Source organism: Myxine glutinosa, unplaced genomic scaffold, assembly GCF_964187855.1.
Source record: "Myxine glutinosa unplaced genomic scaffold, kmMyxGlut1.1 SCAFFOLD_2465, whole genome shotgun sequence".
Classification (NCBI taxonomy): domain Eukaryota; kingdom Metazoa; phylum Chordata; class Myxini; order Myxiniformes; family Myxinidae; genus Myxine; species Myxine glutinosa.
This window is the reverse complement of record NW_027618559.1, coordinates 2,501-68,921: the sequence shown is the minus strand read 5'-3', so window position 1 is coordinate 68,921 and position 66,421 is coordinate 2,501. Positions and strand designations below refer to the sequence as shown.

The 66,421-nt window shown below is 47.1% G+C and overlaps 1 protein-coding gene across 2 annotated transcripts; it reads left to right on the top strand.

The window, feature by feature from the left end:
* The first annotated feature begins 10,866 nt into the window (after positions 1 to 10,866).
* On the top strand, positions 10,867 to 64,495 carry FAR1 (fatty acyl-CoA reductase 1). 2 transcript variants are annotated; one of them, XM_078769420.1, is made up of 7 exons: positions 10,867 to 11,209; positions 41,386 to 41,561; positions 45,401 to 45,580; positions 47,349 to 47,526; positions 56,944 to 56,988; positions 59,978 to 60,096; positions 64,264 to 64,493. In XM_078769420.1, the coding sequence occupies exons 1-7, from the start codon at positions 10,997 to 10,999 to the stop codon at positions 64,364 to 64,366; spliced, it is 1,014 nt and encodes a 337-aa protein (XP_078625546.1). In that variant the 5' UTR covers positions 10,867 to 10,996; the 3' UTR covers positions 64,367 to 64,493. The 2 variants fall into 2 exon arrangements, with proteins under 2 accessions (XP_078625546.1, XP_078625545.1); XM_078769419.1 differs by having other exon boundaries at positions 10,873 to 11,209; positions 59,978 to 60,105; positions 64,264 to 64,495.
* The last annotated feature ends 1,926 nt before the right edge of the window (positions 64,496 to 66,421 follow it).

The window sequence follows — 66,421 nt, the reverse complement described above, 5'->3', positions numbered from 1 at the left end:
ACTGTGATTCCAGCCCGGTGGGGAAAACTGTGATTCCAGCCCGGTGGGGAAAACTGTGATTCCAGCCCGGTGGGGAAAACTGTGATTCCAGCCCGGTGGGGAAAACTGTGATTCCAGCCCGGTGGGGAAAACTGTGATTCCAGCCCGGTGGGGAAAACTGTGATTCCAGCCCGGTGGGAAAACTGTGATTCCAGCCCGGTGGGGAAAACTGTGATTCCAGCCCGGTGGGGGAAAACTGTGATTCCAGCCCGGTGGGGAAAACTGTGATTCCAGCCCGGTGGGGAAAACTGTGATTCCAGCCCGGTGGGGAAAACTGTGATTCCAGCCCGGTGGGGAAAACTGTGATTCCAGCCCGGTGGGGAAAACTGTGATTCCAGCCCGGTGGGGAAAACTGTGATTCCAGCCCGGTGGGGAAAACTGTGATTCCAGCCCGGTGGGGAAAACTGTGATTCCAGCCCGGTGGGGAAAACTGTGATTCCAGCCCGGTGGGGAAAACTGTGATTCCAGCCCGGTGGGGAAAACTGTGATTCCAGCCCGGTGGGGAAAACTGTGATTCCAGCCCGGTGGGGAAAACTGTGATTCCAGCCCGGTGGGGAAAACTGTGATTCCAGCCCGGTGGGGAAAACTGTGATTCCAGCCCGGTGGGGAAAACTGTGATTCCAGCCCGGTGGGGAAAACTGTGATTCCAGCCCGGTGGGGAAAACTGTGATTCCACCCCGGTGGGGAAAACTGTGATTCCAGCCCGGTGGGGAAAACTGTGATTCCAGCCCGGTGGGGAAAACTGTGATTCCAGCCCTGGTGGGGAAAACTGTGATTCCAGCCCGGTGGGGAAAACTGTGATTCCAGCCCGGTGGGGAAAACTGTGATTCCAGCCCGGTGGGGAAAACTGTGATTCCAGCCCGGTGGGGAAAACTGTGATTCCAGCCCGGTGGGGAAAACTGTGATTCCAGCCCGGTGGGGAAAACTGTGATTCCAGCCCGGTGGGGAAAACTGTGATTCCAGCCCGGTGGGGAAAACTGTGATTCCAGCCCGGTGGGGAAAACTGTGATTCCAGCCCGGTGGGGAAAACTGTGATTCCAGCCGGTGGGGAAAACTGTGATTCCAGCCCGGTGGGGAAAACTGTGATTCCAGCCCGGTGGGGAAAACTGTGATTCCAGCCCGGTGGGGAAAACTGTGATTCCAGCCCGGTGGGGAAAACTGTGATTCCAGCCCGGTGGGGAAAACTGTGATTCCAGCCCGGTGGGGAAAACTGTGATTCCAGCCCGGTGGGGAAAACTGTGATTCCAGCCCGGTGGGGAAAACTGTGATTCCAGCCCGGTGGGGAAAACTGTGATTCCAGCCCGGTGGGGAAAACTGTGATTCCAGCCCGGTGGGGAAAACTGTGATTCCAGCCCGGTGGGGAAAACTGTGATTCCAGCCCGGTGGGGAAAACTGTGATTCCAGCCCGGTGGGGAAAACTGTGATTCCAGCCCGGTGGGGAAAACTGCGATTCCAGCCCGGTGGGGAAAACTGCGATTCCAGCCCGGTGGGGAAAACTGCGATTCCAGCCCGGTGGGGAAAACTGTGATTCCAGCCCGGTGGGGAAAACTGTGATTCCAGCCCGGTGGGGAAAACTGTGATTCCAGCCCCGTGGGGAAAACTGTGATTCCAGCCCGGTGGGGAAAACTGTGATTCCAGCCCGGTGGGGAAAACTGTGATTCCAGCCCGGTGGGGAAAACTGTGATTCCAACCCGGTGGGGAAAACTGTGATTCCAGCCCGGTGGGGAAAACTGTGATTCCAGCCCCGTGGGGAAAACTGTGATTCCAGCCCCGTGGGGAAAACTGTGATTCCAGCTCGGTGGGGAAAACTGTGATTCCAGCCCGGTGGGGAAAACTGTGATTCCAGCCCGGTGGGGAAAACTGTGATTCCAGCCCGGTGGGGAAAACTGTGATTCCAGCCCCGTGGGGAAAACTGTGATTCCAGCCCGGTGGGGAAAACTGTGATTCCAGCCCGGTGGGGAAAACTGTGATTCCAGCCCGGTGGGGAAAACTGTGATTCCAGCCCGGTGGGGAAAACTGTGATTCCAGCCCGGTGGGGAAAACTGTGATTCCAGCCCGGTGGGGAAAACTGTGATTCCAGCCCGGTGGGGAAAACTGTGATTCCAGCCCGGTGGGGAAAACTGTGATTCCAGCCCGGTGGGGAAAACTGTGATTCCAGCCCGGTGGGGAAAACTGTGATTACAGCCCCGTGGGGAAAACTGTGTTTCCAGCACGGTGGGGAAAACTGAGATTCCAGCCCGGTGGGGAAAACTGAGATTCCAGCCCGGTGGGGAAAACTGTGATTCCAGCCCGGTGGGGAAAACTGTGATTCCAGCCCGGTGGGGAAAACTGTGATTCCAGCCCGGTGGGGAAAACTGTGATTCCAGCCCGGTGGGGAAAACTGCGATTCCAGCCCGGTGGGGAAAACTGCGATTCCAGCCCGGTGGGGAAAACTGCGATTCCAGCCCGGTGGGGAAAACTGCGATTCCAGCCCGGTGGGGAAAACTGCGATTCCAGCCCGGTGGGGAAAACTGCGATTCCAGCCCGGTGGGGAAAACTGCGATTCCAGCCCCGTGGGGAAAACTGTGATTCCAGCCCGGTGGGGAAAACTGTGATTCCAGCCCGGTGGGGAAAACTGTGATTCCAGCCCGGTGGGGAAAACTGTGATTCCAACCCGGTGGGGAAAACTGTGATTCCAGCCCGGTGGGGAAAACTGTGATTCCAGCCCGGTGGGGAAAACTGTGATTCCAGCCCGGTGGGGAAAACTGTGATTACAGCCCCGTGGGGAAAACTGTGTTTCCAGCACGGTGGGGAAAACTGAGATTCCAGCCCGGTGGGGAAAACTGAGATTCCAGCCCGGTGGGGAAAACTGTGATTCCAGCCCGGTGGGGAAAACTGTGATTCCAGCCCGGTGGGGAAAACTGTGATTCCAGCCCGGTGGGGAAAACTGCGATTCCAGCCCGGTGGGGAAAACTGCGATTCCAGCCCGGTGGGGAAAACTGCGATTCCAGCCCGGTGGGGAAAACTGCGATTCCAGCCCGGTGGGGAAAACTGCGATTCCAGCCCGGTGGGGAAAACTGCGATTCCAGCCCGGTGGGGAAAACTGCGATTCCAGCCCGGTGGGGAAAACTGCGATTCCAGCCCCGTGGGGAAAACTGTGATTCCAGCCCGGTGGGGAAAACTGTGATTCCAGCCCGGTGGGGAAAACTGTGATTCCAGCCCGGTGGGGAAAACTGTGATTCCAACCCGGTGGGGAAAACTGTGATTCCAGCCCGGTGGGGAAAACTGTGATTCCAGCCCCGTGGGGAAAACTGTGATTCCAGCCCCGTGGGGAAAACTGTGATTCCAGCTCGGTGGGGAAAACTGTGATTCCAGCCCGGTGGGGAAAACTGTGATTCCAGCCCGGTGGGGGAAAACTGTGATTCCAGCCCGGTGGGAAAACTGTGATTCCAGCCCCGTGGGGAAAACTGTGATTCCAGCCCGGTGGGGAAAACTGTGATTCCAGCCCGGTGGGGAAAACTGTGATTCCAGCCCGGTGGGGAAAACTGTGATTCCAGCCCGGTGGGGAAAACTGTGATTCCAGCCCGGTGGGGAAAACTGTGATTCCAGCCCGGTGGGGAAAACTGTGATTCCAGCCCGGTGGGGAAAACTGTGATTACAGCCCCGTGGGGAAAACTGTGTTTCCAGCCCGGTGGGGAAAACTGAGATTCCAGCCCGGTGGGGAAAACTGTGATTCCAGCCCGGTGGGGAAAACTGTGATTCCAACCCGGTGGGGAAAACTGTGATTCCAGCCCGGTGGGGAAAACTGTGATTCCAGCCCGGTGGGGAAAACTGTGATTCCAGCCCGGTGGGGAAAACTGTGATTCCAGCCCGGTGGGGAAAACTGTGATTCCAGCCCGGTGGGGAAAACTGTGATTCCAGCCCGGTGGGGAAAACTGTGATTCCAGCCCGGTGGGGAAAACTGTGATTCCAGCCCCGGTGGGGAAAACTGTGATTCCAGCCCGGTGGGGAAAACTGTGATTCCAGCCCGGTGGGGAAAACTGTGATTCCAGCCCGGTGGGGAAAACTGTGATTCCAGCCCGGAGGGGAAAACTGTGATTCCAGCCCGGTGGGGAAAACTGTGATTCCAGCCCGGTGGGGAAAACTGTGATTCCAGCCCGGTGGGGAAAACTGTGATTCCACCCCGGTGGGGAAAACTGTGATTCCACCCCGGTGGGGAAAACTGTGATTCCAGCCTGGTGGGGAAAACTGTGATTCCAGCCCGGTGGGGAAAACTGTGATTCCAGCCCGGTGGGGAAAACTGTGATTCCAGCCCGGTGGGGAAAACTGTGATTCCAGCCCGGTGGGGAAAACTGTGATTCCAGCCCGGTGGGGAAAACTGTGATTCCAGCCCGGTGGGGAAAACTGTGATTCCAGCCCGGTGGGGAAAACTGTGATTCCAGCCCGGTGGGGAAAACTGTGATTCCAGCCCGGTGGGGAAAACTGTGATTCCAGCCCGGTGGGGAAAACTGTGATTCCAGCCCGGTGGGGAAAACTGTGATTCCAGCCCGGTGGGGAAAACTGTGATTCCAGCCCGGTGGGGAAAACTGTGATTCCAGCCCGGTGGGGAAAACTGTGATTCCAGCCCGGTGGGGAAAACTGTGATTCCAGCCCGGTGGGGAAAACTGTGATTCCAGCCCGGTGGGGAAAACTGTGATTCCAGCCCGGTGGGGAAAACTGTGATTCCAGCCCGGTGGGGAAAACTGTGATTCCAGCCCGGTGGGGAAAACTGTGATTCCAGCCTGGTGGGGAAAACTGTGATTCCAGCCCGGTGGGGAAAACTGTGATTCCAGCCCGGTGGGGAAAACTGTGATTCCAGCCCGGTGGGGAAAACTGTGATTCCAGCCCGGTGGGGAAAACTGCGATTCCAGCCCGGTGGGGAAAACTGCGATTCCAGCCCGGTGGGGAAAACTGTGATTCCAGCCCGGTGGGGAAAACTGTGATTCCAGCCCGGTGGGGAAAACTGTGATTCCAGCCCCGTGGGGAAAACTGTGATTCCAGCCCGGTGGGGAAAACTGTGATTCCAGCCCGGTGGGGAAAACTGTGATTCCAGCCCGGTGGGAAAACTGTGATTCCAGCCCGGTGGGGAAAACTGTGATTCCAACCCGGTGGGGAAAACTGTGATTCCAGCCCGGTGGGGAAAACTGTGATTCCAGCCCCGTGGGGAAAACTGTGATTCCAGCCCCGTGGGGAAAACTGTGATTCCAGCTCGGTGGGGAAAACTGTGATTCCAGCCCGGTGGGGAAAACTGTGATTCCAGCCCGGTGGGGAAAACTGTGATTCCAGCCCGGTGGGGAAAACTGTGATTCCAGCCCCGTGGGGAAAACTGTGATTCCAGCCCGGTGGGGAAAACTGTGATTCCAGCCCGGTGGGGAAAACTGTGATTCCAGCCCGGTGGGGAAAACTGTGATTCCAGCCCGGTGGGGAAAACTGTGATTCCAGCCCGGTGGGGAAAACTGTGATTCCAGCCCGGTGGGGAAAACTGTGATTCCAGCCCGGTGGGGAAAACTGTGATTCCAGCCGCGTGGGGAAAACTGTGATTCCAGCCCGGTGGGGAAAACTGTGATTCCAGCCCGGTGGGGAAAACTGTGATTCCAGCCCGGTGGGGAAAACTGTGATTCCAGCCCGGTGGGGAAAACTGTGATTCCAGCCCGGTGGGGAAAACTGTGATTCCAGCCCGGTGGGGAAAACTGTGATTCCAGCCCGGTGGGGAAAACTGTGATTCCAGCCCGGTGGGGAAAACTGTGATTCCAGCCCGGTGGGGAAAACTGTGATTCCAGCCCGGTGGGGAAAACTGTGATTCCAGCCCGGTGGGGAAAACTGTGATTCCAGCCCGGTGGGGAAAACTGTGATTCCAGCCCGGTGGGGAAAACTGTGATTCCAGCCCGGTGGGGAAAACTGTGATTCCAGCCCGGTGGGGAAAACTGTGATCCAGCCCGGTGGGGAAAACTGTGATTCCAGCCCGGTGGGGAAAACTGTGATTCCAGCCCGGTGGGGAAAACTGTGATTCCAGCCCGGTGGGGAAAACTGTGATTCCAGCCCGGTGGGGAAAACTGTGATTCCAGCCCGGTGGGGAAAACTGCGATTCCAGCCCGGTGGGGAAAACTGCGATTCCAGCCCGGTGGGGAAAACTGCGATTCCAGCCCGGTGGGGAAAACTGCGATTCCAGCCCGGTGGGGAAAACTGCGATTCCAGCCCCGTGGGGAAAACTGCGATTCCAGCCCCGGTGGGGAAAACTGTGATTCCAGCCCGGTGGGAAAACTGTGATTCCAGCCCGGTGGGGAAAACTGTGATTCCAGCCCGGTGGGGAAAACTGTGATTCCAACCCGGTGGGGAAAACTGTGATTCCAGCCCGGTGGGGAAAACTGTGATTCCAGCCCCGTGGGGAAAACTGTGATTCCAGCCCCGTGGGGAAAACTGTGATTCCAGCCCGGTGGGGAAAACTGTGATTCCAGCCCGGTGGGGAAAACTGTGATTCCAGCCCGTGGGGAAAACTGTGATTCCAGCCCGATGGGGAAAACTGTGATTCCAGCCCGGTGGGGAAAACTGTGATTCCAGCCCCGTGGGGAAAACTGTGATTCCAGCCCGGTGGGGAAAACTGTGATTCCAGCCCGGTGGGGAAAACTGTGATTCCAGCCCGGTGGGAAACTGTGATCAGCCGTGGGAAAACTGTGATTCCAGCCCGGTGGGGAAAACTGTGATTCCAGCCCGGTGGGGAAAACTGTGATTCCAGCCCGGTGGGGAAAACTGTGATTACAGCCCCGTGGGGAAAACTGTGTTTCCAGCCCGGTGGGGAAAACTGAGATTCCAGCCCGGTGGGGAAAACTGAGATTCCAGCCCGGTGGGGAAAACTGAGATTCCAGCCCGGTGGGGAAAACTGTGATTCCAGCTCGGTGGGGGAAAGTGAGTTCCAGCTCGGTGGGGGAAAGTGTGATTCCAGCCCGGTGGGGAAAAGTGAGATTCCAGCTCGGTGGGGGAAAGTGAGATTCCAGCTCGGTGGGGGAAAGTGAGATTCCAGCTCGGTGGGGGAAAGTGAGATTCCAGCTCGGTGGGGAAAACTGTGATTACAGCCCCGTGGGGAAAACTGTGTTTCCAGCCCGGTGGGGAAAACTGAGATTCCAGCCCGGTGGGGAAAACTGTGATTCCAGCCCGGTGGGGAAAACTGTGATTCCAGCCCGGTGGGGAAAACTGTGATTCCAGCCCGGTGGGGAAAACTGTGATTACAGCCCCGTGGGGAAAACTGAGATTCCAGCCCGGTGGGGAAAACTGAGATTCCAGCCCGGTGGGGAAAACTGAGATTCCAGCCCGGTGGGGAAAACTGTGATTCCAGCCCGGTGGGGAAAACTGTGATTACAGCCCCGTGGGGAAAACTGTGTTTCCAGCCCGGTGGGGAAAACTGAGATTCCAGCCCGGTGGGGAAAACTGTGTTTCCAGCCCGGTGGGGAAAACTGAGATTCCAGCCCGGTGGGGAAAACTGTGATTCCAGCTCGGTGGGGGAAAGTGAGTTCCAGCTCGGTGGGGGAAAGTGTGATTCCAGCCCGGTGGGGAAAAGTGAGATTCCAGCTCGGTGGGGGAAAGTGAGATTCCAGCTCGGTGGGGGAAAGTGAGATTCCAGCTCGGTGGGGGAAAGTGAGATTCCAGCTCGGTGCGGAAAGCAGTGATTCCAGCTCGGTGGGGAAAGTAGCGATTCCAGCTCGGTGGGGGAAGCTGTACTGTATTCCATTGAGTTATGCACAATGACTCTGTAGGCTGTGATTCCTTCTGGTTCTTTAAGTTGGTCTTGCAAATCTGCATTCAATATGTCATCATCCAAATCTTAACCCTCTACTTTCCTTCGTGCTTATCGTAATCCTTATTTTCATCCTGGTCATAATGTCTGTCTTTGTCTGTAAGATTGGGAATCTACAATATAATCTGTCTGTAGAGAATGGCAGCTCATGACCGTTAACTCTTCCTTGTATGTACCCCGCCGTGCTTCCTGCTGCCCCCATCTATCCCAACCCTGTTGCTCCCCTGCAGCGATTTCAACCGTGACCATGCAAGCCGGCTGAATGTCATCTCTGCACCAACTAGCCATGGCATTGCAGAAAGACATGTTCTATATGCCCAAGCAGAATCTCGTCTTGAGTCCACATCAGCAAAGAGTGACACAGCTGCTGTTTGCCTTTCAGTGGGATTGAGTACTGTACAACAGGATGCAAAAAGGAATAGAGGGTTTTTCAGAGCATCAGAGAGGTCGTTTATTTAGATGAGGAACAAAACTCAGCATCAGCAAACCTGGCAATCGGAGCAGGGGCCCAGCGTTAAATCTTTGGGATTTACAGCTCCTGACGATTGCTAGCAGAGGACCAGCATGTCCAGAATTTAACGATCACGACGGAATCCAAAGTGATTGCGTGAATGGCATCAAGCGAAATCGGTTGTAACAAACATAGGAAAGTTTAAGCGACTCGGCCTCTTCCTCATAATTCATCATGGTAAAAGGTCCTTTATGACCTTTTGTAAGTACCACATGATAACAGAGTCGAACAATTGGACTTCAGGTTCTGTGTGCTAACTGGGATTTATGGCCTTGCACTGTGTAATACTGTAATGTATATTGAACATTGTAGCATAAATGAGGAATATGAAACTAAAACGGCAAGCATTACCAAATGAAGTGCACTTGGATTACAAAAAAAAAATGGCCACAAAGTCGAGGCTCCTGGAAGAGCTGAACAGGGAACACAACAGAAAAGAACAGAACACAGTGGAAAGCTGGGAAACACACGAACAACAGAACCTGGAGAAAGAGATGGATGGAGAGATGGAGATGAAGGGGAGAGGGAGGAGATGAAGGGGAGAGGGAGGAGATGAAGGGGAGAGGGAGGAGATGAAGGGGAGATGGAGGAGATGAAGGGGAGAGGGAGGAGATGAAGGGGAGATGAAGGGGGAGATGGAGGAGATGAAGGGGAGATGGAGGAGATGAAGGGGAGATGGAGGAGATGGAGGAGATGAAGGGGAGATGGAGGAGATGAAGGGGAGATGGAGGAGATGGAGGGGAGATGGAGGATATGGAGGAGATGGAGGGGATGAAGGGGATGAAGGGGATGAAGGGGAGATGGAGGAGATGAAGGGGAGATGGAGGAGATGAAGGGGAGATGGAGGAGATGGAGGGGAGATGAAGGGGAGATGGAGGAGATGAAGGGGAGATGGAGGAGATGAAGGGGAGATGGAGGAGATGAAGGGGAGATGGAGGAGATGGAGGAGATGGAGGAGATGGAGGAGATGAAGGGGAGATGAAGGGGAGATGAAGGGGAGATGGAGGAGATGGAGGGGAGATGGAGGGGAGATGGAGGGGATGAAGGGGAGATGGAGGAGATGAAGGGGAGATGGAGGAGATGGAGGGGAGATGGAGGAGATGGAGGGGATGAAGGGGATGAAGGAGAGATGGAGGAGATGAAGGGGAGATGGAGGAGATGAAGGGGAGATGGAGGAGATGAAGGGGAGATGGAGGAGATGGAGGAGATGAAGGGGAGATGGAGGAGATGAAGGGGAGATGGAGGAGATGAAGGGGAGATGGAGGAGATGAAGGGGAGATGGAGGAGATGAAGGGGAGATGGAGGAGATGGAGGAGATGGAGGAGATGGAGGGGATGAAGGGGAGATGAAGGGGAGATGAAGGGGAGATGGAGGAGATGGAGGGGAGATGGAGGGGAGATGGAGGGGATGAAGGGGAGATGGAGGAGATGAAGGGGAGATGGAGGGGAGATGGAGGAGATGGAGGGGATGAAGGGGATGAAGGAGAGATGGAGGAGATGAAGGGGAGATGGAGGAGATGAAGGGGAGATGGAGGAGATGAAGGGGAGATGAAGGGGAGATGGAGGAGATGGAGGGGATGAAGGGCAGATGGAGGAGATGAAGGGGAGATGGAGGGGAGATGAAGGGGAGATGAAGGGGAGATGAAGGGGAGATGAAGGAGATGAAGGGGAGATGGAGGAGATGAAGGGGAGATGGAGGAGATGAAGGGGAGATGGAGGAGATGAAGGGGAGATGGAGGAGATGAAGGGGAGATGGAGGAGATGAAGGGGAGATGGAGGAGATGAAGGGGAGATGGAGGAGATGAAGGGGAGATGGAAGAGATGGAGGAGAGATGAAGGAGGACACAGTGGCTGAACAAGCTCAAACATAGCAAGAAGGGGGTTTAAATAAAAGGAAGGGGGGTATTGAGGATGGAACAAAAAATGGAAAGGGGGGAGAGAACATAATAATCTGGGAAGGGTTAATGAGGGTAGAAATGATCGAGGGTATGGATGTGGGATGATCTGAGGGGGAGGTTCACATCCATCTTGAAGCTTTGTGGGGAATAATTAGAATGAATAGATTGAGGAAGTTGGGTCTGCAGGTGAGAGAAAAGAAGAACAAATGATTTGAGGTGAGCAGCAAGCTCGTAATTTGCGAGTTTCACCAAAAGTACGTTACTGGCAGACTGTATGCATCCTGGAGAAACTTGGCAGAGAAGGTGGAAGGGGGAGTAGAGGAGGCCAGAGCAGGGAAAGGGCAGACGATGCAAGGCCAGAAAGGGAGGAGAAGATAGACAGACCACATACTTGCCTGTGGTGCACGAATAACTGAGCCAGAGATTTGGCTTCATTGTGAGAGATTGAAATGATTTTGATGTCCTTGGTCTCTATAAGATGCGGCATAATTTTTTTTTTTACTTTGTGTTTGCATTCGTCCACACCTGCCTTCCTCAACATAGTCTGCATACTTTGCCTTTTTCCCACGCTTAAGAAATTTGTTGAATTTTTTTTTTATCTTCAATTTCTGTTTCAGATTGCAGCTGAAAAACAGCAAGAAGATAAATTTGAGGGGGAGAGAGAGAGAGAGAGAGTGGAAGGTCAAGAGTGAATCCATCTGCAGCAAAAACGGCCTTCCAGCCACCTCCTGAGTTCCTGAACATGCCTGGGTCCCAAAGCTCGGGCGTTCCGTCTGTCATGGAATTTTATGCTGGCAAGCAGGTGCTCCTTACTGGTGGAACAGGATTCTTGGGAAAGGTACTGCTGGAAAAACTGTTGAGGTCTTGCCCCGATGTCAAAACCGTGTACCTCCTGGTGCGCTCCAAGGCTGGACAAATGCCACTTGAACGTGTCCAAGACATGACCAGGTGCAAGGTGAGCTTGTGGATACCACGCCATGGGTATCATTTTGCTCTGAGACGTTTGCTGTGTGCTGGCAAATATGATTTCTATGAATACATTTGGTGGTGATAAATAAATAAGCACTGATTGGTTCCTAAATTATTGTATTTCAAAAGAATCTCTCGTAATGCACCAAAATTGGGCCTGTTTTACCGTTTCGATTAGCGTATTCTCTTTTGCTGGGACGTATTGATTTTGTGTTCTCATTTTATCTCCATCTTGCCAAACCTTTGCAATAATGGTGGATTTTGCCAGCAGTCTCTTGCTTGCTGCTTGGGTTAACCTAGCACTGTCACATCCAATATCCATTATTTGTGGATGTTCTTGTTTGTTGTGCCAGATTGTTTCCCTGCTTCTTTTGAACACCTTTGCTCTAACTTGGACAATATTACATCACGAGTGGGGTCACCCGTGGGAATCCCACGGGCATGGACGTCTTCATTTAGATGTTGCACATTCAGTTTTACAAACTGGGTACTGCCAATTTATCAGACATTAATAAATAAATAAATTATCTTTAATTTAATTAATATTAAATAATTAATTATTTAATTAATTTATCATAATTAATTTATCATTAATAAATAATGTAATCGACACAATGTATTTACTTCTGATAACATGTGAATGCATGTGTGTGCACATGGGAAATACAGTTTGAAATGTGTCATTATGTCATGTAAAACGTGACTTCAAGCACTCAAATTTCCCCCCCCCCCCTCCCCATCCCTCCCACATCACACCCACTGCACCGGGGAGTGGATCACCCACAGGGGAGTGGGTCACACACACACACATGGGTGAGTGGGTCACACACACACTGGGGGGGGGGGGGAGCGGGTCTTGGTCACACGCACACACGTGGGGGTGGGTCACACATACACATGGGGGAGTGGGTCACACACACACACACACACACACACACACACACACACACACACACACACACACACACACACACACACACACACACACACACATTAACACACACTAACATTCACACCTGTAGGTACAAAACGCATTTTCTTTGGGCGGTGTATAATTGCTCCGAACGAAACAGGCATTACCTCGTTTCCTTTGCTTGAGTTGTTCGAAAGGTAATTCATGATAGTGTAGCAGCATAGCAAACCTGTTGTGCATTTTGTGATACAAGCACCAAATTTGGCACAAATGTACATTAATATGTTGCGAACATTTTCAGATATTGGGCCACTTGAAATTCCGTAATTTTTTTTTTCAAATTTTTTCAAATTTCGTAATTTCAAATTTTTCAGGTGACACCGTCACAATTTCGGTCTTCGAGGCCGGCCGATATAGTGGGGCGGCTTAGCCCAAATATTCAAAAGAATTGTGCATTTTGTGATACAAGCACCAAATTTGGCACAAATGTACATTAATATGTTGCGAACATTGTGTGGTCAGCAATGAAGACGAGAGTCTGAATTACATGTATGCAAAAGACCTTGTGAACCAGTGAAGCAAATACACGGGTAAGCATGAATTAAATCTAGGGCATGATATAATTTCCATGATGTTTACCTCTACACTCAATGGTGGAAGGAGGTAATGTTTTGATCCCAGCTTGTCTGTATGTCTGTTTGTCTGTTAGTCCACAAAATTCCAGACAAAGCTTGTAGTAGTTGTAGTGGTAGTGGTGATAACAGAAATTGTTATATAGAACTGAACTTATATTATTATTATATGCAGAAAATAACTTCATTTCTATATGCCCTGCAGTGGACAGGTTAATTGGTTTATGCACTGAAGGGGTCACCCTGGTGTGCACTGCTGTGTTCTGCCTCACTGAGTTGTTCAGGTATGATGTACTCAGCACAAGCTTCCGGTCGGCCCGGAGGTGGGGGTGCGGGGCCTGTCACGGAACGTCAAAACAAACGGCCTGCCGGGGCCGCCCAAAAGTCGGGCGTGAGGGGCGCGTCCACTAATGGAACGCCTCTCGCTTCCCAGATCGAGGGCCACGTGGTCAGGAGAACCTCGTCCCTTCCGGTCACACTTTGCCTATCGGCCGGCCTCGAAGACCGAAATTGTGACGGTGTCACCCGAAAAATTTGAAATTACGAAATTTGAAAAAATTTGAAAAAAAAAATTACGGAATTTCAAGTGGCCCAATATCTGAAAATGTTTGCAACATATTAATGTACATTTGTGCCAAATTTGGTGCTTGTATCACAAAATGCACAATTCCTTTGAATATTTGGGCTAAGCCGCCCCACTATGATGGAAGACGTGTTAATTGAGTCTTAAAATGCACATCCGATCATACAGAGGCCGATCGTAGGCCTATAGAGCCCATGACTTTTTCATTTTTAAACTTGAATGTATCGATAACTTTTCGCTTTACAAAGTAAAAATAGATTAAATCCAAACGTTATTAATAAATATTGTATTCCATAGTTGGTTTATATTATTATGTACATTTTTGAAGTACTGTATTGTTTAATTCCATGGTTGGAAAAGAGTTGACTCTCTTAAAACAAACTCTGTATATACATCCCAGGGATATGGAAAAATATAATTAGACTTCGGTTCGATCCCGAACTTCAGTATTCAGGCGCTGTATTTTTACTAAGTAATAATATAAATAACGAAGTCCTGGGAACGTTCTCTCCTCTCCTTCCCCTCTCTCCTTCCCCTCTCTCCTTCCCCTCTCTCCTTCCCCTCTCTCCTTCCCCTCAGTCATTCTCCTCAGTCATTCTCCTCTGTCATTCTCCTCTGTCATTCTCCTCTGTCATTCTCCTCTGTCATTCTCCTCTGTCATTCTCCTCTGTCATTCTCCTCTGTCATTCTCCTCTGTCATTCTCCTCTGTCATTCTCCTCTGTCATTCTCCTCTGTCATTCTCCTCTGTCATTCTCCTCTGTCATTCTCCTCTGTCATTCTCCTCTTTGTCATTCTCCTCTTTGTCATTCTCCTCTTTGTCATTCTCCTCTTTGTCATTCTCCTTTGTCATTCTCCTCTTTGTCATTCTCCTCTTTGTCATTCTCCTCTTTGTCATTCCCCTCTCTCATTCCTCTCGCCCACATAACAGTCGACACATTCAAAATGGCTGTTGGAATACATGTTGCCGATTTTCTCAACTTTAGCTGAAACTGAGACTTGAACCATCCCCGCGACTGTGATGGTGAATAGTCGGAGATAAAGCCGTGAGGGAGACTCAATGAATGGCCTTTATGTTACAGGCCTTTGAAAATGCATTTTGTTCTACTAGGGCGTGCCCGTACGTGGGTGCAAAAAAACATGCGTGCAAACAACAACAACAAAAAAAAACTTTGAAACCACGTGGCAGTAACGACCACAGAACCCCCCCCTCTATTTACATGAAATGGTTTGGTCCATTCGCAAAGCCAAAGCGAACGGCTTGCGAGTACGGTAGAACCCCCCCTCTATTTACATGAAATGGTTTGGTCCATTCGCAAAGCCAAAGCGAACGGCGAACGGCTAAATCGCCATAGCTCGGTAACTACTTCTCCGATTAATTTCAAACCTTGAAAAGGCACATCCTCGGGTCCCCAGCAATATACCTGGCAAGTTTCAAGTATATCGGACCGGTAGTTGTCGAGAAACAGCGGTCACAGACAAACACACACACACACACACACACACACACACACACACACAGACACACAGAGATTACTGGAATTATAGATAGAAAATAAACGGTAACTTTCATCGAATTTTATTCCCGTTTTTTTTCAACCGAGTCTAAACCCATGTTAGCGACTGAAAAATGAAATGAGATATCGAATTAGAGTTTAAATAAAACTGAGAGAGAGCAAGACACCGCTGGCCTAACAAAAGAGGCCTCAAAGCTATGCGAGTAAACAAAATGGTGGGTATTTGTTTTTGAAGCCCCTCTCAGACCGGGTGTAGCCATACCCCTGGACAGACAGAATCGCCTTCGGAGAATATATATTGTTATGAATTTTGGCGTAGGGCAGGGGTGGGGAACCTTTTTCCTGTCGAGGGCCATTTCGATTTTTAGAACATCCTTCGAGGGCCATGCTAAATTATTGAATACATATATCGGACTCACCTAATGCGATGGCTGGAACTGTTTCTCTTTGGCGAGGCGTTTGGTGTCAGGTGGTAGTGATGATGATGCTACTCGCAGCTGGTTTTGCAGGTTTGGGTCAGTCAGTCTTGAGCGAAACCGAGTCTTTGCAAGAGTCAGTTTTGAAAAGAACTGCTCATAGCTGTAGGTCGTCCCAAACAGTGATGCAAACTTCAGTGCATGTCTCCTCAGAATGGGAAAATCCTCAGCACGTACATACAGTTTGTAGAACTCGAGCAAAGGGAGGACAAATCTCACACTCTTACTATGTCTCTCCGAAAAGATCGACTGGACAACCCTCCCATCTACTTTCTCAACAATCCTCTCCAAGAAGTTCTGTCGCTCAAGCTTTTGGGTCTCACTATCTGCCATGATCTTTCTTGGGAAAACCACATTTCCAAGCTGGCCTCCAAAGCCAGTCGCCGACTGGGCATCCTCCGTCGTGCGAAGTCCTTCCTCGGCACACCTGAGCTCCTCACCACATACAAGGCTTTCATCCGCAGCTCAATGGAATACTGTTCTCCCCTATGGGCCGGTGCTCCTGCCTCACACCTAGCTCGGCTTCACGCTGTTGAAACCAAAGCTTTCAGAATTATTGGAATCTCCCGCGATGAAGCTATCTCTGAGGGCCTTTCACTCACTCACCGCAGGCAGGTAGGTGGTCTTTCTGTCTTCTTCCGACTCCTCTCCGGCCTTGCACCCCAAGCTCTCTCTGTGCTCTGTCCCCCAAATATTCCTACAGGTCGCACAAGATCTGCCAGCAACCCTCTGATGGTTAAACTGCCGAAATCTCGGCTGTCTGCTCACCTTCACTCTTTCATTCCTCTTTTCCCCCGCCTCTGGAACAAACTCCCTCACTCCCTTCAATCCCACTCCTCCCTCCAGGTCTTTAAAACAGCTGTTCACCACCATCTCTTATCTTCCCCCATCCAAAACCTTGATCTTTTCTAACCCCGCTAATTCACCCCAGATCCACCTTGTTTGAAATTCCAACTTCTTTCCTGGAAGTCCTGGCAGTGTCCATATGTTTTATACCTCTCGCACCCCCCTTCCCATGCCCCCCCTTCCCATGCCCCCCCCCCCCAAAGCCCTTTCCCTCTCACAGATCTCTCGATGTCTCCATGTCTCTCGGTCCCTGCACTCAAATGTTGTGTTTGTGTCCTTTCCCCTCTCTCCCCATCTTGTCTACTGCTCCCGATGTTATATGTTTTATGTGTCGGTTTGTCTTTCTGTGTGATTAATGTTCGCTCTTTCACGAGCCTCGATCTTGTATAGAAAAAATTTTATTTATTTATTTATTTATAGATAGATGAATTGCCTCGCGGGCCTAATCAAACGGTCTCGCGGGCCGTATACGGCCCGGAGGCCGGAGGTTCCCCACCCCAGGCATAGGGTGATGTATAGATCAGGTAGATCTGTGTAGGTATCATGCTCCGACTGTCGTGAAGAAGAAGAACCATCTCGATGTACATAAGCAGGGACCTGTTTAGCCCGGATGTCGGATTAAGTTTACAGTGCATTCAGAAAGTATTCAGACCCCTTCACTTTTTCACATTTTGTTATTTTGCAGCCTTATGCTGAAATCTTTTAAATTCATTTTTTCCCTCATCAATCTACACTCAATACCCCATAATGACAAAGAGAAAACAGGATTTTAGAAAGTTTTGCAAATTTATTAAAAAGAAAAAACTGGAATATCACATTTACATAAGTATTCAGACCTTTTGCAATGACACTTGAAATTTAGCTCAGGTGCCTCCCATTTCTCTTGATCATCTTTGAGATGTTTCTACACCTTGATTGGAGTCCACCTGTGGTAAATTCAATTGATTGGACATGATTTGGAAAGGTACACACCTGTCTATATAAGGTCTCACAGCTGACAATGCATATCAGAGCAAAAAGCAAGCCATGAGGTCGAAGGAACTGCCTGCATAGCTCAGAGACAGGATTGTGTCGAGGCACAGATCTGGGGAAGCCTGCAAAAAAATCTCTGCTGCATTGAAGGTTCCCAAGAGCACAGTGGCCTCCATAATTCTTAAATGGAAGAAGTTTGGAACAACCAGGGCTCTTCCTAGAGCTGGCCGCCCGGCCAAACTGAGCAATCGGGGGAGAAGGGCCTTGGTAAGAGAGGTGACCAAGAACCCGATGGTCACTCTGGCTGAGCTCCAGAGATCTTGTGTGGAGATGGGAGAAACTTCCAGAAGGACAACCATCACTGCAACACTCCACCGATCTGGGCTTTATGGCAGAGTGGCCAGGCAGAAGCCTCTTCTCAGTGAAAGACACATGAAAGCCCGCCTGGAGTTTTAGTCAGGTTCACTATGTCAATAAATTATATTTCGTTCAAAATCATGGTAGATTAGCAAACCTATACATTTTTGGAAAGGTTATAGCATAAGGAAACTAAAAATCAATGTTTACATTTGGAGAGATACCTGTATGGCGGCCATTTTGAATTTTCAAAATGGCCACTGTAAAATACATATTTTGTTCTATTTCTGCCTCTAATTACCCTAAAAACTTTAAAAATATATACTAAACCTATATTTTCAGGGACAAGGAATCCAATGAAAGTATCAAATTAGTGCTATGGGGAATGGTAAGACACGAATCGAAGGTTTTGAATTGCAAAATACTGTCTTTATAGTCGCGATAAGTTGCATAATCAAATACATGTTATCATTTTGTACAGGCAGTTAATAACATCAAAATGTGTCACAATAATTCATATTGTAGCGGTTCCCGCTGGATGTACACAATCGCCTTGCACCGGCCAGGACGCGGCCAGGGCGCAATCGCCATGCCGGGCTCGTCCGGACGGGACCAGACGCGCCTCTCCCGGGCATGCCCGGACTCGCTGTTCCCGGGCACGCCCGAACCTCCCGGGCACGCCCGGTCTCGTCTTTCCCGGGCATGCCCGCTCTCGCCTTTCCAGGGCTCGCCCAGAGTGCCCGGGCATGCCCAGCCTCGACTTGCCAGGCCGCATCCAGGACGCCCGGGCATGTCCAGACTCGCCTTTCCAGGGCTCGCCCAGAGCGTCCGGGCATGCCCGCTCTCGCCTTTCCAGGGCTCGCCCAGAGCGCCCGGGCACGCCCAGCCTCGACTTGCCAGGCCGTGTCCAGGACGCCCGGGCATGTCCAGACTCGCCTTTCCAGGACTCGCCTTTGACACCCGGGCATGCCCGGTCTCGCTTTTCCCGGGCAAACGCTCCGGCATAAATGTGTATATATATCGCTGCCCGATAAACGGGCTTTTCAGAGTACCCGAGTGTGATACATGCAATAAAGCAACTCGGATGAATTTCCGTCTTTGGTCGCGTCAAATCCTTTCGACTCGCGTTGGAGCACAGCTCCTTCATTGGTGACCTACCGACATGGACACGGCAGTGACTCTTAAACTGCCTACCTTCTGGGAGGCTCACGCGGCTGTTTGGTTCGCCCAGGCGGACTCCCAGTTCGCCCTGCGAGGCATCACCGTGGACGACACCCGCTTCCACCATGTCGTGGCAGCGCTCGGTTCCGCCACCGCGGCCCGCGCCCTGAGCCTCCACGAGCACCCGCCGGCTGCTGACAAGTATGACGCGCTGAAGACGCTCCTCCTCGACACTTTCGCCCTCTCACCGGCGGCACGCGCACGGCGCCTGCTCGACCTGCCCGAGCTCGGCGACACGCGCCCGTCCGAGCGCATGGACTATATGCTCTCGTTGCTCGGTGAGCACTCTCCGGATTTTCTGTTCCGCGAGCTATTCCTTCGCCAGCTGCCTCACCCGGTACGCCTCGCCCTGGCTGGCACGTCGATCACAAATCCCCGCACCCTCGCCAGGGAAGCCGACAAGATCTCCTCGGTGGGCCAGCACATCGGAGCGGCTACCTGGAGCCCGCTGCCGTCCGAGGCGATGCCCGAGCGCCCTGCGCGGTTGGAGGCCGAACTGCCGGTGCGACTGGCGTCCGCCTCGCCGCGCCGACCGTTTCCGACACGACGGCCGGGGCCTCCACCTGACCAGGCGTGGTGTTATTACCATGCCAGGTTCGGACACAAGGCTCGGACATGCCGACCCCCGTGCACTTTTGGCAAGTCGGGAAACGGCCGGGCCGGCGTTCATTCCCAGCCATGAGCGCCGGCCATTCGGGCAACTTGCTTTTTATTGGGGACAAAGCGTCCGGGCGGCGTTTCCTTTGTGACACCGGCGCCCAACTGAGCATCATACCCGCCTCCGAGCAGGACAGGCGGAACGCCGTTTGCGGCCCCTCTTTGGTCGTTGCTAATGGCTCGGCCATACGCACTTTCGGCCCGCGCGACGTCACCCTCTGCTTCGGCAGCCAGCGCTTACAGTGGACCTTTGTGACCGCCAGCGTCCCCATGGCTTTGCTGGGCGCCGATTTCCTCTGCGCGCACGGGCTGCTGGTCGACGTCAAACGACGTCGCCTTGTCAACGCCGAGACCTTCAGCTCCCTGGCGTGTACGATGAGCAGCTCCGCGCCGACCGAACTGGCATGCGCCCTCCCGACGGCGAACGAGTTCGCTCGCCTGCTCGCGGAATTCCCGGCCCTCACGCGGCCGACGTTTTCGGCCGGCGCAGTGCGGCATGGGATCGAGCACCACATACCCACTACGGGCCCGCCGGTCTATGCCAGGGCCCCGCCGCCTCGACCCGGCCAAGCTCGCCGTGGCAAAGACCGAGTTCGACGCGTTGGAGCGTCTCGGCATCGTGCGGTGCTCCGATAGCGCGTGGGCCTCACCACTGCACATCGTGCCAAAGCCGGGGGGCGGATGGCGCCCGTGTGGCGACTACCGCCGCCTCAACGACGCTACCACCCCCGACAGGTACCCGATCCCGCACATCCAGGACTTTTCCGCCCGTTTGGCGGGACGGGTCATATTTTCAAAAATTGACCTGATACGGGGATACCACCAGGTACCTGTCCGGGCGGCCGACGTCCCGAAGACGGCCGTCATCACGCCGTTCGGCCTGTTCGAATTTTTGAGGATGCCGTTTGGCCTCAAGTACGCGGCCTAGGCGTTCCAACGCTTGATGGATGGCGTGCTGCGCGACCTGCCCTTTCTTTTCGTCTATCTGGACGACATCCTCGTCGCCAGCTCGTCCCACGCCGAGCACCTCCTCCACCTCCAAACACTGTTCGGTCGCCTCAGCGAGCACGGCTTAATTGTCAACCCGGCCAAATGCCACTTCGGCACGACGACCGTTGACTTTTTGGGCCACCGCATCACCAAGACCGGGGCCGTGCCGCTGCCGACCAAGGTCGAGGCCATCACCACGTTCCCGCATCCCCGCTCCATCAAGGCCCTACAAGAGTTCCTCGGCATGGTGAATTTTTATCACCGATTCGTGCCCCGCGCTGCTCAGCTGATGCGGCCCCTTTACGAGGCCCTCCGGGGCAAGCCGGCCAAGCATGACATCATTTGGTCCGCGGCCATGGACGCGGCCTTCGCGAGCGCAAAGCGGGCCCTCGCCGACGCAACGCTGCTGGCTCACCCGGTGCTCAACGCGCCCATCGCCCTCACTACGGACGCCTCCAACTATGTGGTGGGCGCCGTCCATGAACAATGGGTGGACGGGGTTTGGCAGCCACTCGCTTTTTTGAGCCGGCAACTCCGGCCGAACGAGTTGAAATACAGCACGTTCGACCGCGAGCTGCTCGGTCTATTCCTGGCCGTTCGCCATTTCTGACACCTCCTGGAGGGCCGCCCGTTCACGGCTTTTGTCGACCACAAGCCGTTGGTCTACGCAATGGCCAAAGTCACGGAGCCGTGGTCGGCCCGCCAGCAGCGCCACCTCTCCGCCGTGTCGGAATTCACCACGGACATCCGGCACGTCGCTGGCAAAGACAACGCCGTGGCCGACTGTCTTTCTCGGGCCAGCGCGAACGCGGTCCACCTCGGCGTGGACTTCGCGCTCATGGCGGCCGACCAGACCACCGACACCTCGGTGCAGGCCCTCCGGGCGGCGGACACGGGCCTCCTCCTGGCCGACATCCCCTTCGCGGACACTGTCCTGCTCTGCGACGTCTCCCAGGGCCAGTCTCGCCCCATCGTGCCCGTTACCTGGCAGCGCCGCATCTTCGCCTCCATCCACGGCCTTTCTCACCCGGGCCGGAAAGCTTCTCAGAAGCTGGTGTCGGCACGTTTCGTCTGGCACGGCCTTCGACGGGACGTCCGCGACTGGGCCAACGCCTGCACGGCCTGCCAGCGGGCCAAGGTCCACCGCCACACCCAGGCCCCGCTGGCACCTTTCACCGTGCCTGAACGGCGTTTCGACCACATCCACGTGGACCTGGTGGGTCCCCTGCCCCCATCGCGGGGGTTCACCCACCTGCTCACCATGGTGGACAGGACCACCAGGTGGCCGGAGGCTGTGCCCCTCACCTCCACCACCACCGCCGACGTGGCACAGGTGTTCATTGCCACCTGGGTCGCGCGCTTCGGCGCACCGGCGGACATCTCGTCCGACCGCGGCCCACAGTTCACGTCCGAACTTTGGGGCACGGTCGCCTGCTCGTTGGGGGTCACGCTGCACCGCACCACGGCCTACCACCCCCAAGCCAACGGGTTGTGCGAGCGGTTTCACCGCTCCATGAAGGCCGCACTCATGGCCGGCCTTCAGGACGACGGTTGGGCCGACCGGCTGCCGTGGGTCCTTTTGGGCCTCCGCACGGCCCCCAAGGAGGACCTCCGGGCGTCCGCCGCCGAGCTCGTCTACGGCCAGCCGCTCCGCGTCCCGGGCGAGTTAGTGCCCGACGCTACCAGTCCCTGGTCCGCCGCACACCAGCGCTCGGACCTCCAGGAGGCCGCCCGACGATTTGCCCCCGTGCCAACGTCCCGCCACGGTGGCCCCCAGTCCTACGTCCCCCCGGCGCTTCGCACAGCGGAGTACGTCTTTGTGCGTCATGACGCACACCGGGGGCCACTCCGGCCGCCGTACGACGGGCCCTTCCGGGTCCTGTGACGGGGCGACAAGTCATTCGTCGTCGACTTCGGTGGCCGGTCGGACCGGATTTCTGTGGACCGCCTCAAACCCGTGGACGTCGACCGACCACCACGGTTGGCCCTTCCTCCGTGGCGAGGCCGCCCCCCGTCCACAGTTCCCCCCGCTCGACCACCCACCACCACATCGGACCCCCCCCCCCCCCCACGACCCTCCAGGGGTCGCTTCGGCCGGGTCATCCGGACCCCCCTTAAATTGACCCTGCCGGTGCAGGTCGATTCTGGAGGGGCGTGTGTAGCGGTTTACCGCTGGATGTACACAATCGCCTTGCACCGGCCAGGACGCGGCCAGGGCGCAATCGCCATGCCGGGCTCGTCCGGACGGGCCCAGACGCGCCTCTCCCGGGCATGCCCGGACTCGCTGTTCCCGGGCACGCCCGGTCTCGTCTTTCCCGGGCATGCCCGCTCTCACCTTTCCAGGGCTCGCCCAGAGCGCCCGGGCACGCCCAGCCTCGACTTGCCAGGCCGCGTCCAGGACGCCCGGGCATGTCCAGACTCGCCTTTCCAGGTCTCGCCCAGAGCGTCCGGGCATGCCCGCTCTCGCCTTTCCAGGGCTCGCCCAGAGCGCCCGGGCACGCCCAGCCTCGACTTGCCAGGCCGCGTCCAGGACGCCCGGACATGTCCAGACTCGCCTTTCCAGGGCTCGCCCAGAGCGTCCGGGCATGCCCGCTCTCGCCTTTCCAGGGCTCGCCCAGAGCGCCCGGGCACGCCCAGCCTCGACTTGCCACGCCGCGTCCAGGACGCCCGGGCATGTCCAGACTCGCCTTTCCAGGACTCGCCTTTGACACCCGGGCATGCCCGGTCTCGCTTTTCCCGGGCAAACGCTCTGACATAAATGTGTATATATATCGCTGCCCGATAAACGGGCTTTGCAGAGTACCCGAGTGTGATACATGCAATAAAGCAACTCGGATGAATTTCCGTCTTTGGTCGCGTCAAATCCTTTCGACTCGCGTTGGAGCACAGCTCCTTCAATATCACCAAACATACACAGGCAGTCAGCAAAATCATATATACACATGCAGTCAGTATAACTTCACATCTACACAGGCAGTCAATGACAAAATATACACAGGCAGTCAATGGCATCAAACATACACGATTACAGAATATGCCATTTAGAGTTCGTCATCACTGTCCTGTGTGTCGTATCCGACAATATAGTCCGCATCGTTTTCACAGTCCGTTCCACACAAGCAAAGGTCGGTCAATTGATTGGCAAATCGAATTGGTCGAATGGTCGATCGAATCGAATTCGATGAATCGAATCGAATCGATTCGATCGAATTGGTCGAATGGTCGAATGGTCGATCGAAGCGATTGGTCGAATGGTCGAATTGGTCGAATGGAATTGGTCAATTGGTCGAGTCGAATTGGTCGGAATTGGCAAATGTAAACATTGATTTTCAGATTTTCCATGTAATAACGTTTCCAAAAATGTATAGGTTTGCTAATCTACCATGATTTTGAACGAAAAAACATAGTGAACCTGACTACAGTATTTGCAAAAAAGCACCTAAAGAACTCTGACTGAGAAACAAGATTCTGTGGTCTGATGAAACCAAGATTGAACTGTTTGGCTTCCGTCTGGTCTAGAAACATCTCAAAGATGATCAAGAAAAATGGGAAGCACCTGAGCTAAATTTCAAGTGTCAGAGCAAAGGGTATGAATACTTATGTCAATGTGATATTTCAGTTTTTTCTTTTTAATAAATTTTCAAAACTTTCTAAAATCCTGTTTTCTCTTTGTCATTATGGGGTATTGAGTGTAGATTGATGAGGGAAAAAATGATTTTAAACGATTTCAGCATAAGGCTGCAACATAACAAAATGTGAAAAAAGTGAAGGGGTCTGAATACTTTCTGAATGCACTGTATATTCGTCCCCGTCACATGGGGGCGGGGCTTGTTAACTAGATTATGGCATAAGGGTAAATTATCCCTTGTAAGTCTTACCCTATGTGATCTATCCTTTGGCTCTTTTGGCACTGCACCATAAACACTAGTGTGGAAGGCCCATTAACTACAACATAAATAATAATAAAACCCAACCGGAAGCCAGGCATTAAGCACCAAGGCTAACAATCCAGCCTGGCAGGCACACATTGCTCAAGCAGGTAATAGACACGCCCAGAGGGGCAGCGATTGGACGAGACGCCACCAATAGGAAGACACGAGGCAGGACAAAGGCCGTTGATTGGCAGAGTAGGGAAGGACTCATGATTGGTCAAGCCAGGGGCAAGGACCTCGGACCTGGCCACTGATTGGTGGAAGGAAGGCCGAGGGGGAAGCAGAGTGCCGATTGGCCACCGACCGATGGCATGAGGAGAGCGCGAAGCGCTCGGCCAATGGTGAGGGACTGACGCCAGAAGAACATTCTCGAGGTCGAGAGGCGACGGACTGATTTGAAGGGAGGATCGATGACGTCAGACGACGGGCGGTAAAATAACTCGCTGGCCAACATTTTCTCTCTTCTCTTCCTCATGCGACACTCTTCCCTCCTCCTCTTGCTACCTCCTGACGCTGTCCTCTGCCCTCGGCTCGTGTCCCTCGTTCCGGACCTTGCGAGAAATGATACCAGGACAGTGGGCTCCAGGCAGAGATTCGAGACACCACCGGGAGACGTGCCGAGTTTTGCAGACGGAGAGCGGCAGTTTTGCCAGGCAGAAACGACGCGTGGACGAGCGCTGCTTGCCGCTGGAGCGTGACGAGGCCAGGGTGGGCGAGACGCCGGTGAGGCCTAGCGGCGCGTGGATCCAAGTGGACTGCGGCCTTCTCCCCATGCGGGAATGGGGGGGGGGGGGGGGGGGACTGGACAATTTGGGACAAGGTTCAAGCCGCTCGCAGCTAAGTGCACGATAATCCGACACCATTATTTTCATTCCTTTTATTATCCCTTCGTCCGTGTGTAAGTCTGGTGTGTGTGATCCCAAATTGGATTTTAGTTTCATCGTCGCGTTTCTCTTGTCCCGGCATTCCGTTAAAATAAATCTTTTCATTATTTTCCCCTGTACATTTTATTTTTACATCGGTTTTCGCTTCAGTTAATTTCCACAGGTTTGAAGGCTGCCCTCAGGATCCATGAGGTAAGTGAGTTTCAGCATCCTCACCCTCCTCCTCCTCCTTACCCCCCCCCCCCCCACCCCTCACCCCGCGTACATGAACTCTGCCATATTTGAACTGAACGCCTTCGGAGTTAAAGCTTGCTCTGATAATCTGTTTCCTGGTAAAGATTTTAATCGCCAGGAACACGACAATATATATAGATATCTTGCAATTGTTATTTTGGCCTTCATTTTATTTTGCGATATTTATTTATTTACTTATTTATTTTGCCTGTTAAATTGCCTTCTTTTATTCACTATCTTTTAAGATAGAGAAAAAAGCTTTTTACCAACAGTAATGCCTCGCTTAAAGCTGTCCCAAATAATGCTGATTTGTTATAGAGCTCTATGTCCTGGAGAAAATGTTTACTCAAAAAAAAAAATAAAAAAAAAATAGAAAGATTTAAAAAAAGAAGAAAAAAAAAGATGAAAATCCATTACATATAGCGCTCGCCAGTAAATGCATCCGCCACCATTGTTTATACTACGTACACGCTCTGAGCCAATCAGCACTGTTTATTCCGCCTTCATTTTTCAGCAGGATGAGCCTCCTCCCACCGCTGCAACACAGGGACAGAGTGGGAGCGACGGCAATTATTCTTTTTATTGATGTTTATACATATTTTATGTTTTTGTTAATACTTACTGATGTTGTAATAATAAGAAATTATTATTTTTATTTATAAAATAATGTTTACCATCTGTATTATTATTATTATTATTATTATTATTATTAGCGATATAACTGATACCCAAAAATAAGCACTCGTAACCACTCGTGCACAAGAAATAACGCTGTCTGGAATGCATCTCCATATACCTTGTAAACAATCAGAAAATGACCTCGTCTAGCACATTTTGCTTTGGATTAGCGCTCTCATTTCCAGGAAAGCATCCTGAACGCTAAGCGAGGTATTACTGTATATTGCTTCATGTCTTTTGAAAATGTTTTTGCACAGAAATTGTTACCTTGCCACCAAAGGTGGATGGATGTTATGTTTTCACCACTGTCTGTCTGTCTGTCTGTCTGTCTTTGTCTGTCTGTGAGCAGGATATCTCAAAAAGTTGTCGACGGTTTCAGATAATACTTGGACAGGTTGGGTGTGTGATAAGGAAGAATTGATTCGATTTTGGTGAAGATCCGGACCTGAATTGGGATACAGGAATTTTTTTATTTTCTTAATGTGATTCTTCACATTGAGAGATGAGGCCAAAAAAACAATATATAGCACGAGATTTCAAAAAGTTGTGGATGTGACAAAACTAGGTGGATGAGTTGGTTCGGTGACAAGAACAAGCCAATTAGATTTTTGTTCAGATCCAGCGAGTGCCATTCTAGTTTTTTTTTCTTTCTTTTTTCAATTTTCTGTTCTACAGTAGTAGTTAGAGTTTTTGTGAGACGGATTTTAAAATTTTATAATTGTGGCTGAAGCTGTAACCTTTCGTGGAGAGATCGATGATATTTGAATGAAAACCTCTGTTCATGGACCAAATAGAATTTGTTTAGTGATGCATATCTGTGTGAGTAGTAGTGGTGGGGAGAGAGACACAGACAGAGAGACACAGACAGACAGAGAGACACAGACAGACAGAGAGACACAGACAGACAGAGAAACACAGACAGACAGAGAAACACAGACAGACAGAGAAACACAGACAGACAGAGAAACACAGACAGACAGAGAAACACAGACAGACAGAGAAACACAGACAGACAGAGAAACACAGACAGACAGAGAAACACAGACAGACAGAGAAACACAGACAGACAGAGAAACACAGACAGACAGAGAAACACAGACAGACAGAGAAACACAGACAGACAGAGAAACACAGACAGACAGAGAAACACAGACAGACAGAGAAACACAGACAGACAGAGAAACACAGACAGACAGAGAAACACAGACAGACAGAGAAACACAGACAGACAGAGAAACACAGACAGACAGAGAAACACAGACAGACAGAGAAACACAGACAGACAGAGAAACACAGACAGACAGAGAAACACAGACAGACAGAGAAACACAGACAGACAGAGAAACACAGACAGACAGAGAAACACAGACAGACAGAGAAACACAGACAGACAGAGAAACACAGACAGACAGAGAAACACAGACAGACAGAGAAACACAGACAGACAGAGAAACACAGACAGACAGAGAAACACAGACAGACAGAGAAACACAGACAGACAGAGAAACACAGACAGACAGAGAAACACAGACAGACAGAGAAACACAGACAGACAGAGAAACACAGACAGACAGAGAAACACAGACAGACAGAGAAACACAGACAGACAGAGAAACACAGACAGACAGAGAAACACAGACAGACAGAGAAACACAGACAGACAGAGAAACACAGACAGACAGAGAAACACAGACAGACAGAGAAACACAGACAGACAGAGAAACACAGACAGACAGAGAAACACAGACAGACAGAGAAACACAGACAGACAGAGAAACACAGACAGACAGAGAAACACAGACAGACAGAGAAACACAGACAGACAGAGAAACACAGACAGACAGAGAAACACAGACAGACAGAGAAACACAGACAGACAGAGAAACACAGACAGACAGAGAAACACAGACAGACAGAGAAACACAGACAGACAGAGAAACACAGACAGACAGAGAAACACAGACAGACAGAGAAACACAGACAGACAGAGAAACACAGACAGACAGAGAAACACAGACAGACAGAGAGACACAGACAGACAGAGAGACACAGACAGACAGAGAGACACAGACAGACAGAGAGACACAGACAGACAGAGAGACACAGACAGACAGAGAGACACAGACAGACAGAGAGACACAGACAGACAGAGAGACACAGACAGACAGAGAGACACAGACAGACAGAGAGACACAGACAGACAGAGAGACACAGACAGACAGAGAGACACAGACAGACAGAGAGACACAGACAGACAGAGAGACACAGACAGACAGAGAGACACAGACAGACAGAGAGACACAGACAGACAGAGAGACACAGACAGACAGAGAGACACAGACAGACAGAGAGACACAGACAGACAGAGAGACACAGACAGACAGAGAGACACAGACAGACAGAGAGACACAGACAGACAGAGAGACACAGACAGACAGAGAGACACAGACAGACAGAGAGACACAGACAGACAGAGAGACACAGACAGACAGAGAGACACAGACAGACAGAGAGACACAGACAGACAGAGAGACACAGACAGACAGAGAGACACAGACAGACAGAGAGACACAGACAGACAGAGAGACACAGACAGACAGAGAGACACAGACAGACAGAGAGACACAGACAGACAGAGAGACACAGACAGACAGAGAGACACAGACAGACAGAGAGACACAGACAGACAGAGAGACACAGACAGACAGAGAGACACAGACAGACAGAGAGACACAGACAGACAGAGAGACACAGACAGACAGAGAGACACAGACAGACAGAGAGACACAGACAGACAGAGAGACACAGACAGACAGAGAGACACAGACAGACAGAGAGACACAGACAGACAGAGAGACACAGACAGACAGAGAGACACAGACAGACAGAGAGACACAGACAGACAGAGAGACACAGACAGACAGAGAGACACAGACAGACAGAGAGACACAGACAGACAGAGAGACACAGACAGACAGAGAGAGACACAGACAGAGAGAGACACAGACAGACAGAGAGAGACACAGACAGACAGAGAAACACAGACAGACAGAGAAACACAGACAGACAGAGAGAGACACAGACAGACAGAGAGAGACACAGACAGACAGAGAGAGACACAGACAGACAGAGAGAGACACAGACAGACAGAGAGAGACACAGACAGACAGAGAGAGACACAGACAGACAGAGAGAGACACAGACAGACAGAGAGAGACACAGACAGACAGAGAGAGACACAGACAGACAGAGAGAGACACAGACAGACAGAGAGAGACACAGACAGACAGAGAGAGACACAGACAGACAGAGAGAGACACAGACAGACAGAGAGAGACACAGACAGACAGAGAGAGACACAGACAGACAGAGAGAGACACAGACAGACAGAGAGAGACACAGACAGACAGAGAGAGACACAGACAGACAGAGAGAGACACAGACAGACAGAGAGAGACACAGACAGACAGAGAGAGACACAGACAGACAGAGAGAGACACAGACAGACAGAGAGAGACACAGACAGACAGAGAGACACAGACAGACAGACAGAGAGACACAGACAGACAGAGAGACACAGACAGACAGAGAGACACAGACAGACAGAGAAACACAGACAGACAGAGAAACACAGACAGACAGAGAAACACAGACAGACAGAGAAACACAGACAGACAGAGAAACACAGACAGACAGAGAAACACAGACAGACAGAGAAACACAGACAGACAGAGAAACACAGACAGACAGAGAAACACAGACAGACAGAGAAACACAGACAGACAGAGAAACACAGACAGACAGAGAAACACAGACAGACAGAGAAACACAGACAGACAGAGAAACACAGACAGACAGAGAAACACAGACAGACAGAGAAACACAGACAGACAGAGAAACACAGACAGACAGAGAAACACAGACAGACAGACAGAAAGATAGGATTGTGGGTATCGACATGGACAGTGGTGGTGGCAGCATTGGTAGGGTCAGAGTAGAGGAGTTGGCTGAGGGTTTCGAGGGAAGAGTGGATACGTGTATATGCATTTATGGCAACATGGTTTGTATTTTGGAATACCTAAGTCTGCAACGTGGTCACTTACACGTCATGGCTGCAGTAAAACCTAGGGTATTGAATGCAGTCAATGCAGCTATTCTCCATTTCTGTGATTAATTGTTTTAAATGGGCTGGTGCACTCTCCTGCATGGGGGAAAGTGGAGAGAGCATGATTGGAGAAGTGGAAGAGATCGTAGGAGGGAGATATGGAATTGAATCATCAGCACAGGATTCTCCATTTATTTTGTATTTTCCAATAATTTAGTGATCAGAAACGGCACACTACCATCATTTATCCGATCAGCAGAAGTTGGCTGAAAGGGGAGGGAAGCACACGTGGTCCACTTTCTTCGAACTTGAAACAGGAAGTCCAAAACTTTCCTCAAGCAGTTTAAAAGAATGCTTTCTTCCTCCTTTTGCTAAACAATATGGTGTTTTCGGGCTGGCAGTACCGTCGAGATTAGAGGTACGCACACTCACCTCCAAGCTGTCTAGCCTGGGTTTGAATCCCGACCCAGCTAACAGCCATCATCCTGGTGTTTCACAGGCATGGTGATTCATCAATGTGTGTTCCGTCCTTCGGATGGACCTTAAACTAGGCGTCCCATCTGCCACAATTGATTGGTGGATGTTAAAGATCTTGTGGTGTCCTTCGCGAAGGGTAGGCGAGCTTTCGCCGGCACCATGAACAAATTCAAAAATTCCTGTCCTAAATACTCCTGTGAAGGCAATGGCAAACCACCCGGTATAATCTTGGCAGCACTGCCACTCTGAAACGGAGCATGTAAATTGTAAAGTCATATTTTTTATTATTTTTTATATTTTATTTTTTATATTGTTTGCAGTTGTTTGAGGTTCTTTATTGCACTTTTATTTGTTATTGGAAGCTCTTGTTGTGAGCTAGAAATGTTAGTTGACCTATGCTGTAATTTGAGTTCAGATATTTAGATTTGCTGATTTTATCTTATTTTATCAATTGTACATGATTTGGTTTGACTTATTGTCCTTTGTGTCACTTGTAAGTAGTCTTTATTGGCTTTGTGAAATGTTTGTGGATTATTTGTATATTAGTGGGGGGGCCAATGTTTTCCCGTTGAATTCAAATGTTAATTTGTGGACACTGGTTGGGTTGTCTTTAGGGATGATAGAAGTTGTAGAAAAAATATGTCTCCATTTTTTTCAAGTTCTTTATAGCGGCCATTTTGGATTATCAAAATGGCGTTTGTTGAAAACCGAAATTGTCATTATCTTGGCTTCTAAATGACCTAGAGTGTTAATTTTGGTGTCCAAATGTACATATTTGCGGATACTTAATCCAATAAACACACATTTATACACCTACATATGATCAAAAGGGTTCTTATGGCAGCCATCTTGGATTTTCACGCACTTATGCCAACACATATATATATATTTTTTTCCATCATTTTCACTTCTAAATCACATAAAGGCTGGACTTTAGTGTTCAAATGTACACTTATAATGTCTTTGTGCAATATTTTTAGTTGGCAGTGTTCATTGTTACATTGAAGGATCTCCATCCTCCTCATCATCAGTGTTATCGATTCCCATGGGGCGCTCCTGACCCGTGTTACCACACACCTCTTCATCTGCCCCACACATACACATCTCAGAACAGTTGAGATGCTGAGACCTGCATGAGCAGTGAGACATGCATTGGGTCTTCTTGCAGTTACATTTGATTAGATGTGTGATGGCAGCTGGGGCTGGAGGGTCCTTGGTTGTGATGGGCACCAGCTGATCTCCTTCTGCTCTCCATCCATGTTCTGTTGGTTGTGGAAGCTGGGGGTCCGGTACATCAGCCTGATGCCACACCATGGCCTGGAAATGTGCACGAGCAATGGCTTCATGTAAAGCTCCCCGTGTTGGTGGCAGCTTCTGTGCCTCTAGCTGTTTCTTGGTAAACAGTCTCCACCTCAGCTTGCCCACATCCACAACTGTAGTACGAGGCTCATACAGCTGGCATACAAATGCCTCAATGTCACTTTCTGTGTCAGCTCTCAGCTCCTCAGAGGCCCCAAGGTCATGAAACGCAGATACCACCTCAACAGAGCACCTATTGAGGGCTTGCCAACATGTGAGCTTTCCCTTGCCGGCAAACCGACCAGTCTGGTCTGCTCCCGTGAATGCATGGAATCCTGGTAGGGCTGCAGCCTTCCTGACACCAAGTTCATGTACTATTGGTTCCAGTGAGATTTGCCTCTTCTTGTTCCCCACACCCGTGATGAAGTATGTGTCTTTGCATAGTTCATGGTACCGGTGGAGTGCTAGGATGAATACATCAGTATCAGGTGACTGAATGTACAGCTGTGTTGCACCTCTTCGGACGGCATCTAGACTGTGAAGAAAGATCCTCGTATCAGCCTCCTCCTGGGAGCTACGGAGATGCTGTACATCCATGCAGTTGGAGAAGACATCCTGCCTTGAAGTGACGATGAAGACCTTGGTAGTCCCCTCAAAGTGACACAGAGCTTTCTTTGCCAGATAGACAGTTAGCTCATCTTTGGTGTTGGTGTGCGACAGGAACTGTTTTGCTGTCAGTTTCCCAATCGGGGTGCTGTCTTGAACGTGGTAAGCAGTGGGCGGCTTGCCACCTTGGCGCCTCTCCCGTGTGGCCTCTTTCAGTGATTTTGGCAGATCATATCGGTCAAACACGAGGTGGACTTCATCATACCCGTTGGTCTTGCAGTCCAGTGTTGCATTGAAATGGCCAGCCCACTGGGCACATGTTTTGACCCATTGTGGCTTACCCATTGCTTGCACTAATGCCATGCCGTCTATGACAGTCACCTTCTTGGGAGGGGGTGGAGTATGTTCAGGATTGTCGTCGTCTGGCTGCTGACCAGTGCCAGTTGACTTCTTGGGTAGATCTTCTAGGATGCCCATGAGCTTGCTTTTGTCTGTGCATGGTAGTAGTGTCCCAGCCATTGCAAAGAGGGTTCGTGGAAGCGCGGTGAATTCATATTGACCTATGGCATCCTTCAAGTTGATCTCTGGTCGTGAGCGGGCCACGATCAGCATGCGCGCAAACAGTGACCTGTCGTCTTTCAGCTCTACAACCTTGTCTGCCAGTTTGTGCTTCACAGCTTTCCTGGCACTCTTCCACATCTTCAGTTTGACCTTTCCCATTCTGGCCCAAAGGTTGATTTCATTTGTGTTGATGCGCTCTGCAACAAACGTGTTATACGCTTTCTGACCAATCTCATCTTGGTTGCAGACATCCTTCTGTACTTCAGCTGGCATCACCACCTTGGTGATGATAGTCGTCAGGTCTTCACCCTCATGCGTCATGGGATTCATGGACTCTCTGATCACATTCTTCAGTCGACGAATGTTGTCTTCCTGCCGAGCCCAGACTGTGGTTGATAGGTCGTGGTGCTCCTTGCGTGTAGCTGATTGTGAGCCAGCCATCTGACGGGCTTCTTCAGCAAGCCTACTCAGCTCTGGTGCTGTCAGAAAGAACCTTTCGCGGGCACTGGCATTCTGGGTAATGCCCACAATACCCCCTGTCACCTTCATGATCCTGTTGATGTGCTCCAGTGCATGGTCCACACCTACAGCACAGAAGGGGATTTCATTCTTATGGACACTGAAGTTCCCATCCATGAACTCTTGGTAGATCCCTGGATCTGTCATCTTCAGGGCCTTCATCTCTGCAAGGTACCGGGGAGTCAGCCTGGCATATTTCTGTTTGTCATGTGCAAAGAAGTATATGCACATCTCATCCAGTGAAGACAGGTGAAGCTCAAATTGTCCATCACGGGTGGCACGGATGAATGTGTATATCAGCATTATCATCCGCATGTAGCGTCGCACAAACTTGAACAGTGGACTCTTGGCTTCTTTCCTCTCATCAAACTTTGCCATGGCCTCCAGGACTTCGTTTGACTCGAGGACAGCTAGCATGTTGTTCTGCGCGCTTGTCATCTCCTCTCGGTTGTGTAGATGACAGCTCTGGGCAACGTGTTGTGCTGACTGGGTACATGGGCCCCTCAGATGGGGATGCTCTTGGAAGAATTCGTCCACATAGAGGTCGAAGAGGGCTTGGACAGTGGTGATGTGGGCCTCCAAAGCCCTCTTCATGTGCTTGGCTTCCAGTATTTATCTGGTCGTTGTTGGGCCATAGATATCAGCCTCAGACCAAGCCTCGTCAAGACCACTGTCCTCTATGGCATTCCCAGCAGCCCTCAGTGCAGCCATCACAGTGTGCATCTCCCCTAGTCGCAGTACCCACTTGCCTTTGCAGTCATCTCTGGTCATCTCCAGCTGTTTGGCTCGCTCATACAGGGCCATGTCTAAGGTGATCACTGTCTTCCTATCGGGACCCATGACCATGCAGTTGATTTGCTGTGTCTGTTTCAAGACTGTTATCAGTGTTTGCCATTCATGGGCTGGTGCTGCTACCAATGGCAGGGCGTTGACCTCTGTCAGAGGCTTCGAAGAGGAGAGCAGTGAGTTGTAGGCTGTCCAAGTTGGGATATCGTGATGCTTGATGCTACTGCCAGGTGGTTGTTTTGGATCGTGGACGAGTGACCCAACAGGGTCAGCATGCTGGGGTTCTGCAGCTTGCAGCTGGTCATCTGGTGGGATGATGTCGTCTTGTACGTCCTCAGCTTCAGCTGTTCGCATGATTGTGCGTGAAAGTAGCCACACTGTGTCCGTCGCAGAGTACGGCTTGGTGACATCTGGGTTTGACCGTGTCTTGAAGCTATACGTGGTACCTGTGGCAGATTGTTTGTTTGGTGCTTGGCAAGGAACAAAGTCTGGAGCAGTCAGAACCTTGAGTGAGCGGTGTCTGGCCTTTCGGTCATGTAGTGTCAGTGTTCTATGTTCATCTGTGGAGGGTGCATGTTCCCGTCGTTGGTAGAGTGCCCAGGCTGTAGCATGGAGTGTCCGCTTCCCATCAGGTGTGTCTTCATTGAAGTCACTGTTGTCCACTGCAAAGAAGACAAACGTCCCTATGCGCATGGTTCTTGGAAAGTATACACCCTGTTCTGTCGTAGACTCTATGACTGAGTTGGCCAGCTGTGTCTCCAACCGCAAGATCCGACTATAATCAACAGACAGACCGAACCCATGCAGGAAATCCAGAAGCTTCTTGTTTCTGGTGGACTGATGGACTACAATGGCAACGGCAAGCTGCTGTGGCCATTCTAAGCGATGGCGGAATGGTGCATCTGGCTCTTTGGGCTTGTACGTGACTTGGCGTTTTGACTTGAAGCCGTACATGATGTTCTGACTGATGGTTATAACATCTCGATGAATAGTGGCTGAGCGCATAGTCTCTGGCTCAATGCTCGTGGCTGGTCCTTCCAGTAGCCAGCGGAGGAAAGCATAGAGTACTTTGGGTACATGCTTTTCAGCATCATCAGTGTTCATTTCTCCTTCAAATTGCCATGGGTGCTTGTTCTGACAAGCAATGGCACTGCGGAGAACAGAGGCACTCTCAAACAGTTGTTCGATGTTTTTTTCATTTGTCTTCGTCATTGCATCTTCGACAGCTGCATCACGCACGGCAGTGGAGAATACACAGTCTGACTCGTTTCGACGTTTTGGTTTCATGAAGTGAACGTCATCAATGTGAGAGTTGATTTTCTCCTTCATGCCTTGGGTAGTAGGTGATGGGACATTGTGCACACCATTATTGTCAAGAATCCTGGAGTAAACCGACTTCAGGTCAGACATGTTGAGAATTTCACCAGCTTGGAGTAGAGAGCGAACAAGGCTGACAAACTCAATGTCTGCGGCTATTTTGATAACATTAGTTTCTTGCAGTATGTGTTCTTTGTCATCACTTGATGTCCCACTCTTGGGAGCACGTTGGACATTCTGCACCCAGCATGGGAGATGATACTTGACGTCGATCGCATGAGCATCATGTGCACTGATGGCAGCACTCAGCTGAACTTTCCACTTGTGGTTGCTGCCTTCTTCAACAGCTTTCTTCAGCTGTTTACCTGCGTTGAACGTGCATACAACATGTACACTTTCCTTAGTGACCTCTTGACAGAAGAAACAAAGGTCTCTGTTGAATGGAGTTGATGATGAACGTGTGAAGCGAAGAGTCTCGTCTTGCGTAGAACCTGAGGTACTTGCAGCGGCAGGTGCAGAAGAAGGACGTCCACACCTCTTATGAAGATGCTGGGTGTCGCCATGTTCGCAGGCTTTCTGGTGGCGAACTCTAGCACGCTCCAGGTGAGCAGTGTTGCATGTAGATCCATAACATGCCCGGTGCCACTTTGCTTTATTGTTCCTCAAGTCAGTGGCAGTGAAACAGCTTAATCGTTCGCTGATCTGTTTGAAGTCGGCATCACCATATCGTGCCCTCTCCTGGATGAACTGGAGAAACTTTGCATATGAGCCCAGTGCTGGCTCAGTCACTAGTGCACCTTGGGGATCCTGGCACTGAATGCAAAGTGTGAAATCAGTTTCTTTCTTGGTTTTCTTGCTTTTTGGCTCCATCATAGCTCAGGGTCACGAATCTGGAACATACAAATAACAAATAACAATTAAGATAGATGTGCATTAAGTTAGATTTTGGACACTGGTTCGGCTGTGCCATAAAAACCTATTTTTATCCCTTGTAGGTTATTAAAGAAGGTTTCATTCAATTCTCTATCCCCAAAAATGTACAACTGGACACCAGAATCGAAACTCTAGGTCATTTAGAAGCCAAGATAATGGAATTTTACGTTTTCGACATCCGCCATTTTGAAAATCCAAAATGGCCGCCATAATGAACTTGAAACAATTGGAGACATATTTTTTCTAGAACTTATATCATCCCTAAAGACAGCCCAACCAGTGTCCAAAAATTAACAAGCAATTTCACCGGGCATTTCAATCTGCTACATTGGCCCCCCCACTATATTGTCATATTCGGTCAAACTTTATCTAGTGTTATCCAGTTCAGAATATTGAGCCCCCTCCCGACTCAAAGTCGTTCCGGTTACTCGATCAAATCTAAATCAACCCTGCACAGACAACGGAGCATGTAACAAATGCTGAGACACACACACACACACAGCTAATCTGTTTTAAAATAATTTCCCCTAATTCCAGAGGGAGGCCCTCTCTGATATGTCACCTACCAGCTCGTAGAAATTTCACAGCGGTTATTCAGACAGCTACGTAATGCTAATTGGGATTAGAACCGAAATAAGCAAGCCAAAATAGTGAGAATACAGGACAAATGGCATCCCGATAAGGTATGAAATGGGACGCGAGACACCTCCGAATGAAACGGGCCAATCACGGAACGGCGGGTCAAAGTGGATGTGATGCCACTGCCAATCAGGAAGGCGCCATTTTGACAGGAGCAGAAAATGGCACCGTTGGCTGGTTTGAATCAAATCTAAATGCAATCTCAGAGGTTTTAATTTTTATCAATGTCAAATAACTCGTTGTCGAAAAATTACTTCTACAAGTTTTCACAATTTTTTGGGATGGAATTTCTAACTTTAGGATGTTTTGTCCAAAACCACAAAATTTTACACAATCTGCTCCTTCATTTGCTTGCATGACATCCTGTTCAGTGAACACATTGCTCTATAAATGGGTTATGAAGTTATTGGCATGTCATTCCTCTTCGGCCAATTGTAAGCGAGCTTGCTGAAGTTTTAAAACGTTAAAGCAAAAACTTGATAGGACCTTTTTGACAGACAATCAAATTAAACATCGGGGCAATATCCCTGGTGCTCACCTGGTAGAATAAACAGTATACTGCACTGACTGGAGGTATTTTAAACCAATTTCAATGGTTGCAAGAAGACAGCGCAGCATGTGGAATCGTACAAACATAATCAAACAAACAAACAAAAAAATACCTATTTTGGGGGTGTTACGTGGTCCTCCCGGTGACTACCTGGTCTCTGTGATCCCCGGACCGTGAGAGGAACCCCGCCAGAAAGATATATGATTTATACGCTTTCGTAACGCAATCGATATGAATTCCAGTCAAGAAGAAACCCCACACCAAGGATCCGGATTAATCAATAATATATTCCCAATCAATCAACAACAATCAACAATCAATCAACAATATTACTAAGATGGCCATCTCATATATTTCCCCCCTTTCCCCACTCACGACACCCTCAATAGTCACTGTCCCTCACAATGTCTCTGGGCCCCTCCAGACCAAGGTGAAGGTCGACTTCTCCGCACACGGGTGGTTGAACGGACCCCTGGCTGACGTGCTCCCAACGTGCACGTCACGTACCGGGAACAGCTGCTGCCGCGGACACCTCCTCGGCAAGCCACCGAGGTCGGAGCCCGTGATCGCGGCCTCTGGGCTGTGAACGGCTCGCAAAGCGCACGAGGCCCAAGGTGCGACCCGTACACGCCCTCGGAGGCGTCGAGGCGAACAGTGCCGGACGCTTGGTTCCTTCCAGGAACCCACGGCAACCTGACACGTAACAGGCAATCACCCCGCGCAGGTAACTCCTCTCGCCAGACGGGCTTTTCAAACTCAGCATTCCAAAGCAGGTAAAGATCGACTCGGCTCACGTCGGAGCTGGTCGAGGATCAAGATGGCCGCTTCTCTCTCGACCTTGTCTCTTTTTCTTCTTCCGGTTCACCATCCCGTTTCCGGTCTCCTGTTATCAGGAGCGCCTCTAACCATTTAACCACAACAACCTTTAATAGAATAAACATTAATAAGCAATGACCTGAATAGTAATTCACCTAAATCCGGAATCCGGAACAGGGGGCACCACTCCCACCCTGTTACCTCCTCAGACCCCAATTTTTCCAATGCCTTGAAGAAACATTGGTACATCAGTTGTGGTGAAGTTTCATCAAAATTGTGTGTGTAGGTTCTGAGAAAAAAGCAAATACCTATTTTGTGGGGGTCAAACCTGGATATACTTTGACCTGACCCCTTTAGACACCGTTTTTTATTTTTTATTTTTTTTTATTTTTTATTATCGATCTATAATTCCAGTAATCTCTGTGTGTGTGTGTGTCTGTGTGTTTGTCTGTGACCGCTGTTTCTCGACAACCACGGGTCCGATATACTTGAAACTTGCCAGGTATATTGCTGGGGACCTGAGGATGTGCCTTTTCAAGGTTTCATATTAATCGGATAAGTAGTTACCGAGCTATGGCGATTTCTTTACCAAACTCCGCAAGCCGTTCGCTTTGGACCAAACCATTTCATGTAAATAGAGGGGGGGGGGGGGGTTGTCACCGTACTCGCAAGCCGTTCGCTTTGGCTTTGCGAATGGACCAAACCATTTCATGTAAATAGAGGGGGGGGATTGTCACCGTACTCGCAAGCCGTTCGCTTTGGCTTTGCGAATGGACCAAACCATTTCATGTAAATAGAGGGGGGGGGATATAATTTTAGATATATATATAGTACGGGCATGCCCTAGTTATTATTAAATGCCGTGAACAAACTTTAGTCACAACACAACAAATATAATTTGTGCCAAGTTTGGTCACAATCCCTTCAGCGGTTTCGGAGAAGAAGTTTCAAGTGTTTACGGACGGACATCACATAAGTTCCCCTGAACCTCATTCCAGGTGAGCTAAAAATGGTGTCGGACCATGTAACTTGATTTCTGTCACTAAGCAAAAATAGTCTTTGACAAATGACCTGTGCCCATTTGAAACCCTGTAGATGATGCAACACTTTACAAGGATTAGACACTTAGACAGCCGAACAGTCTGTTCATTACATCATGAACTAGAACGGCACTCGGTAGAGCGCACACCTCCGCCAGGCTGAACAGTTTATGTTTTGTATCCCACTGAAAGGCCGGATATGCATCCGGACTTGAACCAAAATTTAATCTGCTTGTTCTTGTCACCTACCTAACTCATCAACGTAGTTTTGCCATAACCTATCCACAACTTTTAGAGATATCGTGCTATATATCGTTTTTGGTCTCGATCGTGAAGAATCGCCTAAAAATTCTCATATCTGGATCCATATCTGTGAAAAGTTCCTGCAGATTCTGATCTCCACCAAAATATAATTAAGCGGTTCTTGTCACACGCCCAACCTGTCCACCAAATTTCGTCTGAATCCCTCCATAAGTTTGTGAGATATCCTGCTCACAGACAAACAAACTTTTCTTTTTTAGCATGTAACGGGAAACTGACTTGTTGACCACAAAAAAGGTCTTTGACCGATGTGTCATTTGATTAGATCCGAGTCTGCGAGCTTTGTGGTTTGAACCCTGGCCGAGTCATACCAAAGGCTTTAAAATGGTATGTGCTGCTTCCTTACTTGCCGGTTTGCATTTAAATTGATAGAGCATGGCCAAACAACCATAGGTTGGCAATACGAGCGCAGGCTTTGCTGGGCCTAATGGCTCCACCTGCGTCAAAGTTCCTTGCAAGGGAATTTGTATGATCCATTGATCCATGAGCCAGATTGTAAAATGTCACCCAATTGCTTTTGTATGTCCTATGAGATGGTATTGTGGATGTGGAACCAGAAAGCAGAGGATATAATTTTTTTGCCTAAATAATTATTTGCACATAGTTTCGAATGTCTTGATTCGTCGACTTATTTTACTTGACTGCACAATCCATTGAAGCCGGTGTTTTTGAGTTGATTACAGAGTGCGGACTTGTGGTGTATGAAAGCGTACACGTGTATGACTCGGTTTCATCGTTGTTTGAATCTAATTTAGTCCCTTGTGATTTGGACTGGCAGGATAGCCTGGACGGATGCACACTCTCCTTCGAGCTGTTTTGCGTGGTTTTGAATCCCGACCCAGGTATAAACTTTGGACTTGGTGTTTCACATGCAGGGTGCATCAATGTGTACACCCCCCGGCAGAATGACGTTGAGCCGGATTCATCTGCCTGCCCAATACTGAGGATGTGCTGCTTGTTAAACGCGCATGGTGTCATTTGTGAAGGGTAAAAGCGAGTTATCGCCAGCACCCGGAACGAATTCCAAATTCCTGACGAGCGAATGTTAGGAACTTGAGCCAGAACCGTTCCCCCTGCTGACTTCATATGAAGGTGGGAATTATTGCGACCATTTAGAAGAAGAATCGTTCATTGTGGTTGGTCTTTATGATTGTCTGATGGAATTAAACTTTCTTGCGTTGATAATACTGAAACTTGCAGGTGAGTGGGGTGTAAATTAACAATTTAATGCTCTATGAACTTTCACACAAAAATATGTATACTGGTGGCCAATTGTACTTTCTCCCCCCTCTCACTTTCGTAGTTATTTGATCGTCTACGGGAAGAACAGGCCGATTTTGCCGATAAGATAGTGCCTGTGGCCAGTGACCTGATGCAGCCTGACCTCGGGCTGAGTGCCAGTGACACAGAGCATCTGCTGTCCTCTGTTAATATCGTCATCCACTGTGCGGCCACCATTCGCTTCGATGAGCCACTCAAGTAGGTACTTTGAGGGATTTTTGTAGAACAAACATTTAAAGTTGTGTGGTACCAACCAGAAAATGTATTAAATGTGTATGGTCACCTTTAATCGGATTTCTCGAGTTGATGCCATTCTACTTCCGGGCAAACAATGCTTCTTTTTTTTTTTCCTCCCTCTTTTAAATTAATGCTATATTAATCATCTCCATATACAATTAGCAGTTTCATCGTGCCAGAGAATGAAATGAATGAATGGGACGCATGCCAGAGATAAAAAAATTTTTTTTTATCTGTCTATACAATGCCCCAGTATTGTTTTGTACATTAATTACTTCACGCATATTCAAAAACACTCATTAATTAAATATCTGCTCTATTTTATGCATTATTAACCCCTGGGAGTAATTTCCACAACACTGTCCCCACCATCCTCCTCCTCCTCCTCCTCAACCTCTGCTGAGGCTGTGCTTCTTGTTCCTGCTCCGAAAAGTCTATCGAGTCTGTGGACCCCCTTATCCGGTATAAGACACCTCCACCATGGCTGTCTATGAGGGGTCTGGGGCCCAGCACTGCAAGTGTCCTTGGTGACCACAGGGCTTGTCAGCACCTGGTGTTCTCCTATGACCCAACAGCCTCTCCACAGCTGGAGTTTTAATGGTCTGGAAGGCCCACAAAAGTTAATTTTACAAATGGCCCACATGGCCTTTCAGCAGGTCTTCCTGGCCCATGTGGCCTTTATAAGGTATTAATTAATATATAAATAATGTGGCCTTAGAATAAGCCCAACACAGGTAAATGACAACTCAGCAGGTGAGCGTTCATGGAACAACAGGTGGCATAGCTGGCAAAGGCACAAATGGCATCACACCAAGTGGCAGGTAGCAAGGCATGGCTGACAGCAAAGTCACTGGCCTGTAAGTGGCCAGCAGATTGTCAGCCGGCAGATGTCATCAGATGGTATCATCGTCATTAGTGGCAGGAGCTTGTGGTAGCAGCGGGTAGAGTGGGCAGCTGCAGCCCTAACCTGACTCTTTCCCTAGCTGCCCCGCTAATCCCTCTATTCTAATCTTTAACTTCTGCCCCTCTAAACACTTATAAACTAATTTGTCCCTCCCCTGGGGCCCACTAATCCAATTTAAAACTAAGCTATCTCCCTGGGGGAGAATCGGACACGATGGTGACCTAGAGATTGGTGGTGAAGTGGCCCACACAGATTTGACTTCCTATGTGGCAGACAGTGATCTCAGAGGTGTTGGTGACCTGCATTGATGGTGTAAAAAAAGGAAGCATCCCTATTCTGTTATAACATGATCAAGCAAAATCATTTCCCCATAGCTTTTAAAGCCCCCACTTTTGTGGTTCTATGCCACCCCTCAGCGTTTTTTTTATTTTTAAAATAAACTCTCTGCCAATTTTACCAATTCTACCCCGGCGCTCCATGTGTTGGTGCTCCATCAAATCGGGACTGGCCCTTGTTGTTGGCTCTGTTGTTGGCTCTGTGCCTCGCACAATATCGTGGCTGGGCAGTATGGCTCTCCTTGCAGGCCCTACCTGGTTTACTCTAGCATGGCATCCCATGCCGCTGGAGTCACCCCCAGCTTTCCCTGAGATAGTTCATGACAAATTCTTGGGGGGGAGGCCCTCTCTGGCATCTCCCCCCACAAGTGCCCTCACTGACACATGGTACGTGAGTCCCTCCATCAGGGTAATAATAATAATAATACATTTATTTTATATAGCGCTTTTCAAGAAGCCCAAAGACGCTTTGACAGAGTACAAAAAACAAGTGCAAAAAGACAAAAAAAAATAGGTAAATAATTAATCAAAGCCAAAGGAAGGAGAAGGAGAAGAGATAGTCAGGGGTTAAATGCTGTGGGTTAAATGTTAAATGCAGTGTTGAACAGGTGGGTCTTGAGTGATGTTTTGAATGTGGTGAGTGAGGAGGAGTCTCTGATGGTGTGAGGTAGTGAGTTCCAGAGGGTGGGAGCAGCGATGGAGAAGGCCCTGTCCCCCCAGGATCTGAATTTGGTCTGGATGGGGGGACGGGGACGGAGGGGGGGGGGGGGGGGTTGGCGCCAGCAGAGCGGAGGTTGCGGGTGGGAGTGTGTCTGGAGAGGAGGTCAGTCAGTCAGGTAGGATGGGGCCAGGTTATGGAGGGCTTTGTAGGTCAAGAGGAGGATTTTGTACTGGATTCTCTGGGGGATGGGGAGCCAGTGAAGCTTATAAAGGACGGGGGTGATGTGGTCATGGGTCCGGGAATGGGTGAGTAGACGGACAGCGGAGTTCTGAATGTATCGGAGTTTATTGATGATTATTGAGGGTGAACCATAGAGGAGGCTTGGCCCACTCTGCAATACTCCCGCCCATCTGGGCTTCTGGTCTGCCCAGACCTGGTGTTCCCCAGTGCTGGAATTCCCTCCTCTAAATCTACTCAATGTGATGCTCCTTATCCAGCCTGTCAATTAACTTCTCACCAAAATAAAAATATCTGGACTTATTTTGCATCAACACCGAAACGGCATCCATGTTCCGAAACAGCTGGATCTCCGCTATCTAGTTCTCTGGGAAACCCGGAATCTCCATCAGCAGAGAGTTGATTCCCCATTCGCACCGTCACACCATAATTCACACGGTCTTCGCCCCAACACTGTCCCTGTGTTCCGTACCCACGCGAGAGACGGCAGTGCTCACCCTGATCCACCATAAACCCTTATAACTAGCTTGTACTCCTTCGTAGTCCCTTTCAATATGCATGTTCCTTTTATTCTAATGTTGCTAAGCTATCTTTAATAACCTGTAATTGTTGTTGTAGCTGTGGTTATTGTTGTTCTGTGTGCTCTTCCTGTGTACTTGTAAAAGGTTCCTGCTGTGGTAGAATAATAAATGTTATCGTTGGAACCGCTACATTAAAGCTCGAGATCCCGCTTCTTCTTCGTCAATCTAGGGAACAGGCTTTTATAGCGGGCAAGTAAGTGTGATTAAAGAAACGAATTTTTCTTTCAAGTAAATGGATTATTACCTTTCCAGCAATACCCTTTTTAGTTTATAACAGCAGAAACTCTTTAAAATATAGCGTTATGGACGGAGAAACTCAGCTCCTTTTACAGATCGATGTTAAACCACAACCCGAGGAATCAAGTCCAGTATCCTCAACACGTTTCCACTCCACTGTACTCTACATTGAATGCCATTCGATACTCATAAATGTGAATTGTGAGCAGAGCACAATTTTCCATGTTCATGCATGTGTTGGCACATGAGTGTTGGTTTAAAAAAAAGAAAAAAAAATAAGGAGGAAATACAGGAAATGGCAAGTACAATGATTGTCTGAACACCTTGCTCAGAAACATTTTCTCTTCCAATGTTTTCTGGGACCCAAAGAGGACAGTGTATACAAAGCAAAGTACATGTATTTGATGGATGTTCTAATTCAGATGATTGGAAGTTGATTTGAAGAAGATGTAGACAAGCTGTTTTGTTAGCATGCAAATCTATTACTTTTATCTTGTCGTGTCAACGGCTCACGGAGAAACGTGTACAAGTATCACATGCAAGTGAAGAAATTCAAAATATGCCATACTCCTCTTAAACGACTTGCAATGACATTAGTATACAAAGGATGAATCGACAATTTACATGGAATTTTGACTCGGGATGCCGTTATCATGAATGTTGTGCTCAGATAACAATTGAGAAACGAGACAACTTGAATCAAGTAAAAGCTTAAGAGCAAGGGTAGTGTATAATGTTTGTTTTGTTAGTATTATATAGATTGTATTGAGTCGAGGTTTATTTGCTTTTCCATTTCTATCTGTCCCCACCCCCCCCCCCCCCCTCTTCTTGTATTTTCTTTATAGATTCGCTTTGCAACTAAACGTGGTTGCCACACGGACCCTGCTTGGAATTGCACGCCGCATGTCTAACCTGGAAGTGTTCATACATACAAGCACAGCGTATTCCAATTGCAACCGGCGTTACATTGAAGAGACCGTTTATGCACCACCCGTGGAGCCCATGAAGCTTCTTGACACAGTACAGTGAGTTTTTCTTTTCATGAAACCTGTGCTTTCATCCACATAGTCGTTGCCAAAAATATTGGCACCCTTAAACTTTTTTCAAATAACTGACAATTTTCTCAAAAAATAAGTTAAAATTGACAAAAGTATTTGGTCTCCACAATTTTTTATTTCGCTGTTAATATTACAGAACCTTTGTTTATGATTCAGAATTTAATATATCTTTTTAAATCAGAAAATTAAAAGAAATGGCATTGACAAAATTATTGATACCGAAGACTTAATATTTGGTAGCACGGCCTTTGGACAAAATAATTGCAGTCAAACGCTTCCTAAAGCCATGAATGAGCTTCCTACACCTCTCTACTGGCAGTTTGGCCCACTCTTCTTGTGCAAACTGCTCCAGATCTCCCAGATTTGAAGGGTGCCAAGTCCAGCGTTTTGTCTTGAACCATTCCTGGGTGCTTTTTGAAGTGTGTATGGAGTGATTGTCCTGCTGCAAGACCCATGACCTTCGGAGACCCAGTTTTCTGCCACTGGGTTGAACATTGCGCTCCAAAATGCCTTGGTAATCTCCTGATTTAATGATGGCATGCACACATTCAAGGCACCCAGTGCGAGAGGCAGCACAGCAACCCCAAAACATCACTGAACCACCTCCATGTTTGACTGTAGGGAAGGTGTTCTTTTCTTTGAAGGCTTCATTTTGTTTTCTGTAAACATAGAGATGATGTGCTTTACCAAAAAGCTCTAATTTGGTCTCATCTGTCCACAGGACATTTTCCCAGAAGGACTTTGGCTTGTTCAGGTGTGTTTTGGAAACTCCAGTCAGGCCTTCTTATGTCTCTCTCTCAGCAGTGGGGTCCTCCTGTGTTCCAACCATATAACCCCCTTTCATTGAGTTGGCAATTCGAACCATTTGAACAATCCTTCGCTGCAATCTTCGATCAGGTTTTCTCTTGCGGTCACGTCCAGGGAGGTTGGCCTCAGTGCCATGGGCCTTAAACTTCCTGATAACATGTTGTATGTTGGACACAGGAACATCAAGGTCTCTGGAGATGGACATGTAGCCTTGAGATTGGCCATGCTTGGCTACATTCTTGTGTCTGACATCCTCAGACAATTCCCTGGTTTTCTTTCTTTTCTCCATGCTCATTGTGGAACACACAGTGACACAAAACAGCAGAATGACTCATTTTCTCCATTCAAACTGGTTGATTGAGTGATTTTTTAAAATTATATTGCAGCCACCTCCTACTCACTATAGGTGAGTTCAATTCCAAAGTAAAGGAGAATCACCTGCTTGAAATCTAATTATTTCTAACTACTTCTAAAAGGTGCCAATAATATTGTCCAGGCCATTTTAGGACTTGAAATAAGCTAAGAATTAGTAATTTATTTCAGCTTTTTTTGTTTTGTTCCACTACAAACCAAAGAAATACATATGTGGATACCAAAAGATTTTTTTTATTTCAACAATTTTCTGGAAGAAATGGTGCATAATTTGAAAAAAGTGCAATGGTGCCAATATTTTTGGAACACTGCTGATGATTGAGCTAAATGCCTTTCATATCATTTTTGACTTTATCTTTGCACCATTTGTATGATATCTGGTGGCCATATGTGAATATTACCTTCATTATCATTTTCGTGTAAGAAACCCACAAGTACATAATTCAGTTAGACCTTCAGGTGAGTCAATGGTGTATATAGGGGGAGGGGAAGAGGGGTATCTTGTAACGTGATACTGTACCTTGACTATTTTGGTGTCTTCCATGTTTTTACGCAGGTGGTTGGAGGAAGGAATCTTGGAGGACATCACACCGCGCCTCATCGGAGACCAGCCCAACACATACACTTACACCAAGGCGCTGGCCGAGGCTGTTGTTCAGCAGGAATGTTGCAATATGAATGTAGTTATCATAAGGCCATCAATTGTTGGGGCAAGTTGGAAAGAACCATTCCCGGTGAGTTGTATCATTCATGTGTTTGGATTTTTTTTATTTGTTATTTAAAAATGTGCTGTCATGACGTGCACTTCAGATGTGAGACAATTTCATTTATTATTACCTCCGCCACCAAAGGTGGATGGAGGTTATGTTTTCACCCCTGTCTGTCCGTTTGTGAACAAAAACAATATCTCAAAAAGTTGTGGACGGATTCGGACGAAATTTGGCAGAGATGTCGTGTATGTGACAAGGACGAAATGATTAGATTTTGGTGAAGATCCGGATCTGGCTACTAGAATTTTAAAAAGTGATTCTTCATCATTGGGAGATAGGGACAAAAACGATACATAGCAGGATATCTCAAAAGTTATGGATGGTTTTGGACAAAATTTGTTGGACAGGTTGTGTGTGTGACGAGGAAGAATCGATTCAATTTTGGTGAAGATCTGGATCTGTAGCCAGCTAGTAGAATTTTTAAAGTGATTCTTCACCATTGAGTGATATGGCCAACCAGGCAGAGGTATGCTCTCTACTGAGTGCCGTTCTAGTTTATCGTTTGTTTTGGCACGCAATTGAAAGATGAGTGAAAAATAGTTTGGGAACTCTCATTTGTGCCTTGCAGTTAACATTTTAAACAGTAAAGCTGCATTCCTCCATATTGCCTTTTACAAAAACGTAATTTTGCATATTCAATTAATCATCCATCCAGTGCTTCATGTACTATAATCGGCCTATTCCTCAACATACATTTCTATCAGTTGGCCAATTTTCCTCATTTTTAGCCACGTCGCAGACGCTGCTCATAGAGTGCCCTCTGCTGTTGTTCTTGTTCTTCTTCTTCTTCTTGTTCTTGCAGAGAAGACAAAACCTCAAAGCTCCACCCATTCTGGGAACCATAGCTCCACCCATTGTGGGAGAGGCTTCATATAAACAAATATCCACCATTTTATTAACTCGCATAGCTTTGAGGCCTGTTTTGTAGGCCCGTGGTGTCTTGCTCTCTCACACAGTTTTCTTTCAAATCGAATTCGATATATCATTTCATTTTTCACAGTCGCTAACATAGTTTTAGACTCGGTTGAAAAAAAACGTGAAGAAAATCCGATGAAAGTTGCCCTTTATAGAACGAAATGAATTCTCAAAGGCCTGTAACTTCAAGTCCATTGAGATATTTTTTTTTTAAATCGCGGCATGGTCAGTCATACACCGCCCGAAATAAGAGACGGGAAAATGCCGAGATATATATATTTTGTTTAAATCGCGGCATGGTCAGTCATACACCGCCCGAAATAACAGATGGGAAAATGCCGAGATATATTAAAAATTCGTCCATTTGATGACAATCGTCACGATGAAATATTTAATTTATACGTCGTCACAATAATGTGGAGAGAGGAGCATAGCTTCGTTCACGTGTCGCCACACACGGGAAATTGCCGAGATATATATTTTTTAAATCGCGGCATGGTCAGTCATACACCGCCTGAAATAACAGACGGGAAAATGCCGAGATATATTAAAAATTCGTCGCCACACACGGGAAATTGCCGAGATATATTTTCACTTTGCACAAAAATAACATCAAGTAATCGAATCAATAGGAATGTCCTGTGCCTATAACATCGACGTTATAGGCACAGCTGCATCTAGGCATTGTGTAACATCGACGCGGCTTTTGTTTTAATTAAAACTTTTTGTACTTGTTTTTTTTTTGTTCCATTAAACGATAAGTACCAAGTTTATAATGGAGATCTATAGCAGGCAAAATATCTTCTTTTTTTTTTTTTCTTCTTTTTTTTTTGTATACTGAATCGAGGCTCGTGAAAGAGCTAACATGTTGTGTTTTGCCTAAATACTCGTGCACTCATAAAAAAGTTAGTATGTGGTGTATGTTGTTAAGTATGTACAATTAGAATGCGAGCACGTCTTTCAAATAAGTACTATAAAACCACACAAATCAAACTGGCAAGAGTCTGCAATCGTTGATTGCTCTTTCTAATTGTTTTGGATATTTGTGGTAGCTGTTTGTACGTTCCTCTCCTGAAAAAGTAAAACGATATTAAACATCAAATTTTCATGCTTAAAATTTTAAAAACACTTATGGGTTTAATTGTAAAAAAAAATTAAATGTGATCTTAGGCTTATGGACCCGTCCTCGATGGTGGAATGATTAGAACGTCGGCTCTGAGTCTGGGAGGTCGGTGGTTCAAACCCCGTCAGTCATACCAAAGACTTTTAAAATGGTACTTGCTGCTTCCTTGCTTGACGCTCAGCATTTAAAAGGATAGATCATGGACAAACAACCCTGTGACGGCAATGGCGAACCACCCAGTATAACCCTTGCCAAGAAACAGCTTTGGAAGCACCAATGCTCTAAAGGTCACGGTATCGAGGCTTCCAGTTGTGTCTGACATCCTCGGACATTCGCAGTATCGAATTGTACACATCGAGGCTTCCAGTTGGTTTTTGACGTGGGTTGCACCCACACACTAAATTCGAATGCGGTCCTTCGCTTACACACGCCCGCACGCCGCAAAATTGCAATTTCCTTCGCTTACACACGGTCCACAAAATTCGACAATCGCCAGAGGCATTATATTTTCGGGTTGTCCATCCATCTGTGTGCCCGTCCGTGATAGGTTTTCGTTATGACGATAACTTGAGAGCGACTGAAGCGATCTAAGTCAAACTTGGTGCAGGTTTGCATAATGAGGTATAAATTAACTCATTAGATTTTGGGATCACGAGGTCAAAGGTCAGAAGTCGTGTTAGGTAAAAATGTGATACTGGAGAACAGCTGAAGGGGTTTGAACCAAACTTGGTACAAGTAAGTATAATGATGTAATAATGTGGGTGAGGCATATCGGGCAACGCCGCGAGGTCGAAGAGTGCCATTCTAATTGTCCCCCGTCGCTCAGCGGAGCGGAAGGGGGACTATGGCTTTCCCCTCCGTCCGTGTGTCCATCCGTGCGTGCGTGCGGCGTGCGGGCGTGTGTAAGCGAAGGACCGCATTCGAATTTAGTGTGTGGGTGCAACCCACGTCAAAATCCAAGATGGCCGCCGCCATGTATGTCTGATGCCATGTATGTCTGAACCTTGTAACCTGCATATCTTGAAAAATAAGCGAAGTACCAACGTCTAATCTGGTGTGTGGGTGTATCTAGGCACAAGGAAGAACGCTGTTTAAAATCGGGTCGCCACGTCAAAAGCCAAGATGGCCACCGCCATGTATGTCTGAAACTTGTGAGATGAATATCTTGAAAAATAAGCGAAGTACCAACTTCTAATTTGGTGTGTGGGTGTATCTCGGCATAAGGAAGACCGCTATTGTAAAGTGGGTCGCCACGTCAAAATCCAAGATGGCCGCCACCATATATATGTCTGAAACTTGTGAGCGAAATATCTCGAAAAATAAGCGAAGTACCAACTTCTAATCTGGTGTGTGGGTGTATCTAGGCACACGGAAGAACGCTGTTTAAAATTGGGTCGCCACGTCAAAATCCAAGATGGCCGCCGCCATGTATGTCTGAATCTTGTGAGAAGAATATCTTGAAAGATAAGCGAAGTACCAACTTCTAATTTGGTGTGTGGGTGTATCTCGGCATAAGGAAGACCGCTATTGTAAAGTGGGTCGCCACGTCAAAATCCAGGACGGCCGCCACCATATATATGTCTGAACCTTGTGAGCGAAATATCTTGAAAAATAAGCGAAGTACCTTCTGGTGTGTGGGTGCATCTAGGCATAAGGAAGAACGCTATTGAAAATTGGGTCGCCACGTCAAAATCCAAGATGGCCGTCAAAATCCAAACATGAAACACGAATTTGTTTTTTCACCAGAGATAATCTAATACTGCCTTTGTTCAGGCTAGTGTTGGTCTGCAGTGCTAAGCAACATAAACAATGGATTTATGCACTGAAAACTGATGTTAGTGTGTTAACCGCTGGATGGCAAACAAAACGCTCCATGTTTGTCTGACCCTTGTGAGCGAAATATCATATCATGGCATGTTTTCTGCGTGTTCCACTTTGTCAACTCACATCACTTCCCCGACGGGGGACCTAGGCGTAACGCTTGTTGTACATAAATCGCATGTAGGACAAAGACGTGAGTAAACATCAATGCACTTGGTGTTTTTCTTCTAAATATTCTTGCACTTTTAAAGGTTAATTTAAGGATGTCATGCATGCATGCACATGTGTACACACCAAGCCCCAAGGCACACTGCAAGGTCTGTAATAAATGTGTTAAAGGGTATAAATAAGTAGCAGCTAGAGACTAAAACTCGTAATAAAAATGTCTGAACAGAGCTTCCTTTTTTTGATGGCAAGTTTATTACTGATGATTTAAAAGAAAGAAAGACCGGGATAATTAATCAATCTGTCACTTCAGCAGTTTATTAAGCTTCAGCTGTCACTTCAGCTTCAGCTGTCACTTCAGTCTATGAGGTCAGCAGTTTATAATTTTTCCAAATGACAATCTACATTTATGAGAAATGTATGAAAAAACTCTGATTGTGAGAGTTGTTGATGGAGTGTCTGGGAGTGGTTTTAACATTTAAAACATAATAATTGTTGATTTACATTGTGAACTTCTTCTGATTTGCATTGTAAATATGGAAATCTGCATCAAATTATATAATTTTCAAAAAATAATGACATTAAAAACTAGAACGGTACTCGGTAGAGAGCATACCTCCACCAGACTGAACAGTTTACGTTTTGTATCTCACTTATTGTCCGGATCTGGATTCGGACCTGAACCAAAATCTAATTGGTTTGTTCTTGTCACTTGCCCAACGCATCCACCAAGTTTTGTCACAAGTCATCCACAACTTTTTTTAATATCATGCTGTATGTCGTTTTTCACCCGATCACTCAATGGTGACGAATCACATAAAATTATTTTTAAATTCTCATTTCCGGATCCATATTCGGATCTTCACCAAAATCAAATTGATTCGTCTTTGTCACACAGCCAACCTGTCCAACAAGTTTTGGCTGAATCCGTCCATAACCTTTTTCGAGATATCATGCTATGTATTGGTTTTAGCCCTATCATCCAATGGTGAAGAATTACTTGAAGAATTCTCAGATCCAGATCCGGATCTTCACCAATCATTTAGTCCATGTCAAATACCCAAGCTCTCCACCAAATATCGTCCGAATCCGTCCACAACTTTTTGAGTTATCCTTTTCTTAAACAGACAAACAAATAGACAGGGATGGAAACATAACCTCCATCCACCTTTGGTGGTGGAGGTAACAAGCTGTAATAAATATAAAGAATAATGATAAAGCTTGTAATTGTCAGTTATTGCACAAATTTATGCTGCTGATTATTATGTTGAAAGAGCAAGTGTAAGCGGGCAATGGATGCAGATGAGTGCTTGTTTCGAAATTTTTTTATTCATCCATTGAAGACATTGGCTAACCCGTGAGTCAGAGAAAAACAAAAATAAATATACCAATAAAAAGAAAAACAAAAAAAACGTGCAAAATGCATCGATGCAGTTTGGCAGGAATTGCCGATCAATATTACAGTACAGTATATGGGTTTAACATTTTAAATTAATTACAGTTCAAATAAATTTATCGTTCAGGAACAAAATACTGGATAACTGCTTATTGGTATTGATATGTAACAGTATTACCGATTGCCGATCAATAATGTCATCATTCTCATCATCCTGAACAATAAGTACTATACACATGAACAGTAATTTGTTATTCTTCAACATATCAGCTGAAAACATCAGTTGCATTCAAACCCTCATTTATACAATGGAATTTGTTATAAAATTGAGTTCAAAATGTACATAGAGATGACGTAGGAGGGATATAGACTAGATGGATTTATGGAAAAAGGCCAAAAATAAGCTAAAATTAAGCTTCTAGGTGCATTTTTGGGTAAAAGTTGGGAACCTCACTTTTTAACATAATTATGGTATGCTGAATTCGATTAACCCCAAGCCGAATTTTTTAATTTTTTAATTTTTAAAAAATAAACTGCTGAAGAACTTGGCCATTGGTGATCTCACAGAAGAGACAATCAAATCTGCAGAAGCGTTCATCTGCAGAATATATAATGTGTACAGAACGACCTCTGTTGATTCAGATTCAGAGGGGGGAGGTGAGGGGGGATTAATTTTTAATTTTTTTTTAAATAAACTGCTGAAGAACTTGGCCATTGGTGATCTCACAGAAGAGACAATCAAATCTGCAGAAGCGTTCGTCTGCAGAATATATAATGTGTACAGAACAACCTCTGTTGATTTAGATTCAGAGGGGGGAGGGGGGGAGGAGGGGGGCAGGTGGAGGGGGGGGAGGAGGAGGGGAGGGGGGAGGGGAAGGGGGGAGGGGGGAACGGCTAGCTTGGCAAGCGATAGCAGGCTTTTTACTTTTATTTTTACCTCAATGAGGGCTATATATATAGTCCGTGCTTGGAGCCTTCAAGTTCAACATAAAGTTTTTAAATGAAAAATAATGCAGATGTATAACAATCCACCAATGCAAGTTCAGAAATGAATGCAGATCCTTTACTTTGCGATACAAACGCAATTCCCGCCATTTCCACTCATGATCGAGGCCTACACAGTGACCGCGCCTCTTCTTCCTCCTACAACTTCGTCTCACTTCTTTCACTCAAAATGCACGAAATTCTGCCGCATGAAATTATGTAGAGGCCTCGTAGGGGGGATATAAGGTAGATAAGGAAGGCGTTGTAACAGAAGAATCAAAATAAAAGTGGAAGAACATAAGGAAATGGGAGCTATTCTGGACCCACAGCCAAACCCGACAAACCATTGCAATACACCCCGAACGTCTAGCGCCGCCACAAACTACACCATGGAATTGCAGCTGGCGCGGTTTTTTTAAACCATTGATATTAAAATAAAACGTAGCCTAAAACCACCGGGATTTTATGCTGATTCCGAATCTGTCTCTAAAACTTTTTTCCGATGTGTAGTTCTTGAGTTATAAGCGGACATCCAGACAGACACACACACAGACACTCCTCCTTTATATATAGAGACGGTTTTCTGCCGCCCTTCCTACCCTTACCAAGGGGAGATTAAGCCCCTTGTTCTTTCTGGGCCGGCGTAACCGAGACTTGAAACGCCCCTTCCGGGCAAACGCAAGGTAGGGGTTCGGGACAAGCCTCGCACGTACCTAAATACCTGCGCCGCCACGGAAGCGGGGAACCAAGCCTCACACGAGCCACGTGTAATTTGGGTACACCGAGCGGATTGAGTACCAGTACGTGCAGTTAACGTTAGTATTGGAACCCGATTCGAGTGGTTCTATTCGTACCACGCTTAGTCAATGATGGAAGGGACGAAACGGTCGAAAACAGAAATAACAGGTTTAATTATTATTTACACTTATATGTACAATTCGGTAGAAGACAGAGACACAGAGCAGCCTTATACAGTCTTATGCTTATGCCCAGACACGGGCCCGACACACTCACAAAGGGGAAATGCAGGCAGGATGATGTTCACGTGCTGCGTTGGTCGTCCAGGAACGGCGGCGACGCCCGGCGTGGCTCTCCACGGTCACAGCACGTCCCGCGATGAAGGCAAGCAGGTGGTGGAAAGGATTCTTGGAGCGCGTCTCTCGAACAAAGGGGCAGATGAGGCAGGCGGTCTTCCACAGCGCGTTGAGTTACCGACGTGCTATCACTCGCGTAACCCAATCGAGGCTCGGCCTCAAGCTCAACGAGCATCACTTTGGTACGAGCGCTTATACTTGGTTCATGTGCGTCTTTTCTCCGAACTCGTAACTCTCATCAATACTCAGTCAAACGCCTCCCTTCGCAGAACCGCAAGCTCACCTCTCCACAGAAGGACTCCTTCACAAGCTCATAACTGACCGAACTGCTCGTGGGGGCTTCGCGCAACGGGTTATATTGCCACACCCTGAGCCCTCTCGAATGTTCCAACCACGCCCTGTGATGCATTGATGCGGCCACTCCCTTTGAGTCCTGATTGGCGGCTCGCGCTTACCGTCAGCCTCCCCGCCGCCCTCATTCGGTCCCTGCTCGATTTGCCAGGCCTGCCTCATGATGATTCGCGCCAAAAAGCCAAAGGCAGCACAAGGAGGCGTAAGGCGGCATAAGGCAATGGAGGCAATGAAAGGACCTACTCTCATTATTCTACTCATCGCAAAACTAACACAGGAAAGGGACTATGCTCACACATACTAAGAGATAACTGAACTATCGCGAGGCTACATGTTGTTGTGCGACTAAACGATGAGGGGGAAATTTAACCTTTATTGTACAAAACTCAAAACCACAACAATATTAAACAACATGACAAAGGAAGTTCACAAATATAAAATATGAAAATTAACATGATATCTGAACTCGTTTCTTTAACTCACCCCCAGGTGACGGTGTCTCAGCAACCATAATCATAAATCACACAGTGCTGCAGGTACTGGCTGGCCTTGATGTCAAAACGAAATCGCACAGAACACAACTAATGACAGAGCAAACAGTGCTATAATAAACATTCACACTGTACTAGCCTGCAACACACATAACAATGACGTGTTTATCAACAAGGGAAGAAAATCTTCCCATCATTTTGCTAAGTTATATTGGACATCCTTTTGGAAATTGCTCTGGCCGAACATCGTGTTATATCGCAAGATGACACGAGATAGCGAACAGCATTATGGGAAACAAAAGGATCCTTATTTTATAAAGGGGAATGGAAAAACCACAAAACCAACATCAAATATGCAAATGTCAACGATCTATAACACCAACGATTGTTTCCAGAAAAACTTTCATCTATTTATGAAGTACTTCCAAATCTCTGGAAACCACTGATGAGTCTGAGCAAGTATGGTGTGCACCATTTATGTATTCATAAACTCCTTTATATAAATATATTCTATATGAAAATGAATTGCATGTGGAAGAAATAACATATCCTGCAAAGACTGAATATAAGTAAGTTTGAAGATGAAAATAATATTTCGGTAAATGTGTATTGCCTAATGTATCCAAATGAAGTTTCGTTATTAAGGATTTGCCACAAAAATGTTCATGGGGAAAAAAGTTTCAAAACAACAGTATATCGACCTATATATAAATGGCTTTTTAGAGAAATCTAGTTTGTATCAAAACATCTTTCACAATTAGTTTTTTTTCCCACAAACCTCAGATTCTCCAAGAGACTGTGATGGCCATAATATTTTCTGAGAATATTAGCAACTCATTAAAGTTTGGTTTGCTGATTATAGTTTGAAGACTTGCTTCCAGGAATTGTAAAATCTCACAGCTCGTCTGTCTGACATTTTCACTCCTGTTTTCAAATGCATCAATTTGTAGAAATATATTTCAGCCGTTGTCTCCTGTTGTTGTATAAGCATGGCTAAAAGAGCGTTTAGTTACTGTAGCTTGTCTTCTCACGTCACCACAGGGATGGATCGACAATTTCAATGGCCCCAGTGGACTTTTCATTGCCGTAAGTGATACCAATGTTTTTTTTGTTTTGTTTGTTTTCTTCCTGTGGCAGTCTTTACATGTTTGCATTCTGCTTTAACTGTTGTGGAATTTTGCATTTTACCCTGTGCATTTGAAGTGAAAAGCTGGGTTTAGCTGGGTTTAGCTGGGTTTAGCTGGGTTTAGCTGGGTTAAGCTGGTTAAAAAAAAAGGGGAAAAAAAAAAAGATCACATTGGTCACGTGGTTCGGCAGCCATATTTTTACGGCGTAGCCCATAGGACAATGCCACCTGGAACAGCGTTCTTATCCGTCGCTCACAAACACACCAATCAGCTGAGAATCTGGTCACATGACAGGAGGACAGGAGATCCGCCAGTCAGCAGATCCAAGCCTGGCTACACTGTTGTTAGACTATCTGTCTTGTTTTACTCTCCCTGCCTTTTTCCTCTGTTAAAACAAAATTGAAAATCATTCCAAACAGGAAACCTAATGTTTTTTCTGGATGTTATAATGAACCTAAACAGTCACGAATAACTAATGTAATGTCCTTCATTGGCACCTCTGAGCTCCTCACCACATGCAAAGCTTTCATCTGCAGCTTGATGGAGTACTGCTCTCGCCTCTGGGCCGGTGCTCCTGCCTCCCACCTAGCTCGGCTTCACGCTGTAGAAATCAAAGCTTTTAGAATCATTGGTATCTCCCACGATGAAGCTGATTCTGAGGGCCTCTCTATCTCTCACCACAGGCAGGTTGGTGGTCTCTGTCTTCTACCGACTCCTCTCCAGCCTTGCTCCCACTGCTCTGTCTGTGCTCTGTCCCCCCCAATATATCTGCAGGATGCACACTCCAGCCTTGCTTCTGCAGGACGCACAAGATACCAGCAACCCTCTTCTGGTGAAACTGCCAAAATCAAGACTCTCTGCTCACCTTCACTCTTTCATTCCTCTTTTCTCCCGCCTCTGGAACAAACTCCCTCACTCTCTTCAATCCCACTCCTCCCTCCTGGTCTTTAAAACAGCTGTTCACCACCATCTCTTATCTTCCCCCATCCAAAACATTGATCTTTTCTACCCCTGTTAATCAACCCACACCACCTCCTTCCAATTCCTTGTTTTCTTTCCTGAAATTCCTTGTAGTGTCCATCTTATTTATCCCGTGTAACCCACCCCAGCCCTTTCACAGATCTCCTGATGTCCCTCTTCCCTACTGATGTTGTGCTTCCCTCTCTTGCTCCTCATGTTTCCTGCTCCCTTTGTTATATGTTCTGTGTGTTAGTTTAGTAGGAGCCTCGACTTGGTATACAAAAGAAGTGTCGATGGGGTGCTGTAATATACAGTGTCAATGGCAGTAAACCTCCGCATTGTTTTTATACGACTTTTAAAATCATTTTATTTAAATTGAATTATATACTAGAACACTGCGTGGGGTAACGTGTTCCATGAACTATGTAGTATGTTTTGCTTTGTGTTGGAAAAGAAAATGGCATCACACATTTGATAGTATCGCCTCATTTTATTGATTATTTGTATGTCAACAACGAAAGTTGTAAGCAGTAAAAAAGAAAAAGAAAAAAAAATACAATAAAAAAGTATGACAATAAGTTGTAATCTTGCAGCTTTCAATAAGGCAGCAAAGTATACTAAATCTCACCACCCTTTCCAAGTTTTCATCTGAGATCTAAGGAAGTCAAATACATTGCTTATATGAGTATTCTTCAACTTGAAAATGAATTATAGAAATGAGGTGGACAAAGCTTGAAATCGGATGAAAGGTCAGTTATTTGTTGACAGTTAAACACAGCCATTGTTAAATTACGAAAGGACGCACATTTTGCTCGCACTTTGTGGAAGTCAGAGCGAGTGTCTCAATATGAGTTAAGTAATTATTGTTTCCCTCAAGCCCAAGAACATTAGGGAAGTGTCCTTGAATTCTGCTGTAAGTAGATATCGGAAAGTTATTTAATGTGAGACATTTCAACATATCCCACCATGAAAAATCAACTTGTGACGCTGTTTAGAGAAATCGCCATTTTCCACACCTAACCATGAAGGAATGCATCCTGTGAAACTTGGCATATATGTTATTATAGCTTCCTGCTTTTTCGAGCCATTGTTGCACTTTTTTCATCAGTGCGTGACTTTCCAGATGCCATTGGAACAGGTTTTTGAAAAGATGACTTTATCGATTCCCTCTCGCAGGCATTTTGATTGATATCTCTGTATTGGCTCTACCAATTTTCATAAAACTGATACGCAGTACCAAACGATATTTTGGTGTTTGGATTAATATTTGTGAAAATGGAAGCGATTCCTTTTATATTCCACAATACTTTACAAAAAGAGCAAGCCTTTATGTGCTATTACTGTAGCCGAATTCTAAATTCTGTCCCAAATCAATCGAAGCACGATATCAGTGACATAGTGACGCCCCACTAATGATTCCAAATAGATTTCCAGTCCAACAAACGACACGGATAGATAGGCTTTTTGAGGGGGAAAACTAAGAATGTCACCCTGGTCTCTGTGGCATGTAAAGCATTTGATGATTATATCAGAGACTGCGATACCGTTTGGAAAGATCAGTTTGTTTGTGACGGCCAATATAGCTTTTTATAGCCAATATATCCGGTTTTGCTTAATGAATTATGATATGTATAAACAAAAACAACTATGCGTGTGGCAAGCACATTTTGTGGGGGTGCTCTCGTACTGTAATTTCTCTGTAAAGACAAAATAGGCAATTAAATGAGCCCTCCGTTGTAGCGCGGAAATTGATGTAGCGTGAAAATTTCCACTTGTACAATACTTGATTTCATGCGACAGAAAAATATCCGAGTTATTTTCCGAATTGACAGCCAAACCTGGTTTGACTCGGACTCGGCCCAGAAGCGCAACTCGTCGAGTTGGGGTACAGCACAATGTAGATGGTGATGGTGACTTTTGAATGTTCATCCTACCACTGCACTTTACACCAACACACCACTTTTCTTTCTCTTTGGCATGTTATAAAGGCTGGGAAAGGCATCCTGCGCACAATGCGAGCTAGCAATGATGCTGTTGCCGACCTTGTTCCAGTTGATGTCGTCGTCAATGTGATGCTTGCAGCTGGCTGGTACACTGCTGTCAACAGGTATAACAGGTGATTTCTCCTTCATTTTAGAATTCAGAAGGGATAAAACAAGTCGATGTCATTATTTTGATTTGTATATGTTGCAACTTACCAATAGGTGTTCTTCATTAACATTGGACAGTAAATTGTTGTTTATTTTATTGGCCTACTGTGCTTTATGCAAAGTGATTACATCTGGTATGGAGTATAGTCTGTGTTCAGATCTCAACCCATGTACAAACTTTCATTCTGGAATCTCCCAGGCAGGGCGAGGCATTAATGTGTGTGCCAATTCTTGGATGGATCTCAAACTGGGCATTCCGTTTGCTGGCATTAATTGGTGACATTAACCCACATTGTCCTTCAAGAAGAGAAGGCGAGCTATTACCGGCACCCTGGCTAAAGATTAAAAATTCCTGCAGTAACTTAAGGGAGGGATTGCGTAAGAAGCACAGCCATGCCCCCTTAGCCAATGGTGCTACTCATAGCCTTGTCTTGTGCCTTGTGCTGCATATGGAAGAAGACTGCCAAGTCAAATTGATACGTTCGAGAGGTCAAACAAATTACTGGGGATTTTTTTTATATATTCATGGAGGGGGTGAGGGGAGCCGGCCATTTTCAAAGTGAGTGCTTAGGGGTTTGTTTTTAAAAAATTAAAAAGTCAGCCGTTGGGGTTCGGTAATGGGGTGGGAGTAGGGAGAGAGGATGGGTATTACAAGTCCCAGCGGTTTACAGTATTATTATAGTATCTTTTTATCCAAGTGTGTACCCCGGTTTAGAATAGGTACACTATCCCTGCGCATCGTCAGAGGTGAATAAGGGTTGGCGTCAGGAAGGGCATCCGGCCATGAAAACATTGCCTCAAACAGGGAACCATGATTGTCATGGGGCCCGCATGGCTAACCCCCGCTTTAGCAGGGAAAAATGGCCTTAAAACGATCATTCATTCATTCATTATAGTATCTTTATGAAAACCTCATAGGATTGCACATACATCCCATATACGAAGCATTATGTAATCAATTAAACACCAACAAAAGCTGCAAAATAAGTTAAACACAGGGAGCGAAGACTTTGACCAATCCACGACGCATAACCCGTCTCCAACGGAACTTGATGCGTGTCACCACCACACCACTCTTAACAGCTCTGAAGAAGAGTTAGTCTGTTCTCAAAACGGTAGGCTTTAATGAAGAACTTGTTCTTTATGGTGCAGTATATATATATATATATATATATATATATATATATATATATATATATATATATATATATATATATATATATATATACATACATACATACATACATACATACATACATATACACACACACACACACACACACACACACACACACACACACACACACACACACACATATACACATACATATACATACATACATACACACACACACACACACACACATACATACATACATACATACACACATACATACATACATACATACATACATACACACACATACATACAGTGCATTCAGAAAGTATTCAGACCCCTTCACTTTTTCACATTTTGTTATGTTGCAGCCTTATGCTAAAATCGTTTAAATTCATTTTTCCCTCATCAATCTACACTCAATACCCCAAAATGACAAAGACAAAACAGGATTTTAGAAAGTTTTGCAAATTTATTAAAAAGAAAAAACTGAAATATCACATTGACATAAGTATTCATACCCTTTGCTATGACACTTGAAATTTAGCTCAGGTGCCTCCCATTTCTCTTGATCATCTTTGAGATGTTTCTACACCTTGATTGGAGTCCATCTGTGGTAAATTCAATTGATTGGACATGATTTGGAAAGGCACACACCTGTCTATATAAGGTCTCACAGCTGACGATGCATATCAGAGCAAAAACCAAGCCATGAGTTCGAAGGAACTTCCTGCAGAGCTCCAGAGACAGGATTGTGTCGAGGCACAGATTTGGGGAAGCCTACCAAAAAAAAAATTCTGCTGCATTGAAGGTTCCCAAGAGCACAATGGCCTCCATCTATCTATAATTCCAGTAATCTCTGTGTGTATGTATGTATGTATGTATGTATGTATGTCTGTATGTCTGTGACCGCTGTTTCTCGACAACCACGGGTCCGATATACTTGAAACTTGCCAGGTATATTGCTGGGGACCCGAGGATGTGCCTTTTCAAGGTTTCATATTAATCGGACAAGTAGTTACCGAGCTATGTCCAAAAAACGATTCAACCAATCAGAGAGCAGCGAGCTATCACGTGTGCCGAACGTGGCGAACAGACTCTGCCTCGGACGGCACATTTGAGAGCGTATTCATTTATTTCACGTTGGCAAACTATGTTGGCGTTAAACTATGTTTTACAACTAATTAAAACTAATTTGCGATTCATTCGCTTTCCTGCGCGTTTGTGCACGCTATGGCGATTTCTTTACCAAACTCCGCAAGCCGTTCGCTTTGGACCAAACCATTTCATGTAAATAGAGGGGGGGGATTGTCACCGTACTCGCAAGCCGTTCGCTTTGGACCAAACCATTTCATGTAAATAGAGGGGGGGGATTGTCACCGTACTCGCAAGCCGTTCGCTTTGGACCAAACCATTTCATGTAAATAGAGGGGGGGGGGATTGTCACCGTACTCGCAAGCCGTTCGCTTTGGCTTTGCGAATGGACCAAACCATTTCATGTAAATAGAGGGGGGGGATATAATTTTAGATATATATATAGTACGGGCATGCCCTCGTAATTCTTAAATGGAAGAAGCTTGGAACAACCAGGACTTTTCCTGGAGCTGGCCGCCCGGCCAAACTAAGCAATCGGGGGAGACGGGCCTTGATAATAGAGGTGACCAAGAACCCGATGGTCACTCTGACTGAGCTCCAGAGATCCTGTGTGAAGATGGGAGAAACTTCCAGAAGGACAACCATCACTGGAACACTCCACCGATCTGGGCTTTATGGCAGAGTGGCCAGACGGGAGCTTCTCCTCAGTGAAAGACACATGAAAGCCTGCTTGGAGTTTGCAAAAAAGCACCTAAAGGACTCTCAGACTGAGAAACCAGATTCTGTGGGTTTTCATGTGTCTTGGACATGAGGTCAGACACAACATTGTAGCCAAGCATGGACAATCTCAAGGAAACAAGTCCATCTCCAGAGACCTTGATGTTCCTGTGTCAACATGTTATCAGGAAGATTAAGGCCCATTGCACTGGAGCCAACCTCCCTGGACGCGGCAGCAAGAGAAAACTTGATCGAAGATTACAGCAAAGGATTGTTTGAATGGTGGAGAAAGAACCTCAATCAACTGTCAAACAGATTCAAGCTGACCTTCAGACACAAGGTACGACAGTTTCAACTCGCACCAACTCGATGAAAGGGAGTTCTATGGTAAGAGACCCAGGAGGACCCTACTGCTGAAAAAGCCCAACTGGATTTGGCCAAAACGCATCTGAACAAGCCAAAATCCTTCTGGGAGAATTCCTGTGGACATATGACATCAAATTAGAGCCTTTTGGTAAAGCACATCATCTCTATGTTTACAGAAAACAAAATGAAGCCTTCAAAGAAAAGAACACCTTCCCTACAGTCAAACATGGAGGAGGTTGAGTGATGTTTTGGGGTTTCTTTGCTGCCTCCGGCACTAGGTGGCTTGAATGTGTGCATGGCATCATGAAATCAGGAGAATACCAAGGCATTTTGGAGCGCAATGTTCAACCTACTGTCAGAAAAGTGGGTCTTCGTCAAAGGTCATGGGTCTTGCAGCAGGACAATGACCCCAAACGCACTTCAAAAAGCACCCAGGAATGGTTCAAGACAAAACGCTGGACTGTTCTGAAGTGGCGAGCAATGAGTCCAGATCTAAATCCTATTGAATACCTGTGGGGAGATCTGAAAACAGCAAACAGCATTTGTATATGTCGAGATATCTATATATATATCTATATATATATATATATATATATATATATATATATATATATATATATATATATAAATATATATATATATATATATATATATATATATCCTGTATATATATATATATACTGTATATATATATTATATATATATATATATATATATATATATATATTAGAAACGAGTTACTTTTCAGTTTGTCTGTGTGTAAATGATGATGTAATGCATCGTCTCTTTTGTCGTCTTTAATGAGGCAACTTGTATCTCATTCATTTAGGCCAAGGAATGTGATGATCTATAACTGCACGACTGGAGGAATCAACCCTTTCCACTGGGGGGAGGTTGGTAAGTCCAAGTCGACTAACTCTCAACAGCTGTAAACACACACATTTTCACTTTGTTGCTTCTGGTTCTTGGCATAGGAGCTGGTGTGACAATCTGTGTAATAGATAGTGCTGTATTGTATCGAGAGAAAGTGATTATATTAAGGTGGAGAATTCCTTGTGGATTGAGCTGAGTGGTTGAAAGAATAGTTAGATTTATAGTTGCATTATACGGTTGCACGTGAGGGCAAAACGGGGAATAGGGGTTCGTAGATAATTTGGCATGGGAAGATGATGTATTATGGAGGATTATTAATTTGCCAGGGACATATTGGGTTTTGGACCAGTGATAGAGGAGAGTGGATTTTTGTAGATCCAGTTGAAGATTTTCTTTTGAAGTTGGTTTTTCGAAAAGCCCATGATGGGGAGTACAGTGTTTGACCCCCTTTAATTTTTATTTTTTAAAGCAATGATCCCAATATGGTGAAGAAGGTGGAGGAGAGCATTTGGGGACAAGGGGACCATAAGAGTGTGTGCAATGATGTTGAAATTTGAAGTTTCAGGATAGAATAAGGTTCTTAGCAATTACATTGATTTCGGGACGAGCTAGACTAAGATATGATCCGCTGAATGAGACGGGACTTCATACATTAGAAAGGAGACGGTTGCGAAGTGCAGAATGTTTTTTTTTTTTCTGCAGAATTGACGGTGATCGAACCAGTGGGCATGGCTTGAGGGCAGAGAGGAGAGTTAGGGTGTGTCACTTGGTGGTTAATGCATGGAATGGTCACCTTGGAAAGGTGCTGGCAGCAGAGATAGTAGATGGATTTAAACTGGAATGGGATAGGTATCAGGAAGCAGTTGGGATAAAAGGGTATGTGAATGTTGGCAGGATTGTGCAGCCTTGAAAGGCCTAATGGCCTCTTCCTGCATTGAAGTTCCTCATGTGTTCCTGTTTTGATGAAAAATAACTGCAATCACTGCACTGATATTGAAGTTGTCATGTTTTCTTTTTTTTGTATTCACTTTCCTGATACTAAGTATTAAGTTCGTGAATTACCTAATGATTTGCATTCTTACCCATTGTCTTCAAAGCAGGTGAAGGTGCAGAAGCAGATGTTTTGTTTTATGCATTAATTTCTGACTTTTGTTATTGTAGTTATTATACTGATGTCGTACCTTTATTTCTGACTGTTTAACTCTAGTCATCCGCATCTGGTGTGTTTGCGTGTCACCAATATATTTCCCGATAATTCCCTGATTTTGTATTCTTGGTGTAAGCCACAGACCGTGGACCGAAAATGGAAATGCCAGGATACATGTGCCATACAACATATATGCAAAGTATGGGTCGCCACACATACATAACAGGCACATGAAATATGCGAATCTCTACCCGGCAGTGCTCTCGTCGTGTTTATACAGGGTCAGCCAAAAATCGTTACTGTATTTCAAACAGCAATGTAGGAAATAATAAGTATGTTGTACTGAATATATCAGATGGAAATGAAAGAACACACTTTGGAGATTGTTCACAATTTATTTCGTGAAAATCCCATCCAATGACCGCCATGGGCATCCACACAAAATTGTGCCCATTGCCCAACACACTCCATCACTGATGCCATTGTTTCCAACTGAATTGTCTACGAATAATGTACGACTACTGTCCTTTAGTTCCTGTAAGGTCCTGGATATTGTACGGTATACCCTGTCCTTCAGGTAGCCCTCAAACACCCATTGTCCTTTTTCATAATCAGACACAGTGAAGTCTCTGAAATCTGCAGTCCATGGGATCGTCGTTTACACAATTTATTCGGTGAGCGCACGGTGTCTTCCTGAGCAGCCGCAATGTTTGCTGCAGTTCTCACTAACCTCGGATGACCTGACCTTTCTGCATCTGCCACTGAACCAGTCTGTCGGAATGCTGTCACTCATCTCCTTATGGCTTTGTCTGTTGATGCTATTCTCACGCCACGCCACGTGCTCTTCGGAATTCATGCTGTGCACACACAATACTGCAACGGTTTCGGAAGTATAGCTCCTCAATCCTTTGCTGAAGTGTTCACTTATCTTATATATATATATATATATATATATATATATATATAT

Coding starts and splice junctions, on each gene's coding strand:
- FAR1 (XM_078769419.1), top strand. CDS start 10,997: ATGCCTGGGTCCCAAAGCTCGGGCGTTCCGTCTGTCATGGAATTTTAT. Junction 11,210..41,385: donor AAGACATGACCAGGTGCAAG/GTGAGCTTGTGG, acceptor TCACTTTCGTAG/TTATTTGATCGTCTACGGGA. Junction 41,562..45,400: donor CGCTTCGATGAGCCACTCAA/GTAGGTACTTTG, acceptor TTTTCTTTATAG/ATTCGCTTTGCAACTAAACG.